The sequence below is a fragment of the Mustela nigripes genome, chromosome 4 (assembly GCF_022355385.1).
Source record: "Mustela nigripes isolate SB6536 chromosome 4, MUSNIG.SB6536, whole genome shotgun sequence".
Classification (NCBI taxonomy): domain Eukaryota; kingdom Metazoa; phylum Chordata; class Mammalia; order Carnivora; family Mustelidae; genus Mustela; species Mustela nigripes.
Genome location: NC_081560.1, coordinates 51,743,992 through 51,811,419, shown reverse-complemented (window position 1 = coordinate 51,811,419; position 67,428 = coordinate 51,743,992). Strand labels below are relative to the sequence as shown.

Here is a 67,428-nt window from a genome sequence, read left to right as displayed (position 1 = left end):
GAAGCAGCAGAAGGAGAAGCAGCAGAGGAAGCAGCAGGAGAAGAAGCAGAAGCAGCAGCAGAAGAAGCAGCAGAAGGAGAAGAAGCAGAAGCAGCAGCAGCAGAAGAAGCAAAAGGAGAAGCAGCAGAAGCAGCAGCAGCAGAAGCAGCAGCAAAAGAAGAAGCAGAAGAAGCATCAGAAGAAGAAGAAGCAGAAGGAGAAGCAGCAGAGGAGGCAGCAGGAGAAGAAGCAGAAGCAGCAGCAGAAGAAGCAGCAGAAGGAGCAGAAGCAGCAGCAGCAGAAGAAGCAGAAGCAGAAGAAGCAAAAGGAGAAGCAGCAGAAGCAGCAGCAAAAGAAGAAGCAGAAGGAGAAGAAGCAGAAGAAGCAGCAGCAGGAGAAGAAGCAGAAGCAGCAGCAGAAGGAGAAGCAGCAGCAGGAGAAGGGAAGCAGCAGAAGGAGAAGCAGCAGAGGAAGCAGCAGGAGAAGAAGCAGAAGCAGCAGCAGAAGAAGCAGCAGAAGGAGAAGAAGCAGAAGCAGCAGCAGCAGAAGAAGCAAAAGGAGAAGCAGCAGAAGCAGCAGCAGCAGAAGCAGCAGCAAAAGAAGAAGCAGAAGAAGCATCAGAAGAAGAAGAAGCAGAAGGAGAAGCAGCAGAGGAGGCAGCAGGAGAAGAAGCAGAAGCAGCAGCAGAAGAAGCAGCAGAAGGAGCAGAAGCAGCAGCAGCAGAAGAAGCAGAAGCAGAAGAAGCAAAAGGAGAAGCAGCAGAAGCAGCAGCAAAAGAAGAAGCAGAAGGAGAAGAAGCAGAAGAAGCAGCAGCAGGAGAAGAAGCAGAAGCAGCAGCAGAAGGAGAAGCAGCAGCAGGAGAAGGAGAAGCAGCAGAAGCAGCAGCAGAAGAAAGAGCAGAAGGAGAAGCAGCAGAAGAAGCAGCAGGAGAAGCAGCAAAAGCAGGAAGCAGCAGCAGCATAGGAAGAAGAAGAGGAAGAAGAGGAGGAAGAAGAAGAAGAAGGAGAAGGAGGGGAAGGGGAAGAGGAAGAAGAGGGAAAAGGAGAAGAATAAGAATAAGAATCAGGGGCGCCTGGGTGGCTCAGTCACCTTTGGCTCAGGTCATGATCCTGGGGTCTTGGGATCGAGTCCCACATTGGGCTTCCCATTTGATGGGGAGCCTGCTTCTCCCTCTCCCACTCCCCCTGCTTGTGTTCCTTCTCTCATTGTGTCTCTGTGTGTCAAATAAATAAAATATTTAAAAAACAAAAAGAATAAAAATCAGGAGGAGGAGGAGAAGAAAAAAAAAATAATGGGCATAAAAGATTGACCAAGCATGTATGTACACATATCCAAGTAATCCATTTTAAAAGGGCTAGATGAATTCAAGAATGGTAACTAGGAGGTTCTTCCAGGTAAGAGTTTCTCGTTGTTATTGCTTTTAAGATTTTATGTATTTGGGGACACCTGGGTGGCTTAGTTGGTTAGGTTGCTGCCTTTGGCTCAAGTCATGATTCCCAGGGTCTTGGGATCAAGTCCCCCCATTGGGCTCCTTGCTTAGTGGGGAGCCTGCTTCTCTCTCTGCCTCTGCCTGCCACTCTGCCTGCTTGTGCCCCTCCCAACAAATAAGTAAATAAATAAAATCATAAAAAAAAAAAAAAGATTTGAGACACCTGGGTGGCTCAGTGGGTTAAGCCTCTGCTTTCGACTCAGGTCAGGATCTCAGAGTCCGAGGATCCAGCCCCGCATCGCATCAGGCTCTCTGCTCTGCAGGGAGCCTGCTTCCCCCTCTCTGTCAGCCTCTCTGCCTACTTGTGATCTCTCTCTCTGTCAAATAAATAAATAAAATCTTCAGAAAAAAAAAAAAGATTTTATTTATTCATTCAACAGAGGGAGAGCACAAGCTGGGGGAGTGGCACAGAGAGGGAGAAGCAGGTTCCCTGCTGAGCAGGAAGCCTGATGTGGGGCTCTCTTCCCAGGTCCTGGGACTGAGCTGAAGGCAGACACTTAATTATTTTGTTAAAATAATTATTTCTAGGGGCGCCTGGGTGGCTCAGTGGGTTAAAGCCTCTGCCTTCAGCTCCGGTCATGATCCCAGGGTCCTGGGATTGAGCCCCGCATCAGGCTCTGCTCAGCAGGGAGCCTGCTTCCTCCTCTCTCTCTCTGCCTGCCTCTCTGCCTACTTGTGATCTCTGGCTGCCAAAAAAATAAATACTTTTAAAAATTATTATTTCTAAGAATTACAGGTTTTTTTTAAAGATTTTATTTATTTATTTGACAGAGAGAGATCTCAAGTAGGCAGAGGCAGACAGAGAGAGAGATGAGGAAGCAGGCTCCCTGCTGAGCAGAGGGCCCGATTCGGGACTCGATCCTTGGACCCTGAGATCACGACCCGAGCCGAAGGCAGCGGCTTAACCCACTGAGCCACCCAGGCACCCCAGTGGTTTTTCATACACTGAGAATAATTTTTCATACACTGAGAATAATTTTCCAGTAAACTAGGTGACAAATATCACTCCATGTTTTAAAATTATACATTTTATCTTTGGAAATTAAAAAGAAAATCACAATTTGACTATTTTATTTTATTAAATCTCTTCTTAAGGATTTATTTATTTGAGGAGGGTGGGGGGCCACCCAGAGTCTCACCCAGACTCTGTACATAGCAAAGAGCCGGATGTGGGGCTCTTTCCTAGAACCCCAAGATCATGACCTGAACTGAAACCAAGAGTTGAATGCTCATTCAACTGTGCCACCCAGGTGCTCCTAAATTATTTTATTTAATTAATTAATTAATTATTTTTTTGGACAGAGATCACAAGTAGGCAGAGAGGCAGGCAGAGAGAGAGAGAGAAGCAGGCTCCCCGCCGAGCAGAGAGCCCGATGTGGGGTTCGATCCCAGAACTCTGGGATCACGACCTGAGCTGAAGACAGAGACTTTAATCCACTGAGCCACCCAGGTGCCCCTAAATTATTATTTTTTAAAAAATATTTTTATTTATTTATTTGACAGATCACAAGTAGGCCGAGAGACAGGCAGAGAGAGAGAGAGGAGGAAGCGGGCTCCCTGCTGAGCAGAGAGCCCGATGCGGGGCTCAATCCCAGCACCCTGGGATCATGATCTGAGCCAAAGGCAGAGATTTTAACCCACTGAGCCACTTAGGTGCCCCGCCCCTAAATTATTTTAAATAGACAATAAACACATATGATTTTTTTTTTTTTTTTAATTTTTTTTTTTTTTTAGATTTATTTATTTATTTATTTGACAGAGAGAGGCAGAGAGGCAGGCAGAGAGAGAGAGAGGAGGAAGCAGGCTCCCTGCTGAGCAGAGAGCCCGATGCGGGACTCGATCCCAGGACCCTGAGATCATGACCTGAGCCGAAGGCAGCGGCTTAACCCACTGAGCCACCCAGGTGCCCATAAACACATATGATTTTTAAAAAATTTGAACAGTGCTAAAGAATGGACTGTAAAATCTTGCCATTTGCAACAAAGTGGATGGAACTAGAGGGTATTATGCTAAGTGAAATTAGTCTATCAGATAAAGACAATTATATGATCTCTTTGATATGAGGAATTTGAGAGGCAGGGAGGGGAATCACGGGGGGAGGTAGGGAAAATATTGAAACAAGATGGGAGAAAGACAAACCATAAGAGACTCTTTTTTTTTTTTTTAAAGATTTTATTTATTTGACAGAAATCACAAGTAGAGAGAGAGAGAAAGGAGGAGAGAGAGAGAGGAGGAAGCAGGCTCCCTGTTGAGCAGAGAGCCCGATGCGGGGCTCCGTCCCAGGACCCTGGGATCATGACCCGACCCGAAGGCAGAGGCTTTAACCCACTGAGCCACCCAGGTGCCCCAAACCATAAGAGACTCTTAATCTCAGGAAACAAACTGAAGGTTGTTGGGAGGTGGTGGGGGAGGGATAGGGTGGCTGGGTTATGGACATTGGGGAGGGTATGTGCTATAGTGAGTGCTGTGAAAGGTGTAAGCCTGATGATTCACAGACCTGTACCCCTGAAACAAATAATACTACATTATGTTAAAAAAATAATAATACATTATATGTTTAAAAAAATGGACTGTGAAGGGGCTCAGTGGGTTAAACCTCTGACTTCGGCTCAGATCATGATCTCAGGGTCCTGGGATGGAGCCCTTCATCAGGCTTTCTGCTCAGCAGGTAGACTGCTCCCCCCCCCCCCCCCCCCCCCCCTCTGTCTGCTGTCTGCCTGCTTGTGATCTCTGTCAAATAAATAAAATCTTTAAAAAAAAATGGACTGTGAAAATTAAGTCTCCCTTCAATATACAACCTCCAGTAAACTAATTTCCCTCCCCAGAGGAAACTATCATATCCACTTCACATGTATTTTATTTATTTATTTAAGACCTTTATTTATTTGACAGACAGAGAACACAAGTTGGCAGAGAGGCAGGCAGAGAGAGAGGGGGAAGCAGGCTCCCTGCTGAGTAGAGAGCGTGATGAGGGGCTTGATCCCAGGACCCTGGGACCATGACCTGAGCTGAAGGCAGAGGATTTAACCCACTGAGCAACCCAGTTGCCCGTATTTTATTTTTTTTTAAAGATTTACTTATTTTGAGGGGGAGAGAGAGCATGAGTTGGTGGAGGGGCAGAGAGAAAGGGAAAAAATCCATCAGAGTATGGGAGAGGCTCCCACAGAGAATGGAGCCCTATATGGGGCTCAATCCCACAACCCTAAGATCATGACCTGAGCCAAAACCAAGAGTGGGTTACTTAACCGACTGAGCCACCCAGGCGCCCCTCACATGTATTTCTGAAGTATTTACAGAAGTATAAACATATCTTCATTTTATGCAAGTACACGTACACACCACACATAAATATTTGAATGGCAGCATAGAACACATACTACTATACACCTTGATGTTTTTTCACTTTACCAGTATATCTTGGGGGAGATTTTTTAAAGATTTAATTCATTTGTTGGGGAGAGAGACAGTGAGAGAGTGAGCTATTGGGCTCCCTGCTCAGCAGGGAGTCTACTTCTCGTTCTGACCCTCTCTCCTCTCGTGCTCTCTCTGAAATAAATTTTTTTAAAGATTTTATTTATTTGACAGAGAGAGACCCAGCGAGAGAAGGAACACAAGCAGGGGGAGTGGGAGAGGGAGAAGCAAGCTTCCTGCCGAGCAGGGAGCCCCATACTGGGCCTGACCCTGGTATCCAGGGATTGTGCCCCAAGCCGATGCTTATCCACTGAGCCACCCAGGTGCTCCATTCTGGACTCTATTCCTTTAACAAAACCCTGCCCCTTTCTGCATGAGAATTTGACCTTTTATTACACTGGTTTCTCTGGCACCCTGATAACTATGGTGTCATCTCTGTTACATTTGCATATGGTAAAAGTGACCTGATTTGTAAAATGCATCTGAACCAGAAGAAACTGTATCTGGTGGGGACACTATACTTGGAAGCTTTCAAATGCAGTAACATAACTGGGTAGCTCTTCCAGGAACTTTGGAAGCTATACTACAGAGTTGTTACAAGAGATACTGGGTGCTGAAACATAAAACTTCCAGGAGAGTCCTGCACTTGCACACTGCAGATTTCATCATTTTTGTACATGTTGTACTGCGGTGAGGACTACTACACAAACTTGTGGAATGCCTGAACTTGCCCTACTGCATGTTGCTTCCCACCCTATATTTTCCTAAGTGAATATGCTAGATGTGAACTATTTTTTAAGATTTTATTTCAGAGGGACGCCTGGGTGGTTCAGTGGGTTAAAGCCTCTGCCTTCGGCTCAGGTCATGATCCCAGAGTCCTGGGATCGAGCCCCACATCGGGCTCTCTGCTTCACGGGGAGCCTGCTTCCTCTTCTCTCTGCCTACTTGTGATTTCTGTCAAATAAATACAAATCTTAAAAAAAAAAAAAGATTTTATTTCAGAGATGGGGCAACTGGGTGGCTCAGTGGGTTAAAGCCTCTGCCTTCGGCTCAGGTCATGATCTCAGGGTACTGGGATAGAGCCCCCACTTCGGGCTCTCTGCTCAGCAGGGAGCCTGCTTCCTCCTCTCTCTCTGCCTGCCTCTCTACTTGTAATCTCTATCAAATAAATAAATAAAATCTTTAAAAAAATTTTATTTCGGAGAGAGAGCACAAGCCAGGGCAAGAGCAGAGGGAGAGGGAGGGAGTATCTCTAAACTCCCTGCTGAGCACAGAGCCCCACACGGCGCTCGATCCCATGACTCGGAGATCACGACCTGAGCTAAAGTCAGACGCCTAACTGACTGAGCCACCCAGGCACCCCCTAATATAATTTTCTATGTCTGAATGTTTGCTAGAATTAAAAAAAAAAAAAGAAAAGAAAAAGAGTTGAGAGAGAGAGCACACGGGAGGGCCTGAGGGAGAGGAGAATCTCAAGCCGACTTCTGGCAGCCTGATGCGGGGCTTGATCCTACCACCCAAAAGATCATGAGCTGAGCTTAACTGAATGCACCACCTAGGCATCCCTGAATGTTGTTGGAATTTTTAAAAAAGATTTGAGAGAGAGGATGAGTGGGGATAGGTGGAACAGAGAGAATAGCAGACTTTCCACTGGGCACAGAACCCAATGTGGGGCTCAATCCCAGGACCCTGAGATCATAACCTGAGACAAAATTGAGTCTAACGCTTAACTAACTGAGCCACCCAGGTGCTCCTGTTTGCTGGAACTTAAGAAGACACCTTAATCGTTGTAGTAGAGCATTCCCAAACTCCACTGAGTTTCAAAGTTAGGGTATGGATTGGAATATTTATATTAGGCTTCCCATTCAGAGGTGTACAAATGGATTCAGGATCCATGTATACAAGATAAGTATTTATTTTCTTCGAGTCTTGTACTTAATTATTGATGCCTGGCTGGCTCATTCTGAATTCAACTCTTGATTTCATGGTCCTGAGTTTGAGCCCCACATTGGGCACGGAGATTACTTAAAAACAAACAACATGGGGCGCCTGGGTGAGCCAAAGCCTTTGCCTCAGGTCATGATCCCAGGGTCCTGAGGTTGAACCCCACATTGGGCTCTCTCCTCAGTGGGAAGCCTGCTTCCTCTTTGCCTGCCTCTTGGCTTACGTGTAATCTGTCAAATAAAATCTTTAAAAAAAAATAAAAAAATAAGTGTAAACAGCCATAATCTTGAGGAATCAGAACATAGAAACAATAATTTAAAATTTAAAAATTATATTAAAAGTTTAATTACATTTGTACGGGTGCCTCCGTCATTAGGCATCTGCCTTTGGCTCAGGTCATGATCTCAGGTCCTAGATTGAGTCCCACATTGGGCTCCCTGCTCAGCAGGAAGCCTGCTTCTCCCTCCCATTACCCCTGCATGTATTCTCTGTCAAATAAGTAGTCTTAAAAAAAAAAAAAAAGTTTAATTACACTTGAACCTTTACAAAGAGATTAGTGAAAATATTTTTTTTTTAGGTGTATAATCTATTTTATTAACAGACAAGGTTTACAGATTTATTTCTTCTTGGACACACCCACAGTGTGGCCCCAGAACCCTATGGTGTGCTGGCCTCATACAAGAAGTCCCCCAAAGTGGTGCAGCCCTCTCTGGGCCCTGATCTTCAGTCTCTCCAGGTCTTCACGAAGTTTGCTGTCCAGGCCATTGGCCAGGACCTGGCTGTACTTTCCATCCTTCACATCCTTCTGTTCAAAAACCAGTCTGGGATCTTATACTGGCGAGGATTCTGCATAATGGTGATCACACGTTCCACCTCATCCTCAGTGAGCTCGCCGGCCCTCTTAGTGAGATTGAGGTCTGCTTTCCTTAACACTACATGAGCTTATCTTTGCCCCACACCCTTTTTTTTTTTTTTTTTTTTTTTTTTAAGATTTTATTTATTTATTCGACAGAGAGAGATCACAAGTAGGCAGAGAGGAAGGCAGAGAGAGAGGAGGAAGCAGGCTCCCTGCTGAGCAGAGAGCCCGATGCGGGACTCGATCCCAGGACCCTGAGATCATGACCTGAGCCGAAGGCAGCGGCTTAACCCACTGAGCCACCCAGGCGCCCGCCCCACACCCTTAATTGCAGTGATGGCAGAGGCTATTTCCCACCACCCATCGATACTAGTGTTGAGTACTCGCAAAATGTGCTGAACTTCTCAGGGATCACTAGAGACATGGCAGCGGCCCCAGTGGCAGCGTGTACGCCTCCTGTGGAAGAGCTGAAAATAACTTTTAAAAGATATATTTATTTTTTAAATGTTTTAACCATTCTTTTTTTTTTTTTTTAAGATTTGACAGAGACACACACAAAAGAGGGAATGCAAGCAGGGGGAGTGGGAGAGGGAGAAGCAGGACTCCTGCCAAGCAGAGAGCCCGATGATGGGCTTGAACCCAGGACCCTGGGACCACGACCCGAGCTGAAGGTAGACGCTCAGCACTGAGCCATGCAGGCACCCCCAGAAGATTCCCCCCCTCCCTACCCCCAAAAGATTTTTATGTAAGTAATCTCTATACCCAATGTGGGATTAAAACTAACAACCCCACAATCAAGAATCCCATGCTCTACTGGGGCAGCTGGGTGGCTTATTTGTCTGCTTTCAGCTTGGTCATGATCTCAGGATCCTGGAACAGTGCTTCATCAGGCCCTGCTCAGCAGGAAGTCTGCATGTCCCACTCCCTCTGTCAGTCCTGCCCCCTCGGCCCCATGCTCATGCTCTCCCTCAAATAAAATCTTAAATTTTTTTTTTTTTTTTTTTTTTTTTTAATTTGAGAGATGAGAGATTGAGCAGAAGAATGAGGGGAGAGGTCAGAGGGAGCAGCAGACTCCCTACTGGGCAGGGAGCCTGATGTGGGACTTGATCCCGGGACTCCAGAATCATGACCTGAGCAGAATGCAGTTGCTTAGCCAAATGAGCCACCCCGGCGCCCCTGTAAATAAAATTAAAAACAAAAAAAGAGAATCCTATGGTCTATCGACCGGGCCAGCCAGGGGACCCTGAAAATAATTTTTTCTTTTTTTTTTTTTTTTTAAAGATTTTATTTATTTATTTGACAGAGAGAGATCACAAGTAGATGGAGAGGCAGGTAGAGAGAGAGAGAGGGAAGCAAGCTCCCTGCTGAGCAGAGAGCCCGATGCGGGACTCGATCCCAGGACCCTGAGATCATGACCTGAGCTGAAGGCAGCGGCTTAACCCACTGAGCCACCCAGGCGCCCCCTGAAAATAATTTTTTCAAAGACACATTTCTACACACAACCTGGGTTTCAAACTCACAGAGATCAAGAATTGCATGTTCTATCAACTGAGCCAGCCATGTGCCCCCTCAAAAAGAATTTTAAAATTTTTGTTTTTTTTATAAGATTTTATTTCTTTATTTGACAGAGAGAGATCACAAGTAGACAGAGAGGCAGGCAGGCAGAGAGAGAGGGAAGCAGGCTCCCTGCTGAGCAGAGAGCTCAATGTGGGCCTCGATCGCAGGACCCTGAGATCATGACCTGAGCCGAAGGCAGCGGCTTACCGAGCCACCCAGGCACCCTCAAAAATAATTTTTAATGTACAGTACTCAGAAAACAAAATTCATGTCTTTCAAAAAAAGAACATTTTCCACTGTGACTTCTCTGCACTTGATTTTGTAAATATCAGAATGCTTCACTTATCTGACATCAGGGATCTCAGTGTTCCATATAAATGAACTTTCAAGGTGAGTTAAGACCCAATCCTTTCATAATTGTTATAGTCACTTCTCTTCCTTTATTAGAGGGTTTTGTAACAAAAGTGATGCTTAATTCTTTTATAGGATCATCATGATTGAACATACTTCAGCTTATACCTTACCTTTTGTATACTTTAATACTTTAGCTCTTTGGTTTAACTTGATGTAACTTTCTGATTGGGAATTTAGTTATGGACCCTACCAATCTTTTTCCTTTTACTATCCCCATTCATTCATTTGTACAAACATGTATTGGGCCATTTACTCCATGTCAGGCACTGTTCTAGGCACCAACGGTACAGCAAGTCATGAAGCAAGTTACCTCACTGGTTACCTAATCATTTGGCAACCATCAAATGACAGGATACACTAGAGAGAAATAATACCAAATTAGATGTGTGGATCTATATTATTTTAGGGAGTTTTTTATTATGTCTTTGTGTGTGGTGAATTACACATATTTACCATTTTAACTGTGCACGGATCTGTGGCATTAAGTATTCACACTGTGCAAACTTCACTACCATCCATCTCCCAACAAACACCCCATTCTCTCCTCTATACATACTTTGAATTTTCTCAAATTGAGTGGTCAGAGGGGCGTGTGGATGTCTCCATTAGTTAAACATCTGCCTTTGGCTAGTCACCATCTCTGGGGTTCTGGGATGGAGCTGTGTGGGGAGTTCCTGGCTCAAGAGTCTTTCTCTGCCCCCGCTCCTGCCACCTGCCTGCACCCTCTCAAATAAAATCTAAAAAGTAGGCTCCATGCCAAACATGAGGCTTGAACTCACAATCCTGCCAATCAAGAGTCAACAGGCGCCACCAACTGAGCAATCAGGTGCCCCTAGATCCTCTTTTGGATAGTCTCATTTTCCCCAAATCTGTCAATTTTATTCCCAACTCATTAAAATGCCAGTTACACTTCCTGCATCAAGGGAGTATCCTCTCAAATTTACAAAGAAACAGTATTTGTAGGCATCTGAAAATTATGCCATGAAAAATTATCCCTGAATTAAGTTGGATTCCACAGCACAGTATACGATGGGGACTCATGACTGTTGAGCAACAGCTTTTTATGACCATGTGTGGATTTCTTAAGTGGACAAGTTTTTAGGGATCAATTACAAGTATACACAAGAATTAGGGCATCATCTCAAGTATACAGGATTCCACAGTATCTATCTTTGTACTAACATCTTATAGTCTTACTTTACCCCTTAGTTCCATTAGCTTTTTTATTATTATTATTATTATTATTTTTTTATTTATCAGAGAGAGAGAGGGGGAGAGAGCAAGCACAGGCAGACAGAATGGCAGGCAGAGGCAGAGGGAGAAGCAGGCTCCCTGCTGAGCAAGGAGCCCGATGTGGGACTCGATCCCAGGACGCTGGGATCATGACCTGAGCCGAAGGCAGCTGCTTAACCAACCGAGCCACCCAGGCGTCCCAGTTCCATTAGCTTTTTAAAAGTAAACTCTACACCCAATGCAGGGGTCGAACTCACAGCCCTGAGATCTAGAATCACATATTCTGGGCGCCTGGGTGGCTCAGTGGGTTAAGCCGCTGCCTTCGGCTCAGGTCATGATCTCAGAGTTCTGGGATCGAGTCCCACATCGGGCTCTCTGCTCAGCAGAGAGCCTGCTTCCCTCTCTCTCTCTCTGGCTGCCTCTCCATCTACTTGTGATTTCTGTCAAATTAATAAATAAAATCTTAAAAAAAAAAAAAAAAAGAATCACATATTCTGAGTCAGCCAGAAGTTCTTCCATTAGTTCTTTTTATCTTGTCATACAGTTTTTGTGTTACCTTAATTTCATCTTGAAACAATTTTGTGCTGTAGCTAATGAAGAGTATATCTTATTTTCCTTTACTAAGATCGCAACACTTTTTGTTTCAGGAAAAGACCTCCCTCTCCTATACTGTTGGTGGGAGGTTAAATTGGCAAAACTTGTTATTCCACTTGCCCATGTTTGCTTTCTTGGAAGTTAGTTTCCTTGTTTTCTGTATTCATGACTCCCATCTATGGTATATTTCTTTCAATGTGTATTTCATAATACAAAAATGCACTGTTTTTGACTATTTAATCCAATTAATTTTGAATTACTTCTGTGGGAAATAGAAAATTCATACGCCGAAAGACAACTTTTTTTTAAAATAGGCTCACCTAGTGTGGACATTCACACAATTTAACACATCTAGTCTTTAAAGTTCTTAAGCCTAATATCTATCCTAGTATCTAATACATAACATTACAAATATACGACTTCTGATAGCAGCTCCCCTTTCTATAAAGGCATTTACCTCTTGACTGCTGAAGCCACACTTCCCAACCTCTTCCTCTTTCCCCAGCAAAATCCAGCCCTTGGTTATTAGCTTTGTCTTCTCAGGCCTCCCTTCTCTCCAACATTTCAGGTATTCTAGTGCTGTAAGGCCATTATATTTGCTGTTCCCTATATTTAACATGTTCCTCCAGATATCGGTAAGGCTCCCCCCTCCTTTGCTAAAATTAGGATTCAGATGATCTTAATTTGTTCCCTATTTTTCTACTTGTATCATTAAGGTTTTTATTTTTATTTTTTTAAAGATTTATTTGACAGAGTGAGTGAGTGCACAAGCAGGGAGTGACAGGCAGAGGGAGAAGGGGTTCCACTGAACAAGGAACCCAAGCCCTGACCCTAACCCTGGGGATCAGGACCTGAGTCAAAGGCAGACACTTGGGCGCCTGGGTGGCTCAGTGGTTAAGCTGCTGCTTTCGGCTCAGGTCATGATCTCAGAGTCCTGGGATCGAGTCCCGGCATCGGGCTCTCTGCTCAGCAGGGAGCCTGCTTCCTCTTCTCTCTCTCTGCCTGCCTCTCTGCCTACTTGTGATTTCTCTCTGTCAAATAAATAAATAAATATCTTTAAAAAAAAAAAAAAAAGGCAGACACTTAACTGGCTGAGTCACCCAAGTGCCCTAAAAAGAGAATCTTAAAAAGAAGTGTGTGGGGGGGCACATGTGCGCCTGGATAGCTGTGTTGGTTAAGCATCTGACTCTTGATTTTGGCTCAAGTCATGATCTTTGGGTCATGAAATTGAGCCAAGTGCCAGGCTCTGAGCTCAGTGAGGAGTCTGTTTGATATTCTCCCTCCCTCAACCTTTGCCCCTCACCCTGCTCTCTAAATAAAAATAAGTAAATAAATAAAAAGACACCTGAGGCACTTTAATTTCACAATAATAATAATAATATAATAATCCCATCAGTCTATTACATAGATAATAATTTAATTCTTTCCCCATTGCTTTGAGGGAGAAAACAAAGGAGCTCCTACACTCTTTTATAAAAGTCACCTGAAACAACCCACCTCTTTACTAAAACACCCTCACTTTACATTACATTAGAGTTGTCACAGTATGTTTTCTATTACACTGTGGGCTTTTTTAAAGGATTTATTCATTTGACAGAGAGAGAGCACTCATGCGCACGGGGGAGTAAGGGAGGGAGAAGCAGGCTCCCCACTAAGCAGGGAGCCCAACATGGTCCCCGATCCTAGGACCCTGGGATCATGACCGGAGCCAAAGGCAGACGCTCAACCAACTGAGCCACCCAGTCACCCAGAGTGGGGGCTTCTTAAAGACATAAACTGTATTTATCTTTAGTTCACCATGATGCCTGGTACTGCACATTCTCAGTATCGACAACAAGGCTGACAGAAGAAGGGAGGGGTAGGGGTGCCTCGGAGCTTAGTCAACTGAGCGTCTGTCTTTAACCCGGGTCATGATTCCAGGACCCTGGGTTCAAGCCCTATGACAGGCTCTCTGCTCCATGGGGAGCCTGCTTCTTCCTCTCCCTGCCTGTGCTCTCTCTCTCAAATAAATAAAATCTTTTTTTTTTTTAAAGATTTTATTTATTTATTTAACAGAGATCACAGAGAGGCAGGCAGAGAGCGAAGAAGGGAAGCAGGCTCCCTGCTGAGCAGAGCCTGATGTGGGGCTCGATCCCAGGACCCTGGGATCATGAACTGTGCTGAAGGCAGAGGCTTTAACCCACTGAGCCACCCAGGCGCCCCAAATAAATAAAATCTTAAAAAAAAGGTGGGGGGGAGGAAAGAAAAACAAGGATTTTTAATATTTTTCCAAAGATTTTAGTTGAGAGTGCGCATGCACACCTGAGCAGGGAGAAGGGCAGAGGGAGAGGCAGAAGACGACTCCCTGATGAGCAGAGAACCCCACGCGGGTGGGGCTCAATCCAGGCAGGCACCCTGGGATAAGGACCTGAGCCAAATGTGGATTCTTAACCAAATGAACCACCCTGGTGCCCCAAAACAAGGATTTTTTTTTTAAGATTTTATTTGACAGAGAGAGAGGCAGAGAGGAAGTGAAGCAGGCCCCCTGCTGAGCAGACAGCCTGATGCGGGACTCGATCCCAGGACCCTGAGATCATGACCCGAGCCAAAGGCAGTGGCTTAACCCACTGAGCCACCCAGGTGCCCCCAAAACAAGGATTTTTAAAGACTAAGAGAAAGAATTACATTGGGTATAAGCAAAAATATCAGGAAAAGGACTGGTTCTCAAATCAATCCAGTTATATAAGTTATATATATATTTTTCTCATTCTACCACGATAAAGAAACAGTCCCATTTTCAAAGAAATTAACCTTTATTTGAAAGGAGACTACTTTTCCTCACACGTATCCTCTAAAGAACTCTATACTATACAATAATAGCCTGCTTAACCATTGTCCCCATACAAAAATTTCTAACAGCAAAGTATACAATTGCTCTAAGTAATAAATAATAGTTGTCCTTCACTGATTAAGGGAATACTTAAATTTCAATAAATTCAACACAAACATCACACTTTAAGTCTTAACAGATGTATTTTAAATACAACATGTTTTGTAGGAGTCCACAAGCTTTCATCTCTTAAAAAAATGACATAATTTTTAGGGTTCAAAAATTTTGTTCTTCCAAAGAAATGAACAAGTGTTTTCTTATATAGCTTCAAACTTTCTACACTCAACTATTTGACTGCTCCATGCCACCCCAGACAAACTTGACATGACTGAACTACTTTATGTGTTACTACCTTCCCCAAAAGAAAGTTAAAAAAGGAGTTCGTCGTAAATGGAGGTCTCTAGTATAATGTCTAATACAATACCTAACACAAAAGAAGCTTTAAAAAGATCATTTCTTTCCTCATTTGATTAGCCAGGAGTTAATTTTCTGTAAAAGCAAAGGAAAGCAAAAAAAAAGAAGAAAAGGAAAAAAAGAAAGAAAAAGAAAAAAAGGAAAAAAATCGTTTACAAAGTGTAACACTGGGGGTTCCTTTTTTTTACTTAAGATGTGTAACTACTCAAAATGACAACAATTACATCTTTAAGGGGTGGAAACAGCAATACAACTGACAAAGTGTAGATGGTGAATAAACCGAAGATTTTTTTTTAAGGGTTCTTTTTAAGAAGTAAAAAGGATTAGAAGCTTGGGGAAATCCAGAATTCAACAAAAAACAAACTCAAGACCCAAAACCAAACCAAAACAAACCAAAAGCCCAAAAGCAAACCAAACCAACACACACACACACACACACACACACACACACACAGAGAAAGAAAAAGATGTCCTCATCTGCAACCATTCTGTGTATCAATAGCGTCCTGAAAGAGAGCAAAAAACAAAAGTCAAAATGACAATTACAGTTTCACTTGTCTATTTTTTGTCCAACTATCAATAATCTCCATTTACCCTAATTTTCTAAAATAAACCATTAATTACAAATGCCTCTTAATGCTACAAAATAAAAGTATACGTACTTGGGCTGTAGGAACGAGATCTTGATCGTGATCTGTACCGACTATAGTAAGGAGAAGGTGATCTTCTTCTGCAGGAAATAAAAGATTATTTAGCATACCACAAAATCACTCCATTGAGGCAGGTGGAAATAAAGATTCCCCATCATTCAAATACTATTACATTCTCTTTGTGCCAGTTAATACTATAACAGCAAGCATATCGTACAGCAAAATACTGGGCAAATACAGACAATTAACCTTCCTCAATCTTGAGAAAATCATCTTCCTCTACTTTCTCAAGAAAGCATAATCTATTTTTAAATATTTTTATTAATATGTATGAAACACAAAAGTGCCAAATAATACAACTACTATCTAATTTAGAACAGAAACTACAAATTAAAACATTACCTGTACCGGTAATCGTAGTCTTCATATCTGTCATATCCACGATCATATCCTCTATCATAGTAAGAATCTCGACGCCTGCCACCTCCTCCACCTCCACCACCACCTCCACCACCGCCACCGCCACTACTACAGAAAAATGTAAAAAATTTTTACATCAATGTGATTATTTTCCAGTTTCATTTAATAACAATTGGTACTTAACCAAAATTGAGGAGGCAGGAAGATAAGGGAGAAAGAACCACTCTTTTCAAGTCAGTGACCCCCATGTCTCGCTTTGCTGACTCCAGGGTATTACTCTGCTTTGGTTTCCTATTCATTACATAAAAAACCAGGAATGATTTCAGAAAACTCTCAAACTATAAACTATTCTTTTATTAATGCACTACCCAAATCAGGAGGACCTTTTCTTTTCAAGAAGCAGAAATGAAATATGGTGCTGGGAAATAGTACCAAAATGCTAAGATGTGAGTGATGACTAATTCAAAAACAATAAACATCAAGCACTTAAAAAGGTTAACGACCCTGAACAGCAGAATTAACTACCTTACACTGAGGCCCAGCCCTAAAACAATTTCAAGCTCTGGTTTTAAATCTTCCGCAGCAAATTTAAACCCTTAAGCACTTTATTCTGTAATTTTTCCCAACTCCTAATCACAGGGACAGTATTTTCACTTTAGTTTTTGTAGGCTCTTCTGACCACATCTTACATTTTCCCCAAGAAGGTTTCAAAGTAACTGAACGCCTATACTCCTTCTTTCTTTCTTTCAAAGATTTTATTTATTTGACAGAAAGATAGAGAGAGAGGGAACACAAGCAGGGAGTGGGAGAGGGAGAAGCAGGCTTCTCGCTGAGCAAGGAGCCGGATGTGGGCCTCCATCCCAGGACCCTGGGATCATGACCCGAGCTGAAGGCACACGCTTAACGACTAAGCCACCAGGCGCCCCCCCCCCTTTTTATAAAAGATTTCATTCATCCATTGGACAGACAGTAGTAGTAGACACAAATAGGCAGAGAGGCAGGCAGAGAGAGAGGAAGGGAAGCAGGCTCCCTGCTGAGCAGAGAGGCCGATGCGGGGCTTGATCCCAGGACCCTGGGATCATGACCTGAGCTGAAGGCAGAGGCTTTAACCCACTGAGCCACCCAAGCGCCCTTTTTAAAAAAATTTTCTTTCTTTATTTGATAGAGAGAGATCACAAGTAGGCAGAGAGGCAGGCAGAGAAATAGGGGGATGCAGGCTCCGGCTGAGCAGAGAGCCTGAAACGGGGCTCAATCCTGGGTTTCTGAGATCATGACCTGAGCTGAAAGGCAGAGGCTTAACCAACTGAGCCACCCAGGTTCCCCTCTCCCTCTTTCACTTTTTTTTTTTTTTTTTTTAAAGATTTTATTTATTTATTTGACAGAGAGAAATCACAAGTAGATGGAGAGGCAGGCAGAGAGAGAGAGAGGGAAGCAGGCTCCCTGCTGAGCAGAGAGCCCGATTCGGGGCTCGATCCCAGGACACTGAAATCATGACCCGAGCCGAAGGCAGCGGCTTAACCCACTGAGCCACCCAGGCGCCCACCCTCTTTCACTTTTAAGAAATACTTTCTTTAGGGGCGCCTGGGTGGTTCAGTAGGTTGAGCCTCTGCCTTCAGCTCAGGTCATGATCTCAGGATCCCGGGATCGAGCCACGCATCAGGCTCTCTGCTCACTGGGGAGCCTGCGTCCCCCTCTCTCTGCCTTTCTGCCTACTTGTGATCTCTGTTAAATAAATTAAAAACAAAACAAAACAACTTTCTTCAGTTATTTTATATATGAAAAAAATTTATAAAAGCCTCTATTTTCTGCATGATGTGAAAACTGGCTTAAAAAAAAAAAAAAAAAAAAAAATAAAAAAAAAAAAAAAGACACGACGCCTGGGTGGCTCAGTGGGTTAAAGCCTCTGCCTTCTGCTCAGGTCATGATCCCAGGGTCCTGGGATCAAGCCCCAGGTCGGGCTCTCTGCTCAGCGGGGAGCCTGCTTCCTCCTCTCTCTGACTGCCTCTCTGCCTACTTGTGATCTCTGTCTGTCAAATAAATAAATAAAATCTTAAAAAAAAAAAAAAAAGATCACAGGGTTCTGGGATTGAGGCCCACATTGGGCTCTCTGCTCTGCAGGGAGCCTGCTCCGCCCCGCCTTGCCCCTCTGCCTACTTGTGATCTGTCAAAAAATACATACATACATACATACATACATACATACACACACACACACACACACCCTGAAGAGTAAAACTCTTCCCTATCCACAAGGCTTCCAAAGTCACATTAAGAACAGAAAGAGAATACTTAAAAGCATACACCATTTTCCTAGTATTTAATAATTTTTCTATTTGTATAGCACCAAGGAAAAAGCCAGGAATGACTTTAACTTTTGATTCTTATTATAGGAAAAAAATAATTTTATCTTTTGATTAATCAAAAGTTTGCATACATTTCTGGTGAATTTCTGGCTTTTAGTTTAGCTTAAAAAATCTGAAATCTTACTGAGTTGGTCTGCCCATGTAGATGCCAGGTGTAGGTGTGTGCGCTCTCTTGGTAATAGAATAATCCACTCGAATTCTTCTACCGTCCAACTCCATTCCATTTGCCCTTTCCATAGCCTTTAAAGGAGAATAGGCACAGAAAGTCATGCATAATTCACTAATGGGAAACTACAAAAACTGCAACAAATTTAACACATTTTCCACCTGAAATTTTAAAAATTAAAATTCTCTAAACTTCTTTCCCAAACAAGGAGGGCCAGGATTTTACATGGAAATCCTTGCTTACGCATGTCAACAGCGTTGAATTTTCTTATGTGCACACACACACACTTATTTAAACATGCCTCTGCTGAAAGACTGGGGGCAGCTACTGAGAAACATACAAGTTGGGCAACTCAAGTCTAGGCAACTCCAAGCAGAAACTGCAATTCAGGGGACCAAGTCTAGGTTAGCAAAAAACCATTTCTTAGGTAACACACTGCCATCTAGTGAACTCCAAATATAAAAGAACTTCTAAACCTACCAGTAAGTGCTCCTGTCTTTAAATCTGCACTCACATCCCCTATCACTCTGTCCTTCAGCACGAATACCAATAAATGGGATAGTAACTCCAACTGCTCTACCACATTTGCAAGTTCCTTGGAATTAAGGTAAAATTGCCATTTTCATTTTATTTTATAAAGAAACAAATCTGACAGGGTGGTTACGGGAGGACTCAAGAGCTAGGACAAATTTCTTAACAAATTTTGTATTAAAAAAAATCTTGGGGTGCCTGGGTGGCTCAGTCATTAGGCATCTACCTTTGGTTTGGGTCATAATCCCAGGGTCCTGTGATCAAGCCCTGCATTGGGCTCCATTGCTTGGCAGGAAGCCTGCTTCTCCCTCTCCCACCCCCTCTGCTTGTGTTCTCTCTCTTGCTGTGTCTGTCAAATAAATAAATAAAAGCTTAAAAAAAAAACAAAAAAAAACTCTTGGGGTGCCTAAGTGGTTCAGTTGGTTAGGCATCTGCCTTTGGTTCAGGTCACAATCCCAGGGTCCTGGGATCAAGAGCAGGGAGGCTGCTCCCCTCCCTGCCAACCCCTCCCCCCTGCTTGTGGTGTCTCTCTTTCTCAAATAAGTAAATAAAATCTTTAAAAAAAAAATCTAATTGTGATATTGTTTTATACTTCACATCAGATATCTTACTATTTTAAAAATTGAAACCTGTATCTCTTAATTGAGAAGAGAAATAAATGACAAATATGTAACCAAAGTAAGTCATAATGTTTGATGGGGGAAGTGGATAGCTTAGTGGGCTGATGTGTCCCAGCTCTTGATTTTGGCTCAAGTTATGATCCCAGGGTTGTGAGATCAAGCCCCACACTGGGCTCTGCACTGGGCAAGGAGCCTGCTTAGGATTTTCTCCCAGCTCCCAGCTCATGCATATACATGGTCTCTCTCAAATAAATAAGTAAAATTAGAGAATGCTAATTAGAATGTCTATTACATAAATGACTTACAACCTGGAGTGTTATTTTGTCACAATTATCTGGGGTTTTTCAACCTCCAACATTATTGATATTTTTGGACTGCTAATTCTTTATTCTGGGTGGCTATCCTGTACATTTTGATTTTTGGCATCATTCCTGGCCTCCATCCATTAGCATCTACTATTTTTGAAAGATATGATAACTTTCACTATCTATTCATTTTTTTTTTTTTTTTAAGATTTTATTTGAGAGAGAAAGCAAACAAAAGAGAGAGAGAGAGCAGGGCGCCTGGGTGGCTCAGTGGGTTATGCCTCTGCCTTCGGCTCAGGTCATGGTTTCAGGGTCCTGGGATCGAGGCCCGTATTGGGCTCCCTGCTCAGCAGGGAGCTTGCTTCCTCCTCTCTCTCTGCCTGCTTCTCTGCCTACTTGTGATCTCTCTCTCTGTCAAATAAATAAATAAAATCTTTAAAATAAAAAAAAAAGAGAGAGAGCATACGAGGCGCAGAGGGAGCAGCAGACTCCCTGCTGAGCAGGGAGCCTGACTTGGGGCTCAATCTCAGGACCCTGGGATAATGACCTGAGCCAAAAGCAGAAGCTTTACACTGAACCACCCAGGCAACCCAGATATGCTTTTATAATGACTGATTGTGTTGCAATCAAATGCTCTTGATGCACAGATCAATTACCAACTACTATCACATGTAAAATAGTACATTTGCCATTTACTAGGCTTTTTGTCTGTTTGTTTTTTTAAAAGTAAGTTCTATGCCCAATGTGGGGCTCAAATTCACTACCCTGAAATCAAAAGTTGCATGCTCTATCAACTGGGCCAGCCAGGTGCCCTGCCATTTATTAAAATTTGATTGAAACAACAACAAAAACATCACTTACTTTTTTAAAGTAATGGAGCCCAATATGGGGCCTGAATTCATGACCCTGAGATCAACACATGAGCTGAGATCAAAGACTGGGATATTTAATCAACTGAGCCACCCAGGTGCCCCAAAAAGGGTTTGATAAAACTTTAATAACGAGCTTCAAATTCCTTAAAATGGAATTTTCTAACCCAATCACTATGAACTTTAGTATAGCGAAAGCAAGCCTTACTGCTCTCTTTATCCAGTATCTATACATTAAAGCAGCACAGCTTCAGGGGCAATTGGGTGACTCGGCTGGTTAAGTGTCTGACTGTTGATTTTGGCTCAGGTCATGATCTCAGTGTTGTGATAAGGAACCCCGCTTGGGGCTCAGCACAGAGTCTTCTCGAGATTCTCTCCTTCTCCCTTTATCACCCACTATGCTCTCTCTCAAATCAAATCTTAAAACAACCCGAAACAATTCTATGTGTATTTTAAAGAACAAAATGACAGATGAATATGAAAACAGAAAAACAAAGCTCTTTGTCTATACATGGGGAGCTAATTCTATACAAAATTAAACAGATCAAACAAATAATTTTTTTTTTAATTTAAAAAATATTTTAAGTAATTTCTACACCCAGCATAGGGGTTGAACTAACAATCCTGGGATTAAGTCACACACTCCGCCGAGCCAGTTAGGCACTCCAAAATCTCATATAATTTCTAAAAAGTTAGCTTAATCATCTGCTTGGAATAGGAGAAATGTTTAGTCAAAAGAGGACCTTTTTTTTTTTTTTTTTTTAAGATTTTACTTATTTGAGAGAGAGAGAGATCACAAGTAGGCAGAGAGGGACGGGCAAGCAGGCTCCCCACTGAGCAGAGAGCCTGATGCGGGGCTCGATTCCAGGATCCTGAGATCATGACGAGCTGAAGGCAGAGGCCCAAACCACTGAGCCACCCAGGTGTCCCAAAAGAGGACATTTATATACTTTACTTTTTCCATTAACTCAAACACATATACACTTCTGTTTACAAAGCCAGATTTCAATCAGGATATGCCTATACCAGAAAATATTAGTTGGAAAGTGAAACTGGCAATTTCCAATTTAACAATGAAAGGAAATTTTTTCTGTTTTTGTTTTTTAAGATTGATCGACTGATTTGGCAGTGAGATCAAAAGTAGGCCCTCAGGCAGGCAGAGAGGTGGAAGCAGGCTTCCCGCTGAGCAGGGACCCTGACTCTGGGCTCAATCCCAGGACCCTGAGAGACCAGGACCTGAGCCGAATGCAGAGGCTCAACCCACTAAGCCACCCAGGGACCCATTTTTTTTTTTTAAGATTTTATTTAGGGATGCTTGGGGGCTCAGTTGGTTAAGTGTCTCCCTTCAGCTCAGCTCAGGTCGTGATCTCAGCGTCTTGGGATTGCGCCCTCTCCTCCCTGCTTCTGCTTTCTCTATTTCTTTCACATAAATAAAATCTTTAAAAAAAAAATTAAAGATTTTATTTATTTGATAGAGTGTGTGCGCACGTGCATAAGCAGGGGGAGTGACAGGGAGAGAGAGAGAAGCAGGCTCCCCACTGAGCAAGGAGCCTGAGGAGGGGCTCGATCCCACCTGGGATAATGATCTGAACTGAAGGCAGATGCTTAACCTACACTAAGCCACCCAGATGGTGCTAAAAGGAAGAGTTTGAACCAAACTCAGGTTAGGGAATGAAAGAGAACAGGTTATAAAACGGGGAGACTATTAGTCAACTTTTAACAATATAATCATGCACATCAGAAAAATTTCAAATTGAAAAATTATAAAATTATAAAATTATAAAAACAAAATTACCTCCTTTGAGTCATCTATTCTTTCAAAATAAACAAAAGCAAATCCTCGTGACCGACCAGTTCGCTGATCATAAACCACATTGACACCACTCAATGGTCCATATCGAGAAAATACTTCACGAAGATCTCTCTCTGTTGTGTATAAACTGAGGCCAAACACTCCAAGACAAGTGTTGGGATCTGGATTTGCCTGGTGAAAAAGATGTGATTTAATTTCAAGCTCCAAATTGAAATAGAAATTAATTAACATGAAATACTTTGCTTAGAACACCCCTCTAATACACAAAGACTATACTATTTCAAGTCCCTTGGGAAAGAAAAATTTAAGAGGAAAAAAACCAGACGAGCTATATTTTTACAGTTCACAGTACACTCAGGCCCTCTTTGGAGTATACTGCCATTGGAGCCTGAATAAAAACATCCCCACCTTTCTAGCCCAGCAATTTTCAGAATGTATCCTAAAAATCTACCGTAGTTTAAAGCCACATTTATGGTTTATTCAAATGTTTTCTAGCTTACAGATTTGTACTTAATAGGACTTTATAATTGCTGATTAAGACTTTCCTCCATTTTCATTCTTACCAAGGGTATTCCTTCAAACTTCCCACTAAACAGATTTGAAAAATCTATGTACATATTTCAAAACATCATGAAATAGCAGACTCCATCAGAGTTAAGTAATTCAGCATCATATGGTGGAAAAGCACACTACAGCAGTTAAGCACAGGAACTTTAAGAGCCAAGCAGGCTGGCTGAAACCTGGGCTCTGCCAGTTGGCCAAAAACCAAACCTCAGTGTCACATCTCCTAAACTCTTATCCATTAAATGTACTGAACAACTGCATAGTGCTCAGTATGTGTTAGCTGTTATTACTACATCTATTTCTTGTCAGCTTCCCTTAATCCCCACCAAAACTTTTTCATCTCAATATTCTCAACTCAGTTTATGCTTTTGATCTTAATTCTCAGAACATGTATTCCCCCCAAATTTCTTTTAACTACTCAAAAGTTAAGATAATATATTTAAATGTATACAAACAATATTCATACAATTAATGATGTTTCTGGAGTACCACTTTATTTATTTTTTATTTCCCAAGTAATCTCTATACCCAGTGAGGGTCTCAGACACATAACCTTGAGATCAAGAGCCACATGCTCCACTGACTGAGCCAGCCAGGTACCCTTGGAGTAGCACTTTAAAATAATGGTCTAATCTCATGAAAGTAAGATATTATGCTATGACTAAACACACAAAGTTTTCAGTAATTTTCATAAACCACAAACCCTGCTGCCTGTATGTCTTCTCCGGTTAGACATTGGAGAATGACTTCGGCTTCTTCGACGCCGGTATTCTGGTGTGTATGACCTACTTCGAGATCGTCTCCTATGAGAGTGAGAATGGGATCTGGATCGAGTGTAACGTCTATGAGAATGCCTCCTTGACCTCGACCTTTGAGAGAAATACATTTAGGTAAAAATACTGAAACAAGATGGCTAATGACAAGGATCTACACATGTAACCCAGTTCCCTTCAGAGGAAAGAATATTCTTCCTTTTGTTATCTTAATCACTACAATCATCATGTTGTTAGTCTATTCTTTCTACACTTTCTTCACTTTACATTACAAGCATGTTGTAACTCTACCTTCTTTAAAAAGTAAAATATAAACTAGCCCTAAGGAAATCCTGCAGTATTCTGTGACATGGATGAAACCAGAGGACATTATGTTAAGTGAGACAAGTAAGTCACCAAAAGACAAATACTGTGATTACACTATATACATAAAGTTCTTAGGGTAGGCAAAATCGTACAGACAGAGTAAAATGGTGGTTGCCAGGGGCTGGGAGGAGGGAAAACAAGGAGCCACTGTTTAGTGGGTATAGAATTTCAGTTTTACAAGCTGAAAACAGCTCTGGGGACAGATGGTGGTGATGCCTGCACAATGTGAATGTATTTACTATCACTGAACTGTACACTTAAAAATGACTGAGATTGTAAATTTTATGTGTATCTTACCACAACAAAGACAACACAAACCACCAACTACTGTTACTAACACAGTAAAATCCTTTGATTCTTACCATCATATCTTCTCAATATAGTTCTATATTCCCTTCACTGTTTCTTCCCTTCACTATTCATTTCACTGGAAATGAATACCATTTCCTTTCTAATCTTTCTTTAGCCCACTGCAATCTAGCTTCTGCTAAGTTAATTCAACAACCTAAATGCCCATGTAATAGTTTTCATTTCTTCTAGCTTTCCAGAGGACCTCACCCACCCTCCACTGCTGCTTCCCTAGTTCATCTCCTATCTCTACTTTAGTCACTAATTTTCTTTGCCTCTTAATGCAACAATTTCTTTCCTTTTTTGTTTTTAAAGATTTGAGAGGGACAGAGAGCACAAGGAGAGTGGAAAGGCAGAGGGAGAAGTGGGCTCTCTGAGCGAGGAACCCAATGCTGAGCTCAATTCCAGTAGTCTGAGATCATGACCTGAGCTGAAGGCAGATGCCTAACCAACTGAGCCACCTATGCACCCCTTACTGCAACAATTTATTTACTGTTCATGTAAGCCATCCTTAATAAACATCTTGACCAGAAGCGATCAGTTTTTTGTTTTGTTTTGTTTTTAATGTGGGGCTTGAACTCACAACCCTGAGATTAAGACCTGAGCTGAGATCAAGAGTTGGATGCTTAACCAAACTGAGCCATCTAGGAGCCCTACTGGTATTCACAGTCTTACAAAATAACTTGTTTAAGATGTTCAATAAATGTTATACATGCTAAGGGCCAGAAAGTTAAAAAAGACAGCACACAGGTGAAGGGAATAAAAGTAGTAAGGGAAGATTATTCAAAACAAAGAAGGCTAATAATAATGCTGGGAGACAAATTTTACTAGATAGATAAGGGCAAAGTGTTTTAGGAATGGCAAGAGCAAAGGTCCCTTGGCAAGACATGGAGATCTGGTTCCTAGCAGATTTAGTATACTTTTAGATACTTTCCATTTTCCTTAGCACTAATTTATAGCCTCAATGTAAAAGATAAACATTAATAAGAAAACCTCTCATTTAACATATCAATTGTTATTTTAATTTTTTTACAAGATTTATTTATTTGAGAGAGAGAGATAGCACACAAGCAAGGAGAGGGGCAGAGGCAGATGGAGAAGCAGGCTTCCCTGATAAAGGGCTTGATCCCAGGACCCTGAGATTATAACCTGAGCCAAAGGTAGATGCTTAACTGAGCCACCAAGTGCCCCATCAATTATTATAATTTAGTAATGAAAAATGAGACATTAAATACCATTTAAGAGTAGCTAACTTTCCTCTAAATCAGATAGTGGTAAGCATTATGAAAAAAAGACTTAAAAGAGCATGCATGCTCTTTAATGTTCTCAGGTGACGCTTCGGCAGAGAATAAATCAAGTTACTGAATATATGAGGGAAGAAAATTCTATCTAGGCTGGGAGCAGCAATGCAAAGGTACTCAAATGAAAATATGCTAATTTCTGTATGCATACCCAAATACAACACAGCATTACTCTACACATGTAGATTTAATTAGAGTGGTTAGTAAATCAAGTTGGATCCTGGATATGATAAAGACAGCTGTGGACTCAAGTACAGTCCTTCAATCCTTTGGTCTCATGCTCCATTGGCAAGCAAACTCCATACAAAGACAAATTATGTCCCTAATCACGAAATTATGATTTACTGAATAACTGTCCAGGTTGTTTTTAAAACTGTCTTTCACCCACCCCTGTATACCTGGAACATCTGATACAGTGAACTCTGCAGTGGTTCACTGGAGTTTTATTGTCAGTGGAAATGATAGTGGAGGGGCTCCTGAATCACCCAGAGATTGGGGCTCCAGATACACCCAGCTGTATCTGGCCAGCTCCACCCTGAACACACTTAGTCACAATCTTCAGGTAAAGGATATAGCTAGAATATGAATCTTGAGAAATCTTTTCAAATCATTTCGATAATTAATACAACATAGATACATCAATGCTCTCTGTACTGAATTACATGCTAAGTCTCTGATGGAGAAAATTACATTTTCGTTGCACAAATATTGTTGAAATAAAATCAAACTCCAATCCTCAGTGCCAATACATTTAAATCAATCAAAACATTTAATTTATGTTAATAGCTAGTAACTGATAGGTTAACCAGGCTAAAAGATGACCGGACTCTGCCTTATCTAAATCTTTATCTGGGGGCGCCTGGATGGCTCACTGGGTTAAGCCACTTCCTTCACCTCAGGTCATGGTCTCGAGGTCCTGGGATCAAGCCCTGCATCAGGCTTTCTGCTCAGCGGGTAGCCTGCTTCCCCCTCTCTCTCTGCCTGCCTCTCTGTCTACTTGTGATCTCCATCAAATAAATAAATAAAATCTTTAAAAAATAAAAAAAATCTTTATCAGGAATGTTCACCTTTTTAAAAAATGTATTTATTCATTTGGGGGTGGAAGGGAGAGAGAAAGTGTATGAGTGGGAGAGGGAGAGAGTAGCAGACTCCCTGCTGAGGTGGAGTCTGATCCAGGGCCCAATCTCAAGACTCTGAGATCATAATCCCATGTTGAAACCAAGAGTTGGTGCTAAACTGACAGTCGCCCAGGTGCCCCCAGGACATTCATTTCTAAACTCTAGGGTTTAAGAAAAATTACTTCATGATTTTGTGAAATATCTATGTAAAACACAGCAAAAATAAGGAACTTGGTAAAAACTACATGGCCCTGAAAAATCCAAGGAAAGCATCTTAAGTATTATTTTAAGGACACTTACCTGGATTTTGATCTTGATCGAGAATGGGATTCTGATTGTTTGGAAACCCTTGATGGACTACGAGATCCTGACCTGCTCTCCGATTTTACACGAGCAGGCGTTCCCGTTGGAGATTTTGACTGAGAGCGAGACTCCTAACAAAGAAGACAGTATTACAAATGGCACTGGTCACGTAGATGCCTAACACCTAACATTTTAAGTACCGTAATTATTATATTGATTGCTCCTGAAAAACAAATGGTTAGGCAACACCCTCCAGAAAAAATTTCAGCTCATTAATAACCCATTGTTAATACTGCTAACTGTCCTCAGTAATTCCCTACTTGAACCAGATCACCAATTCTCTATTAACTAAGAAATCATGCAAATTCATCTACAACTTGATCATACAGACACTGGAACATAAACCATACATTTACTTAACCTAGGACCCATTCATTCTTCCAGATTCTTTTAATTCTACTTCACTCTTGCTTTCTACTTCTCTTCATTCTTCATTGAGTTTTTCATTTTTCATACTTCGTGTATTCTTCCCCAATTCAAACAATTCAAAATAGCCTTAAAAAAAATATTCAAGTGCTTCTATCTGACCAATCTTCTGTTCAATTTTTTCCCCCATTCAATTTTAATTTTCTGATCTTTAATACTTTTCATTAGCCTTCTTTTATCTTGATTTATCTTCCACATTCTTGGAAAAAACTCTTCAATTTCTTCACGAACATTAACCTTAATGGAAAAAGAACATTTAGTATATTTAAGCACGTGGGGATTATAAAACTCTGCTGGAGTTCAGAATGTTATCTATCAAATGGAAAAGCCAGCAGGTAAAGTGCAAATAACTAGCTTATTAAAAAACAATTTTATAATCTTTAAAATTGTCCAAAGTCTAGTTTCTAACAATTAAAGAGAATTTACTGAATTTCTCTAAATGTTTTTACCATATTCTTCACCCTCCTCCTCCCCTTTCATGTTTCATCCTAGTTCCTAAAATGTGAACATTTTTAATATAAATACTTAACTCAAGCATAAATCTAACATTAACTGTAATCACCCACCACCTATGTCTTAAGGTTTTAGCTTATAACTTGAAGAGTCTTAGTCATCTTAAAATAAGCTTTCACTAAGCCATGCTAAGATACCAAGGTACAGTTAAAGCGAAGCATTCTAGGCTGAAATTTGAACACACCTACCTAAACTCATACATTACAGGACACATGCTGAGGTTCAAAGAAGTAAAAAAATTAAATTAGTGAAATTACTAACATCTTTTTCCAAGTATGTTTGACCACTATCTTTGCATACTCCACCCTAATCAGAAACCTATGTTCTGATGTAAAAGAAGCATAAAGAAAAAACTAAGGGGAAAAGAGGGCATGAAATTCTTAAAATTTCCCCTTTGGTTTGTAAGTTACTAATACATGTAATTTTGCAACTGTGCCATTTTAATATTCTGTATTATTCATGAAGTATCATAACATACAAAAATACAAAATTAGTTATCATGGTCTTTACTTCTTGATCCCACCAATTCCATTCATAGTTTTGTGTATTTTATGCAGTTATGCATATATACATACTCCCTTCAATGACTGTATCCTATATCAGAAAATTGACTGGCTTCTGAAAAAGTTGGATATAAATGAAAACTCTCCAAAATCAAAGGACTTAAAACTGATTAAGAGACTTTATAAATTTGATAGGTATATGAGGCATTTATAACCAAAGTAGGACAGTCCATTTGAGCCTTGATTATTAGTGTAAACAATCACCCCAACTTCACACCATTTTTCATTTATGCCACAAGACTACCTATCACACAGCTTTCTTAAGACTTTCCTGCTACTTTGAGTTTAATGTCGAAAGACTTATTTACCAAGAACTGTACTAACGCTGTTAGGCCTACTTATTTTTCAGATGCAGACAAAACTGAAATATATAGCTACCTTTCTGTTTAATATCAACCTTTCCCATTTAGCTACCTACAATAAGTCTTTCACCACATCTCTGATATTCTCCTAAATTTCTCGACAAATGCCTGGAGCAGGCACAGCAATTCAGGCTTCTTCATTCAGTGAAACTGTAAAACTGGAAACTGTAAAAGCAGCATATTCAGTACTTAAAAAATAAAGTAATGGCTAATTTGCTTGTAACTGAAGAATCACACAGGATAGTTCATTAAGCTGAGAAGAGTATCTTCCCCTCTCTCAGCTTTCCCTTCTATAAAGTTGATCCTGTGGTATAACATTTATGATACTGTTGAACAGCAGTTGATAGAACAGTATCTATGAACATCACCACAGCTCATGTTATACATATATTTCAGAATGCTTTGCATTCTATGACACTGTAACACCTTGAATTTTACAAATATATAAATCAAAGTCTTATATTAAAACTCAAGATTTATTCTTAAATGCTTTCACGAGGCTTTCTAGTATATGATAAAAATGTTATGGTCCAAATGTGTGTACATTCAATGTCCCAGTCTTCCCTCAAATTTAACAGTTGAAAATTGCCATTTCTTAGGAATTAATGTAAACAAGGCTACTTAATAACATCTTAAATTATAAAGTTTAATTTTCAATTCTGGCATAGGAACTCATTGGAAAAAATGAAAATTTCCTTTTGGTTAATAAAACATTAAGAGTATCTTTTCAAAGAGTATCTTTTCAAGATTATCTTTTCAAAAAAAAAAAAAAAACAGAGTATCTTTTCAAAAGACATTAGGATACTTTAAAAAAAAAAGTCTTGCTTTTTATAATTAAGATGTCACAAATACCTAATACCTTCTTTTGTGGTCATCCTTCAGTTTTTATACCAGGGAAACCTGAATCTGCATAAATTTCTTCATGAAATCATTCAAGGTTAAGAAACAGTCTTAACTCCCTTGTAACCCCTAATTTGTCACTATCATTCTAACTTCCAAAAACAACTTAGAAACTTATCTAAAAAGATAAATCAATACCTGTCAGTAAGTTTAACTCAAAGAATAAACTACAAAGCATAAAATAAACTTCTAATTCTTCAGAATTATTTTTACTGCAATACAAAAAACAAAACAAACAACCCCCCCCCCCCCATCATTCTAAGAACTGGTAGTTAAGTCTTCATGCACACAAAAATGGTCACACGAATATTTGCCATTTTTAAGTAACTTTGTTTTTTAAAACCTAGTACCAAGGGAGTACCATTTTCACCAAACTGTGCTGTGCATTAGAAACCAAGGTACAACAAGTCCTTTATGGACAAATGCTAGATTATTCTTTTCTACCTTTGCCTCGTCTTCATTATGAAATGATAACTTCAACTTTTTCCAAAGAAATGCATTAAACTATTCAGAATTTGGAAACTGAATTGAAATTCCAAACAGAAAAATAAAATACTAAGAAGGGATGTTACCTGTTTCAATACCCTCTACTTAACCTACTCTTAAAGCTGTCCCATCAAGAAATTCTGCAAATTCTTAAGTGGATCCAGCACCCATTTAAAAATATGCTGTCTAGTTGAAATGGGCAGACTAACTCAATCAAATCATATCCACATTTTTAACAACAAACAGGCTTCCAGTCTACCTTACCTATTATAAACCAGAAGCCAGGCAGAAAGTTCCCACAGTACAACCTGCTTAAACGGTGTTATGTTTGTTCTCTTAACTATTCTTTATTATCAAGGTACCTCATGTGGTAGCTGAAGGACACAGCCAAACCCCCCCCAAAACAATAAACAAAACAAAACCAAAACGCTAACCATGAATACTAAGTACCACAGCGTATCCAATTCAAGCAATCTGTGTTAAAATACAGCTGCATTTTACACACTGTAAATAACCACAACCGTGCACTATTCCTTCAATCAAGGCAAAGGTTATTAAATATATGCACACATTGTTGCAGAACATGAACAATTCCTACAGTAAACAATTGAAGACTTATCTTTTAATACAGCTAATATCATATAATAGGTGGAAGAAAAAAATTCCAACAATATATATGCTTAGTACTTAAACCCCATTAAAATAAACACATAACACATAAATGTTAAATTGTAACCCACTCTATTATTATGGCAACGTGAATTCTATGCCAAGTCACAGTGCCATGTTTATACAAATTCACGTCTGTAATAGCATAAACTTATAAAACAAACTTTCTCAAAATGTATTTTTTTCCCACTATTTTATGAAATTGGAGATCTATTTCCATAGAAATACATTAGTGCATTTGGGTAAATTTTATGTCCCAATGGGGGAGAGGTACTTAAATTACTCCAATAGCTTGTAATATTTACTGTACTAAGAACTTCATTTTGGGGGGTTTAGGGGAAACTTCTGCTTATCCAATTCTTTAATTTCAGTCTGCATAAATAGCAGTTCTTGAGTATGACGGACTCTTAAGCTTATAAAAGAAATACTTCCACTCTCTTCTTAACCCATTACTGCTATTAAAGCAATTCCTTAAAAAGAAAATATCTATATGCTGCATTCTAAGTGAGATTAAAGCAGTCTTTTCTTCTGCAAAGACTCACAGATATTCTAACAGTCTTTACATTCTCTAAAGTTTAAAATAATTTTGGAAATGCTTAAAGAAATTACGTAGGAATCGGCACTGATGCATACATTACCAAATTCAAATTATTCTCAACTGTGAAATTACCTGTAAAATTTATATCATCTTTCATACAAATTTTAAATGATTTATAAACCAGCTATCTTATACATCATGATCAACTGTAAAGTCCAAAAAGTTTAGTTATATTAAAAGCCAAAGAGTAACAACTAAAAGCAAACTTTACTAAGAACCAATTACAGAACTTTCTACTTGGGTTCTCATCTTCTAATATCATGGGAATATTTATGAATCTTGAGTAAGAAAGACTACAGGGCCTTAATTTAAAGAAAGTTAACTTCTTCTACCTCAGATTGGTCAGGCAGCTGTAGTCACTTATACTTTTGGTGAAAAATGATTAGACAACAAGGATTATACACAACTACATAATGACATTAACCTAAAGGTGAGAGGGGGAAAAACCACATTTCCTTTCATTATTCCCCTCTCAATTTTTTTTTTTTTAAACAATGTTTACTGATTCGTTTCCCCATCTGATCATTGCCATTTTCTCACCAGCACTTCTGTCCTGCTATATTTATTACAAAGGTCAACAAATAACAATCGATATTAACTCATTTAGCATGCAAATGTATACCTTTTACAAAGGTCCCAGGGTTAGTAATTTGACGCCTGAGCACCCACTGACAGTATCAAAGAAAAGGTTTGATACATTTCACTGTTAGGAAGATTCTAGGAAGTTATTATGTTGATTATTGATGGCCATTTCACACTTGTTATACTACATATGCCATGGTTAATAATTTCAGTTCACTTACAAAAATAAATCCATAAACAAAGACCATCTGTATTTTTTTACAACTCTCATTCCTAAATATTTAAATCCCTTCAAATTCCTTCAGCTATCAGGACTTTTTATTTTCATTTTATGAATGGCACAAACCATTAAGCATCCATGACAAATCTGTGCACTGCAGGCACATTTAGTTAACACAACTTCTTTTAAAAATCCCTTCTACTTAAATTAAGCAAATTAGCACCCTTCCGTGAAAGAGTCTCAAATATTAAAGTCTGAGCATTAAAATGTTTAAGTTTACAAATTCTTTGCTTTAAAAAATGACAATAAAAAAGCATTAAAATTGCATAAATGATAGGACTTAACTTTAATAAATTAAATCCAAGACCGTGTTGTCTTGGGTTTAATACTGTCAGTCTCATGAGAAAGGAAGTCTTACCCTTTTGTAATAGGTTGATGAGATAGATGAAATTAAACTGAAAAAACTAAGTATTTTTAAAAGCTAAACTGCTGACCTGACATTCTTATCTGTAAAACAGAGATTCTATTTGTATTTCTTTTTAAAGGAAGGGAGAAGGTAAACCTCATTTGTGCCCTCACATTTATTAACATTTCATCAACAGAAAAATTAAAAGCCTAGTTTAAGGTTTTTTTTGTTTGTCAGTAACCAAGATGGGTTTTGAATGGCACAGTCATCACACCCATTATTACAAATCAGATTTCAGAAAGAAAAAAAGCTTCCCATATTTCTGCTATTCTTTAACAAAATATCTTTACATACATTTTAATTCCCAATGGGTACAGAGGAATCTGTATTTCGCTTTACACTTCTGTCATCCAGTCAAACCATCTAATGTATTACGAAGGGGGAACACTAGGGGTTGCTTAAAAATATTCTAGCTACAGGATGCCAGAACTCTGAATAGGAGGCAAGTATTATTTTTCCTCTTCAATAACAATTATGGAGTTGTAAGATGGATCCCTACATGAGAATCATAAACCTCTATTAAAAACAGTGGGCCACGGGGCGCCTGGGTGGTTCAGTGGGTTGGGCCTCTGCCTTCGTGTCCTGGGTCCTGGGCTTACAGTCCTGGGAGGCTCTCTGCTCAGCGGGGAGCCTGCTTCCCTCTCTGTCTCTGCCTGCTTGTGGTATCTCTCTCTGTCAAATAAATAAATAAAATCTTAAAAACAATGGGTCACTGTATGAGAAAAAAATTGGGCTTAACATTTTTCTAAAATTGGTTAGAAAAACAAATTAGGGATAGAGGGTAAATAAAATGGCAAGGAAAGCTTAACACCATTTCCCTTAATTTCTATGAAGGAGACTACAATTTTTTTTGAGACCTAAATCCTATTTTAGTTGAAGTTGTGTGAAGCAAACAACTCTTTTTAATGATGACGACAAGCAAATTTATAGCTCAAGTGCCAGCCACACTTTCAGCTCCAAAAGACATTTCCACTTAAAATATTTCTGTTAAGTTGATACACATGTCCCCAATAAATTGCTTTAATGAACCTATTTATTTTAAAGGCACCCCTCTTCTTCTGGATCCCTTGAAAATGTCTCATTCATTCTTCATATCCCACTGCTGTCCTGTTTAGAGTTTTCATAATTTCTTTCCTTAAATAGTTCAAGTATGCTTTGCTGCTCCTCTAGTACCAGTTCTTCTGTTCTTTACTAAAGTCCTTTCATTATGCCACTCCCAGAATTAAGAATCCATATATGCCTTTTTACAGCATATCGGATTAAGTCCAAATCCCTGTATCTAGAAATAAAGACCCTCCATTATCTGACTGCCTATCTAGCAAATCTATCCTCTCACTACCCCGACAAATTCTTCACTGTCCTATCCATCCAATCAATCTGTTCCCTAACCATAAAATCCAACGGGAGTTTTACATATTAAGTAAAGCATTCCTTTTTCCTAGCTCACAAAACTACTCAACTCCATTTCCTAAATTCCCTATTAATTCTATCACAGGACACTTGATTATATACTTACTTTTACCCAGATATGAGCTGTCAGCCATTTCAAATTGGAAGTTTTTTCCCTCAAGAACACCTGACTTTTACTAAAAAGGCAGATGCTCAAACAGTTTTACTTCAGGCAGAAGGGAATTTTGATTGGTTAGCTATTGGGATTACTTATCACAAAATTCAACCAATTATAATTCAACCAATCCTAAAGTTCTTTTACTCCAGTCCTCTACAATGGAAGAGATAATCTATAGTTTTTAACAAACACTCTTAATGTGTCTGAGATGCTGAAGTACAGTGTGCTGCTTTTTAAAAAGGAAATCAAAACATATACAGCAAAGTGTATATATGCAGTGAGCAATGGACTCTGACCTGTAAACCTGACTCCTGGCTACATGTTCTTATAGGCCTCAGTTTTTAATTTCTAAAAAGGTATGAGTACTCCAACCCTTGTAAAATGATTCTAAGTAGTACACTGGAAAATATGTCAATGAACTGATGGTGGGGTAGTAAGATTAAAAATTGCTATAAAAGGGCGCCTGGGTGGCTCAGTGGGTTGGGCCGCTGCCTTCGGCTTGGGTCATGATCTCAGGGTCCTGGGATGGAGTCCCGCATCGGGCTCTCTGCTCAGCAGGGAGCCTGCTTCCTCCTCCTCCTCTCTCTCTCTCTGCCTGCCTCTCTGCCTACTTGTGATCTCTCTCTCTGTCAAATGGATAAATAAATAATCTTTAAAAAAAAAATTGCTATAAAAATAAGAACTATTAGTATTAGTCCTGTTTCTTCAATGTGTTCTGCAGTCTCTAGAAAATTACCCTCTAATTCTAGGTATCTTTTCAGTAAGATGGGGTTAATATGTACTATTTATTCCATAAATAAAGCAAATGAAATCTGACCTGTCAATGTTTCCTCTACTTTTAGTTTAAAAAATTTGAAGTGTAACTACTTAAAAAAACAAAACTTCCAGAACATCATTGGAAGAATCCTGTTTTGAGCCTCTCTAAATGGTCATTACACTTAGATATAAAGATAACACAACGTATTCTATAAAACTTTTTTTTAAAAAACTGGTTTGTGGTTAGCAGATAAGAAATCACAGTAGTTTAAAAACCAAAAGCACTAAAAATAAACAAAACAACAACAAAAAAACCCCAAAGCACTAGTGAGTATTAAATTAAGAAACAATTTAAAAAAAAAAGAAAAAGTACACTTCAAAAAGCTTCTGGCATTCTTCTAATTCTTTAACCAATTACAAATAAAGACAATTACCCCAACCTACAAAAGAAAAAAAAAGTGACAGGTAAGGACAGGCCTATTCAATCTGCTGAGTTCATTTACATTAAAATACACTTAGGTATCACCTGTCAAAAAATATTGTCATGACCATAAACACTGCAAGAGGGGGGATTGAGAACTCCTTTTTAAACTAACAGAATATTAATGCCTACATGCATTTTAGCATAAACTGGGTAGGAATCTTACATATATTGCTTTCTCAAGTGGTTAATGTGACAGTTATCTAGAACTTGTTCCATTCCTTGACAACTAATTAAGACGTAAAAACTTAAAAGGAAAACAACGTCCCAAATAGCAGTACTCTTCACTTTCCCACAAACGAAATAAAAACAAACATTACAAAAAAAATAAATTTCTGTATTAAAGTCAATGGAAGGAAATATTAATGGATAGAAAAATTTCTTTCCGTAACTTCCTCACATGATCAAGAACAAGCAGCTTGCAATCACCAAATACTTTTATTACAAGATTTTTAAAAAGTTTTGCTCAATCAACACCTCATTCTAAGAAAAAAGCAGGTTCAACTACTCACTTGTATCTGTGATTTAGATTTTATTTTAAAAATCCAATCTTAAAGGCATCAAAAAGTTTTGTTTCTAACCCATTTAAACCTTTTTTCTCAAAAAGAACAAAAGCCTAAATCCACCTTCTGATTTAACTGTCTGGTTCCAAGTATTTATATTATGAGCTTCTAAAAAAGACAAAATTCATTCCATCCGAGCACACACCTTAAGTGTTTTTATGCGTTTCCCCTAGTGACTAGAATACCAACACAACAGCAAGAACATGCTGCCTGGGGATTTTCTTTCCAGGATTTCATACTAACCCACTTCCACCAATTACCACTACAGGAGGGTAACTTCAGAAGTAGAACTCCAACTATCAATGTTCTACTACATCTAGGCTGAGGAGAACATATCTTTGTGATCCTTGTATTTACTGACCCCGAATAATGGAAATCCTTGAGCTCCCTTTGTAGGTGGATGGGGTGTGAAGAAAAATGGAAGGAGGTCTGTAATTTTCAATTACAGAACAGTGTAAAACTGACTAGCTATTTTTAAAATACTGGGCCACAAAATTTGTTCAGTTATGTAAGATTAAGAGTTGTTTACCGTAAAAACCTGTAAAGAAGTGGTTTTTAGATGAAAGATCATAGGAAGAAAAGCATTCGAAGTTGAGATATAAAGGAGAGAGAAAAAAACCCAACATCATGGAATTAGAAAAAAATCAGGCGTTATAGCATTTCCACATTCATTTTGAAGTGAAAAGAAAGCAGAAGGGACATTAAGGGAAAAGGGCTCCTTGCGTAGTTTTCCCCTCACAGCTCTCGTCTTAAGAACGCTTAAGGGTCGGTGCGGTCGTTGACTAACCACTTCATTAGGCTCGTCCCACCTTCAACCTCAAGGCTTTCGCCTTTATAGACGCAACGCCGCCGGTTCCAACAGAGACGCGGCCGCTCACTGCAATAGAGAGCCAAGGAGACACAGGCCCCAGCTAGTCCCACGCCAGCTTCTCCCCGCCCGGACAACAGCCCGCCGCAGTTTCGACCCCGAGACCCTCTACGATGCTCGGGGTCGCCAGAACACCTCAGGAAGCACCTACCACTATCCGGCCGGAGGGGAACTCCCTGCCGTCTCCTCCCGCCCCACCGCGACTGGGACCCACTCCTCGGAACAGAGATAAGGAAGCCTCAGGGGTGGGGAGAAGGGAGGGCGCACTGCGGGGTGGGGGGTGGGGGCTCGGACCCAGGAGTCCAGGTATCAGTCAGTCTCCAAAAAAGGGGGAGAGGGGTTATCCGCGGTGTTTGGGGAAAGAGTGGAACCCAGAAGCCATCTTGGTATGTAAGGAAACAACCGCGATGGCTCCAGAGGCTGCTCCCCGCGGGCCCCCGCAGGACTCCCCGCAACCCCGCCCGACCGCGCTCGTCCCCGTGAAACCCCGAGCATCGGGCCGCCGCCGAAGACGGCTCCCGCGGCTTTGTACTCACTCTGCCCTCGAAGTTGTTCTCCTCTACATCACTCATGTCGGCCAGGTGCTCCCCAGAACTAAATAAGAGACAAGTCTCGGCTTGAGGGCCGATGGCCTAATCAACCGCTGACTGGACCGTGGGGAGGAGGAAAGAGTCGGCAACAACGGCCGCTCCACTCCACTCCCACTCGGTCGCAGGCTCCGGCAAGATGGCGCCGGCCCCGCCAGAAACCTTCTGGCCTCCCAGTGCGCGACGTAAGGGGGCGGGACGTCTCTGTGGCGTCACTAGCCCCGCCTCCCGCGAGGATTTGTGGCGGTCCCGGCCTAGCAAGGGGAGGGTAACCTGTGTTGGGAGTCTTGTTGGGTTGGAACAGACTTCCCAGCAGAGTGATCTCCCAACTTAGGACCCCTTTCTAACACGTCAGTTCTTTTTCATTAGCCAGATGAGCTTTTATTGACGTTGGCCCCTTTAAATATTTTCCGAATGGATTCTGATGGAACAGAACTGGAGGCATATACAGTATAAAATGTTCCTATTTGGGCGTATTTTCAGCACTCTATTACTTTTCTTCAACCTTTGCCCTTTGTAACGCTATCAACATAATACACGCACAGTTTGGCTTGTAATAAGTCAGAGTTCACTTAGCTCCCTAATACTCTTTGAGACATTTCCTTACAGCGTTGTAGCCAAGACTTCTCAAATCTACCCATTTGGTTCTCAGTCGTAGTAATAATGTGTGAGGTGATTTTGAACTTTTAAAATTCCACAATTTTAAAAATTAGTTTCCTCATAAAAAATTTTCCCTCGTAATATTTTGTGATAAAAGAATTGACATGGACCTTCAACCACAGTTCTGTTAGGAAAGTTAACTGAACGTATGGAGGGAGATTGCTATTCCTGAGCAAGGTTTCAGGATAATTCTATTATTGATAAAACTAAACATATATAAAACCTGCCTTTAAAAGAGGTGTTGATGGGAGGCCGGGGTGGCTCAGCCCGTTAAGTGGCTGCCTTTGGCTCAGGTCATGGTCTGGGGGTCCTAGGATGGAGCCCCACATCCGGCTCCCTGCTCAGTGGGAAGCCTGCTTCTCCCTTTCCCTCTGCTGCTCCCCCTGCTTGTGCACTCTCTCTGACAGACAAATAAAAATCTTAAAAAAAAAATTTTTTTAAGGTGTTGAACTTTGTAATGAGGGAATCAGTCTGATAACAAATTGAATTTCCCAATCCATCTTAGCATCATTAAAAGAAAGAACCAGACTTTCATGTACCTCTTGATGTGATGCAATAGTGAGTACACAGAGCCTTCCATAAAGTATCTGTGATTCCTTCAAATTGAACTCAAATCTAATTAAGCCTTAGTTCTGACCAATAATTTACAGGAAATACAAGGAATAGAAAAATAAGTTTAAAAAATCAGTAGGAAGGAAGTAGTCTGATTCCACAGAGCAAATAACTTAATTTCCCCAGCAGAGTAAATAAATTGAAAAACATGGGTATGAGGAGAGGTGGACTATTAAAGACTTTTAAAAGAGTTTTAAGAGACATAAATAAGTACCTCATGATTTTGGTTAAAAAAAAAAAAAGACTTTTGAGACAGCAAGATTTGAATAAGGACTAGAAATTTGATGATATTGAGGAATTAATTTTATCAGATGTGATAATGGTATGGTGAATATATTTTTTAAAAAGATTTTATTTATTTATTTGACAGACAGAGATCACAAGTAGGCAGAGAGGCAGGCAGAGAGAGAGGAGGAAACAGGTTCCCTGCTGAGGAGAAAGCCCGAGGTGGGGCTCAATCCCAGCACCCTGGGATCATGACCTGAGCTGAAGGCAGAGACTTTAACACACTGAGCCACCCAGGCCTGGGTATGGTAGATATATTTAAAGAAAAAAGTTTTTACCGTGAAATGACATATCTGGGATTTGCTTTAATTTTTATTATTTTTATTTTTTTGAGATTTATTTGAGAGAGAGAAAGTGCCTGTGTGCACCTGTGCATGTGCCCTTGAAGAGGGAGTTGGGGTGGGCAGAGGGAGAGGGAGAAAGAGAAACCCAAGCAGACTCCATGCTGTGCCTGGAGCCAACACGGGGCTGGATCCCATGACCCCAAGATCAACACCTGAGCCAAAACCAAGTCTGTTGCCCAACAGACTTAGCCACCCAGGTGCCCCTATTTTTAGGTTTAAAAGACTTTATTTTTAGTAATCTCTACACCCAATGTGGGGCTCAAATTTACAACTCTGTGATCAAGAATCACATACCCTACTGACTAAAACACCCAAGCACCTCCATCTGGGGATTTGCTGTTTTGTTGTTGTTTTTAGAAAGGGAGGTAGGAAAGGGCAGAGGGAGAGGAAGAGAGAGAGAACCTAAGCAGGCTCCATACACAATGCAGAACCTGACTCAGGGCTTATCTCAGGACCCTGAGATTATGATCCAAACTGAAATCAAGAGTCAGATACTTAACCAGCTGAGGCACCCAGGTGCCCCTGGGATTTGCTTTAGATTATTCCAGAAAAAAACCTCCAAATTAATAAATACTGTACCTATGGGGAAGAAATTATTTGTTAAAATTAGGTAATGGGGGGGCATGCCTGGCAGGACCCTGGGATCATGACCTGTGCGGAAGGCAGACACTTAAGCAACTGAGCCATCCAGGCATCTCCCAGAAGTTTTTTTTTTTTTTTTTTTTTTTTTTAAATATATTGCAAGAGGGGCTCCTGGGTGGCTCGGTGGGTTAAAGCCTCTGCCTTTGGCTCAGGTCGTGATTCTAGGGTCCTGGAATAGAGCCCCGAGTCAGGCTCTCTGCTCAGCAGGGAGCCCCCTTCCCCCTCTCTCTGCCTGCCTCTCTGCCTACTTGTGATCTATCTCTCTCCCTCTGTCAAATAAATAAATAAATAAATAAAATCTTTAAAATATATATATTGCAAGAAACTACTTTTCTTGTGTTGTATTAAATGGCTAATGAGAACACTTTTAAAAGGTCAAAAACTTTATCACAACTTTCAATAAATAACATCTCAGAGACAGTATTTTGAAGGACAATAATTATTTGAATGTACAGGTTCTATTTTTTTTTCTCATTTTGAAATAATTTTGAGCTCATTTAAAAAAATTATAAAAGTAGTTCAAAGAATTCTCTTCATTCAGCTTCCTCAAGTGTTAATATCTTACAAAACCTCAGTACAATTGTCAAAACCAGGAAATTGACATAGTATTGACTAATCTGTGGACTTTATTCAGTTTCATCAATTGTTCCACTAATATCCCCTTTCTGGGCTAGGATATAATCCAGGATTACACACTGCATTTAATTGTCCTCTCCCTTTCATCTGAAGAGTTGCTTAGTCTTTGTCTTTCATCTTCAGTCTTTGTCTTTTATGACCTTGAAACTTTTGAAGAGTACTGGCCAGCTTTTTGTAGACCTACTTCAATTTGGGTTTGTCTGATGTTTCTCCTGATTAAATTCAGGTTGTGTGTTTTGACAAGAGTATCACAGAAGTGATGTTGTAGTCTTCTCGAAGCATGATATCTGAAAGTGCATGATCTCCATGTTTTATTATGGGTGACATTAACCTCAATCGTTATTTATCAAGTGGTATTTTGTGGGGTCACACCCCCAAGATGGCGCCGGTCGCGCCCCTAAGATGGCGCTGGAGCAGTACAGACAGCCTAAAAAATATCCGCCCTGGCCACACGTGGCTTCGTGCTCGTCACATGAGCACCATATGCCACCACTGCCTACGAGCCCTAGATACCTCCTGTTCACGTGAACACCACTGTGATTGGCTGTATACTCCCTGTTCACGTGAACACCCCTGTGATTGGCTGTTATGCCCTATATAAGGCAAGGGAACTTCCCCGCAAGGGGAGGAGAAAGATCGACCAGTGAATAAAGAAGAGCTTGTGCATCGACCTGTGTGTGTGTTGCATCATCTCTGCAGGCAGGGAGAGCGCGACAGTATTTCTCCAGTGTAAAATTACTTTTTTTGCCTTTGCAGTGAACGAGTATTTTGTGGGGTGATTCTTTGAGACTATGTAAAAATCCTGCTTCTCATAATGCTTTCTTGCTTGCAACAATTATTACCACAGTATTTGTCAAGTAGTGGTTTTCTATTTCCATCATTCCTTTGGCATTTATTAATTGGTATTCTACTCTAAGGAAAAGCTCTCTCTTCTCCCATTCTTTCATTCATTCCATTTATTTTTTCAGTTATTTATTTCTATTAGTGTGGGTTCATGGATATTTGTTTTATTTTATTGGTTAGAATCTATTGCTATTATTATTTTGTTGCTCAGATTGTCTCAGATTTGGCTGTGAAGAGCCTCTTAGTGATCTCTTCATGAGTCAGTTTGAATCTGTTTTTTTTTTTAATATTGTATTTTTTTAAAGATTTTATTTATTTATTTGACAGATATCACAAGTAGGCAGAGAGGCAAGCAGAGGGAGGGGGAAGCAGGCTCCCCACTGAGCAGAGAGCCGGATGTGGGGCTCAATCCCAGGACCCCGAGATCATGACCTGAGCCGAAGGCAGAGGCTTTAACCCACTGAGCCACCCAAGTGCCCCTTTAATATTGTATTTTTAAGTAATCTCTGCACCCAATGTGAGGCTTGAACTTACAACCCTGAGATCAAGAGTCACATGATCTACTACTGAGCCACCCAGGCATCCCGGAATATTAGAGTTTTATTTCTGCTGTATGTTGCAGATATTTTCTCCTGATCTGTCAGTTGTCTTTTTTATTTCATTTCTGTTATTTTTGCATATTTATAAAAATGTAGTCAAATTTATTATTTTATTGCCTTTGGATTTTGAGTCATAGTTAGATAACCTTTCTCTATAGTGCAGTTACAAGGCATTCATTCATGTTTTCTTCCAGTCATTGTATAGCTTTGTATTTTCCATTTAGATTCTTTTTTTTTTTTTAAAGATTTTATTTATTTATTTGACAGAGAGAGACCACAAGTAGGCAGAGAGGCAGGCAGAGAGAGAGAGAGAGGAGGAAGCAGGCTCCCTGCTGAGCAGAGAGCCCGATGCGGGACTCGATCCCAGGACCCTGAGATCATGACCTGAGCCGAAGGCAGCGGCACAACCCACTGAGCCACCCAGGCGCCCTCCATTTAGATTCTTAATCCATTTGGAGTTTATTTTTATGCATGTTGTGGACTATGGACCTATTTTTATCTTTTACTAAGTGGCTACCCATTTGTCACAGTACCATTTATTTAAAAGATCCATCTTTGTCCCAGTAAGGCAAGATGCCACCTTTATCATATTCCAAATTTCCTTATCCACTTGAATCTGTTTCTGGTTTTTTTTTTCTTTTAATTGTATTCTCCTAGTCTGTTTGTTCATGTGCCGGTACTGTACTGTTTTTGTTTTGTTTTGTTTTAAGGTTTATTTACTTATTTTAGAGAGAGAGAGACAGAGAGGCAGAGAGAGAGGGGGAAAGAGATCACGAATGGGAGGGGCAGAAGGAGAGGGAGAGAGAGAATCTGGGTGAGGCGCTCCAGGCTCCAGTGATCTTAAGTGGTGATTTTGAGATCACCACCTGAGCCTAAATCAAGTTAGACACGTAACAAACTGTGCCACCCAGGTACCTCTGTCTTGTCTTAATTATAAAGGCTTTTCCGTTTTAAGGTCTGATAGGACAAATCCCCCTTCTGTATATTGTGTGTGTGTGTATTTTTAAAGATTTGTTTATTGGGGAGCCTGGGTGGTTCAGTCATTTGGGTATTTGACTCTTGATTTCTACTCCAGTCATGATCTCAGGGTCCTGGGATCCAACTCTGCACTGGGCTCCCTGCTCAGCGGAGAGCCTGCTGCTCCCTCTCCTTCTCTCTGCTGCTCTGCCCACTTGTGCTCTCTCTGTCAAATAAATAAATAAGATCTTTAAAAAAATAGTGCTTTTCCCCTTAGCTACATTGTATCACGTAGAGCACCCATAGCAGGTCACTGTCAAATTCACTTGTAACCTGTAACTTCCAACACTGACAATTAAAAGAGGGATGGATATCAATCAAAGAAAAAAATAGATAAATTAGACTTCATCAAAATTTAAAACTTTTGTGCATCAAAGGACACTACCAACAGTGAAAAAACACATAATAGAAGAAAATATACGCAGATTACATATTTGATAAGAGTCTGATGTCTATAATATATAAATAACTCTTATATTTTAACAGAAAAACCCAAACAACTAACTCTATTTGAAAATGGGCAAAGGACTTGAATAGATATTTCTCCAGAGAAAATATACAAATGACCGATATGCGCGTGAAGAGATGTCCAACATCATGAGTCACAAGGGAAATGCAAATCAAAACCACAGTGAGATACCACTGCACACCTATTGGGATGGTGATAATAATAATTTTTTGAAACTAGACAATATTAGGGGATACTGGGGGACTCAGTTGGTTAAACATCTGCCTTTTGCTCAGGTCCTGGGATTAAGCCCCAGGATGGGCTCCCTGTTCAGCAGGGAGTCTGCTTCTCCTTCTCCCTCTGCCTGTTGTGCCCCCTGCTTGTGCTCTCTCTCTTGCTATGTCTCTCCTCTCTGAAAATAAATAAATAAAATCTTAAAAAAAGAACCCAGAGAATAATAATTGTTGACAAGAGTGTAGAAAATAGGATATTGAAACTCTCATACATTGCCAATGGGAATGTAAAATAATGCAGCTAACGTGGAAAACAGTTTGGCAGTTCAAAAAGTTAAAGTTTCTATATGACTCAGCAATTACACTTCTAGGTGTATACACAAGACAACTGAAAGCATGTTTGCATAAAAACTTGTACACGTACATTTATAGCAGCACTGTTCCTAATATTTAACAACCCAAATAGCTAATAAGTAGATAAAATGTGGTATATACCTCCAATAGAATATTACTTATCCACATACACGCACAAAAGAAGTACTGGGTGCCTCAGTTGGTTAAGGATCCAACTCTTTCTTTCTTTTTTTTAAAAGATTTTACTTATTTATTTGATAGAGATCACAAGTAGGCAGAGAGGTAGGTGGGGGGGGGAGGGAAGCAGGCTCCCTACTGAGTAGAGCCTGATGCAGAGCTTGGTCCCAGGACCTTGGGATCATGACCTGAGCTGAAGGCAGAGGCTTAACCCACTGAGCCACCCAGGTGCCCCAGGGGTCCAACGCTTATACTCAGCTCAGGTCTTGATCTCAGGATTACAAGCTCAAGCCCGGTGTTGCGCTCCACACTGGGTGTGGAGCCTACTTATAAAAAGAAAAGAAAAGAAAAGAAATACCAGTAAATGCGACAATGTGGACTAAACTTGAAAACGTGGTGAGTGAAAGAACCCAGACACAAAAGGCCACATATTGTATGATTTTATTCATGTAAAATGTGACATTTAGGCAAATCAATGGAGACAGAAAGGAGGTTATTGATTATCCAGGAGGGGAGGAGGGGAGGGATAGGGACTAACTGCTAATAGGTGCAGGATTTCTTTTGAGGGGTGAAGGGAATGGTCTGAAATCAGATAGCAGTCATGGTTGTTGCATAACACAATGAATATTCCCAAACCCACTGAAATGTACACCTTAAAATCGTGAATTTTATGTTCTATAAAGTGTATCTCAAATTTTAGAATGCTATAAGTAAAAAGGGAAAAATCAGCAAAGAGGAAAAAAGCATCTAAATAATCTACCTGGAATATAAAACCTTTATGTTGTCTCTTAATTGCTTTAAATGATTCCAAAAGATTCCAGACAAAATTGCCCCAATGAAGCAACAGTAAATCCGTGGTGATGATGATGTTTTTTCCTTTCTAATTTATTGTGGCAGTAAAAAAGAGTCAGATGTTATGATCAAGAAATAGAAGGACCCTATAGAAAAGTTATGATGCTGTATGATGCATTAAATTATATTTAATTGATTATACAAACTGATAATGCAGTTATATAAAATGTAAGGTTGTAATTTTGATTTTTAATTTATATTGTTTAAGTATAAGTGATATGTGATGTTAGTTTCGGGTAAAGTATAAGAAGTTTCACGTATGCAATAGGTAAGAGTATCACTTACAATTGAATATAATAGTGTGGTCTTGTCTAAGAATATAACACACTAGGGTGCCTGGTTGGCTCAGTGGGTTAAGCCTCTGCCTTCAGCTCAGGTCATGATCCCAGGGTCCTGGGATCGAGCCCTGCATCGTGCTCTCTGCTCAGTGGGGAGCCTGCTTCTTTCTCTCTCTCTCTGCCTGCCTCTCTGCCTGCTTGTGATCTCTCTCTGTCAAATAAATAAATAAAATCTTTAAAAAAAAAAAGAAGTCCAATTTAAGAAGTCTGATTGATTGATTGATTTTTGGTGAGAGCACTGAAGTTCTCTCAGCAAATTTCAATTATACTATACAGTGTTATCAATGATAGTTATCATGTTGTATATTAGATCCTCAGATCTTACTCATAACTGGAAATTTGTAACTTTTACTAGCCTCTCCCTATTTTCCCCACCCCTCAGCCCTACCAACCATCATTCTACCCTGTTTCCTCAGAGTTCGACTTTTTTTTTTTTTAAGTTTCCTAAAATGTGATACTGTGTAGTATATGTCTTTCTTTGCCTGGCTTATTTCATTTAGCATGATACTCTCGAATTTCATCCATGCTGTCACAAATGGCAAGATTTCCATTTTTTGGAAGGCCAAATAATATTCTATTATGTAAATATGTCACATTTTCTTTATCTGTTCATCTGTCAATGGAGACTTAGGTTGTTTCCCTACCTGAACTCCTGTGAATGGTTCTACAATGAACATGGAATATATTCCTGAAAGTGTAGTTGCTAGATCATATAGTAGTTCTAATTTTAACTTTTTGAGAAACCACCCTACTGTTTTCTATAGTGGCTCCACCAGTTTATATTCCCACCAACAGTGTACAACAAGGGTTTCTTTCTTTTTTTTTTTAAAGATTTTATTTATTCATTTGACAGAGAGAGATCACAAGTAGGCAGAGAGGCAGGCAGAGAGAGAGAGGAGGAAGCAGGCTCCCCGCTGAGCAGAGAGCCCGATGCGGGACTCGAACCCAGGACCCTGAGATCATGACCTGAGCCGAAGGCAGCGGCTTAACCCACTGAGCCACCCAGGCGCCCACAACAAGGGTTTCTATTTTTCCACATCCTTGCCAACATTTGTTATCTCTTATCTTTTCAATAATAGACATCCTAACATATATGAGGTAACATCTCATTGTGGTTTTGATTTGCATAAATTATGCATCCTTGATGATTAGTAATGTTGAGCATCTTTTCATTACCTGTTGGCCATTCGTATTTCTTCTTTGCAAAGATGTCTTTTCAGGTTCTTTGCCCATTTTTATTTATTATTTTAATTAATTAATTAATTGATTAATCTCATTCCTGCTGGGCTTTATATTAATATATAGTATATTATTTGTTTCAGGGGTACAGTTCTGTGATTCATCAGTCTTACACAATTCACAACACTCACCATAGCACATACCCTTCCCAATGTCCATCAGCCACCTACCTCTCCCTCCCTCCCCCCTCCCCTCCAGCAGCCCTCAGTTTGTTTCCCAAGATTAAGAGTCTCTTAATGTTTGTCTCCCTCCCTGGTCCCATTTTGTTTCATTTTTCCCCTCCCTTCCCCCATAACTTCCCACCCTGCCTCTCAAACTCCTCATATCAGTGAAATCATACAATAATTGTCTTTCTCTGACTGACTTATCTTGCTTAGCATAATTCCCTCTAGTTCTATCCACGTCATTGCAAATGGCAAGATTTTTTTTTTTAATTTATTTATTCACAAGTAGGCAGAGAGGCAGACAGAGAGAGAGGAGGAAGCAGGTTCCCTGCTGAGCAGGGAGCCCGATGAGGGGCTCGATCCCAGGACTCTGGGATCATGACCTGAGCCGAAGGCAGAGGCTTTAACCCACTGAGCCACCCAGGCGCCCCGGCAAGATTTTTTTTTGATGGCTGTATAGTATTCTATTACACACACACACACACACACACACACACACACACACACACACTACTTCTTTATCCATTCATCTGTTGATGGACATCTAAGCTCTTTCCATAGTTTGGCTGTTGTGAATATTGCTGCTATAAACATTTGGGTGCACATGCCCCTTTGGATCATTGTTCATTTTTAATTTGGTAAATTTGGTTTTTTTTTTTTGCATGAAATCCTATATGTATATAGGAGATATTAACCTCTTACTAGATACAACATGGTTTGCAATTTTCCTCCAATTCCATAGGGTGCCTTTTCATTTTGCTGATGGTTTTCTTTGCTCTGAAGAACTTTGCTATGCTTTTGTTAAATCAACATTTGTTAAGGAGAGCCCTGGGGTGCCAATGGTTCAATAAAAGACCACAGGAGAAATTGAGATACAGAAGCTTATTACTCACAATCCTGGAGAGAATACATTGAATGATGCCTCACAGGGCCACATGGGGAGGACAAGGCAGGGTACAGGCAGAGTGACAGGACCTGGGGCTCATGCCCTTATTATAGTCTGAGGGTGGAGTGCTTCCTGGGCTGAGGCTGGATGGTCAATTCAAACAAAAAAGACTGTAGTTTTTGTAAACTGTGGGGGAGGGAGGTCTTCTCTAAGGTGTGTACAAGGAGAAGGCTCTGGGAGGTTGGGGGAACTGTTTATTCCAAAGACTACTGGAAGAGTGACATCAGGAATTGACATTTGCTTGTGTTCTTCAGGGTTGTTTGTTATCCAGGAGACCCACCTGCACAATGGGTAGCATCAATTTAAAGTTCCCAGAGGGCAGTTGGCCAAACAGAATGGGTGCCAAGACAGAAATGCCGTGGAGTAGCTTAGCTGAAATCTCAGTAATCCATCCTGTGATGCCTTAACATCAGGAATAACAATCATGTGTGTGGCAGATACATTCAAAGAATAGATATTGTTTTCTGAAGCCATCATAAAGCACATTTAACAAAGGTAAGGATGATGAAACCTATGATTAATACATTTGTTACTGTTTGAAATCCTGTTCTTAGTTATTCTCCCAGGTGGATGGTGAAAGCCATGAGAACAAACCAGGGAACTTAAGGAGTGTGGGAATTTGTTGAAATATTATGGATACATGACAAGTGATATTAAATCTTGACACATCTTCTGGAGGTTGGCCTGTACCGGTCCTGACTTGTTAAAGTTCATGCAGCAAGAAGTTCCCTGTAAAGAACAGATTCCACACCATTCAGCCCATAGGAAATCTAATGACAGTTGATCATCCATTACTTTGTACTAGTGAGCGTTACTGATGCATCAGACTCAGACTATGAGGTAGTGTCTGTGTGCAGTTGTTTGGGTAGCTGACAATTACCGAGTGATTTTTATTACTTGATCTTGTTTGGCCAAGCTGTTCCTATGTCTGTCATCTAGTCCCAACAGGATAGGGATAAGAATGGATTTTTTTTCTTTTTAAAGATTTTATTTGTTTGACAGAGAGAGGCATAGTGAGAGAGGGAACATAAGCAGGGGGAATGGGAGAGGAAGAAGCAGGCTTCCCACCGAGCAGGGAGCCTGATGTGGGGCTTGATCCCAGGACCCAGAGATCATGACCTGAGCAGAAGGCAGACGCTTAATGACTGAGCCACCCAGATGCCCCAAGAATGGTTTTCTTGGTACAACCAGCAGGGCATCTATAATGGAGAGGTGCCAGAAAAATAAAGGGTAGCTGGACTATTGGAGGTAATAATGTTGCAGTAATAAAGGTCATCTCTGTGGACTGCTTGTGGCCTGGGAAGGGCCAAGTGGACTTGCTCCTGATCCCTTGAAGTAGATACACAGTAGAATTTGAATTTGAATGGGATATTATTTATTATTAAGTGGCTCTGAGGATACAGGGTGAGATCTACCCTTTTGTGTTTCAGTATAGTTGGGAACCTTTAGAAAGTACCACTGTGGGGAGTTATTTAGATACTTACCCACAGGGTGCCCTGTTTGGAGTCCAGATTAGGGGTTTGGTTTAGCCAAAATGAGGTTCGTGGTGTTTGGGAGGGTGGGGTTTAGGATAAGGAAGTGATCACTAGGAAGAATTGCGGGATAGCTAGTGAAATAGGATTGTAGGTCTGACCCTGAACGGTAACAGATTCAATATCATTTTTTTAAAAAGATTTTATTTATTTATTTTACAGAGAGAGATCACAAGTAAACAGAGAGGCAGGCAGAGAGAGAGAGGGAAGCAGGCTCCCTGCTGAGCAGAGAGCCCGATGCGGGACTCGATCCCAGGACCTAGAGATCATGACCTGAGCCGAAGGCAGCGGCTTAACCCACTGAGCCACCCAGGCACCCTCAATATCATTTTTAAAAAAGATTTTATATACTTATTTTGTTTTAAAGGGAGAGTGTGTGCACATGTGTGCACATGAGTGGGGGTGGGGGAGTAGGCCAAGGGGAAGGAAGAGGGAAAGAATCCCCAGCAAACTCTGTGCTGAGCTTGGAGCCCAGTGCAGGGCTTGATCTCATAACCCTGAGATGATGATCTGAACGGAAACCAGGAGTCAGATACTCAAGCAACTAAGCCCCCCAGGCACCCCCAGAACCAATATCATTTTACTTGCAAGGCCTGGGTTGTTATGTTGGAACTTAGTATACAATCATGTCAGATCTGGCTCACTGGGTTGTGGTCTGGGGCAGGGCTGTGGCATACATTGGGGAAGGGCTTATGGAGAAGATGTGCAGAGGAGTGTAGGTAGCAATTTCAGGCATTGAGAAGGTGCTGGTGGTTGTGGCGGAAATAATGTAATCTAGTACACTGAGCAGTGAACACAGCAGCAGGAGGTCCCAAACCATAGGATCTAAGCAAATCAAGTTAAAGATGTTGCAACCAAGTGCCTTATTTTGGCTAGTGCTGTTTAGACAGTCTGGCCTGCCATAAGGATGAAGCGATGGCTGGTGCAGCCAGGGACACTTACTGTTTTGCAAGCATTTTGATAGATCCAAAATTCAAGAGATAAGTATTTAGCTATTCTTGAAAAAATAGAACTCTGTGGGATTCTCAGGGTTGATTAGCCAAGGTATTTTTGCAACTTGGTCTTGAAGCTAATAGTCATCACAGTCACTTCTCTCCTGGTATGGAGGCAATCTGGGATGGGAAAGTCCCCATGTCCAGCAAGGCTGGAACGCTTTATCTTCCTCATCTGTCTCTTGGTTTGTGGCATTGCCATCTGAGCTACAGTTGTCTCCAAGAGTGAGCTCTCACTTGGTCCTGGGCCATATTGTCTGAGGTGTTGTTGTGCTTGGGGGTGGCGGAGGCCAACCCTGGGGAAGGATGGCCTTCCCAGGTGGAAGTCCATGAATGATGGGAATGGCTGGCTGGTATTAAATCCCAAGGGTATATATATTTTTATTATTTATTTATTTATTTATTTATTTCTATTTATTTATTTATTTATTTTTAAATTAAGGATTTTATTTATTTACTTGAGAGAGAGACAGTGAGAGAGAGCATGAGCGAGGAGAAGGTCAGAGAGCGAAGCAGACTCCCCATGAGCTGGGAGCCCGATGTGGGACTCGATCCCGGGACTCCGGGATCATGACCTGAGCCGAAGGCAGTCGTCCAACCAACTGAGCCACCCAGGCGTCCCAAGCGTATATATATTTATAAAAAGGACTTTTATTTTGGGGCGCCTGGCTGGCTCAGTCAGAAGAGCATGTGACTCTTGATCTTGGGGCTATAAGTTCAAACCTAAGTTGGGTGTAGAGATTAGTTAGAAATAAAAATTTTAGGGATACCTAAAATTCACTCAGTAGAACATGCAGCCCTTGATCTCTGGATCCTGAATTCAAGTCCCATGTTGGGTATAGAAATCGTTTAAATAAATAAGCTTAAAAATGTTTTTAAAAAGTTCTGAGTGTATATACTGGAGGCCTGACTCAGGACAGAACTACAAGTACTGGTTCTTCTGTTCAGTGAGTGGATCTCAGTGAACTCCATTAGATCATTAAGGGGGCACCTTGCAAGGAGCATGCAATGTCCATGACCCAGATTTTTGGAGAATCCATCCACAATTTAGATATATTGGGTATATTGATACATTAATTGTAGGGACATTTTGTGGATAGCAGCTTTATAATCTAGAGATTAGCCCATTACAATTATAAGAAATTCATCAGGGCACAAACCTGTGATTTGTGATGAGTCTGATTTGGCTACATTGGGAAGGCCGTTCTGTCTGGGAGATAATTTGAGACATAGTGTAAGGAAAGAGTAACTCATTTAAGTATCATTTTCACTGGCACCATTTAATGTGGATGGAGGTGAGCTTTGGATCAGGGTCCATATTCCATGACATGCTGAGTAAAGCCGTTCTAACAGGATCCACCAGCATCTGGCATGCAACTGTACACTTGACTGATTTTGTTCCAGCACGTCTGAAACAAGATTAGGGCGCAGGGGTCTACTAGTAACACTATTATCTAGGCTGTGCACAAGAACAGTCATAGCCACGACAAAGAATACTGCCTTTGACTAGTGTGGGGTTTCCTTCTGTTGAGCAATCTGGATACTGACCAAAGGATGAGTGTACTTGCTCTGGAACAAGAGGTCATTTACGTCTTCCTCTAAGGTAGGGTAGGGGCCTTGTCTCAGTTTACTGAGAGCAGCTATAGATCCCAGGATTTCTGTTTGGCATTTCTTTCCAACATGATGGGCATCCACTAGGCAGGCCTCTTCTCCTTTCTTTGAGATCTACACAGATCTGCTAGTGGGTTCTGGAGCTGTAATTTCAATCTTCTGCAAATTTTTTTTTTTTAAGATTTTATTTATTTATTTGGCAGAGAAAGATCACAAGTAGGCAGAGGGGCAGGCAGAGAGAGAGAGAGTGAGGGAAAGAGAGAGGGAAGCAGGCTCCCCGCTGAGCAGAGAGCCCGATGCGGGACTTGATCCCAGGACCCTGAGATCATGACCTGAGCCGAAGGCAGCGGCTTAACCCACTGAGCCACCCAGGTGCCCCTTCTGCAAAATTTTTGATATATTTACTTTAGTTAGGCAACCTTTATAACCCAAATAGTAAGGCAAAGCTGGTGGCCTTAATTACACTGGCGGGACTGGGCCATTGTCTGGGCCAATGACATTTGTTTGCTTATTTGCCTGTTTGTTTGTTTATAGAGTAGGCTCTATGCCAAACATGGGGCTTGAACTCATGATCTTGGGATTGAGAGTTGCACACTCTACTGATTGAGCCAACCAGATTGGGCCAATAATATTTATATAATTGTGATTGCTAAGCAATTTGGTAGAGGTTTGTCTCCTCAGGCTCTATATTATAAGAGGGTCATATTGCACAATCTGCCCTTGATCAGGTTGCCAGCATGTGCAAGATGGTGAGATGGTGGAAAAGTCAACATGGTAAAGAGAGCATTGTTCTGGTGAGCAGATGAGTGGTGTCCTCTCTGATATGGAGGTTGCCTGGAAATGCTATCTGGGGAGTTCTTGGAGGAGACTGATAGTTGATATGGGAAATTTGGAGATACAAGATCTGGGAATTAAGCAGTATTATAGCCTGGGATAAAATTTCTCTCCATTTGGGGACCACTTATTGTTTAAAAGCTTAAGAAACAAGTAGGTCACTATGCCTGTCTTTTGTAAGTCTAGCCTCTTGGGGCTGGTAAGCTAGGTTGAAATTCCATATGATTTCATGTCCTAAAGCCTGTGACAAAACAACTTGGGAGAAAAAAATGGGCTCCTTGATCTAAATCTATGATATCTGGTGAACCAAAGGAGATGATCATATACCTGGTTAAGAAGGAGATTACATGCTGGGAAGTAGTCAGTGGAGTCTAGTAAAGTTATCAGTAATGGTGGTTATGTACTTACCAGCTTTAGCAGAGGGTGACAGTGGCCAGAAAAAAAATCAATTTGCCGTTGTGAATAGGGTCTGTTACCCCAGGAGATACATGTCTTCCAGAAACTTCCAGAATTTTCTTTGGGAGCAGAGAGGGACACTCACTGATTGGGTCTATTGTCATTGTGAGGGGGATGATATGACAATAGGCCCAGTCAGTGAGTAGTATAACTCCCCTATGGTTTGTTGGAACATGGGCCCACTCTGCTAGTGGGTATGGCATCTCTGGAGGAATAGTTGTGTCCAGAACTGATAATTTGGGAGGTGGCTCATGCAGGGCCTTGGAACATGTGTAATTTGGGTAAGAAGTCTACAGTGTTATTATAATGTGTTCCTGGTGTTTGTTGGCATGTGTGCAGAGACCATCACTGGCATATGAGAGTTGGCTCTGTATTTCCAAGTAGAGATAATCCAGATAGGCTTTCCCTGAATCATGAAATTATCCCTTTTGTTATTGTCCAGACCAGCCTGTGGGCCTATTGGCTACCATCCAGGGGTCAGTAAAAATGTGTGCTCCTGACAGTCTCATTTTAATGGCCTGTTTTAGAGTTAGGCATGCTGTCACCAGTCTTCCGGTTGGGCTGAACTAGGAGAGCTCCCCTGCACTAGGGATATGCAGCTAGCAAGATGATATGCATCAGTCTCTCAGCAGGTGGCATTGTGGACAATGGTGTTGCTGCCCATCCCCTTTCCATGTTAGGCAGTTGCTCCCAAAGTGCTCCCCAAACTATTCGAGGGGTCGGCAGTAAAGGTGCCTCTAGCAGCACCTCGATGTCAGTGGACAAAGGGCTAAGCATGGGAGGAGCCACATCGTCCTGTAATTTGGAAAAACCCTTGATAGCAGGTTTAGCACTTTCCTAAAGTTACGAATTCCCATTTAACAGCGAGGCGTCGGTGGTCAGGCTAAGTCTCTTGCGCTGAAACCCTAAACCAAGGCAAGATGGGAACTTGGTGTGTGAATCTGGGAGCCTGTTAATATCTTTTTCTCTAAAAGGATCCAGTAGGTTACCAAAACTTGGTGCTTAAGTGCCATGTACCTGACTGCTATTTGGGACAGAACCCCATGGGCAGCCAGGTAGAGCCACACTTAGTCCAGAGACCCTGTGAGGTGTAATGAAGCATCACCAGTGATTCAGTTCAGAAGTGTGAGCCTCCAGGGACTAAGGCAGAGCCTGCCGTATGTCTTGTTGGCCCAGCCATGATGCAGTTTGTTGAGATACTCCCCAGTAGAGAACGCTGATTTAGGGGCAGCTGGGTGGCTCAGTTGGTTAAGTGTCTGCCTTCGCCTCAGATCGAGATCTTGGAGTCCTGGGATTGAGCCCTGTGTTGTGTTCTGTGCTCAGCGGAGAGTCTGCTGGTCCCTCTCTCTTCCCCCTGCTCCTCGCTCTTGTTCTCTCCCATCCCTCACCCTACCCCTGCATGTGCTTGTGTGTGTGGGCTCTCTCTCTCAAATACATAAAATCTTTAACCAAAAAAAAGAAAGAGAAAGAAAAAAAAGAAAGAAGCTGATTGGCACGTAATGGTGTTAGAGGCCTGTGTAATATGGATGAGTGTAGAACATGTTGTCCAAAGGTGAAAAGACCTCCTATGTGCTGTGCCTGCCATAGTGTCATGGGAGGCTTCGTTGTGAGAATTTGATTTTTTTTTTAAGACTTATTAATTTATTTGACAGAGAGTGAGTGAGCACAAATGGGGGAGCAGCAGAGGGAAAGGGAGAAGAGGGTCCTCAGGGAGCCTGATGCGATACAGGACTCCATCCTAGGACCCAGGGATCATGACCTGAGCCAAAGGCAGACGCTTAACCAACTAAGCCACCCGCGTGCCCCAAGGAGTTGATGTTTTATAGCAAGAGGAATTTTGCAGTCTCAGCTGAGCACCATGTCAAGAAACTTAATAGAAGTGGCCAGTCCTTGGGTCTTATGTGGGGCAATCCTCTCTGTCCATCCTCTCTGCTGTTAAGTGTTGTGGTACGAGGTGTAAGTCTTCCTGGATGATGTCCTCAGAGGACCTCCACAATAGAATGTCATCTATATGATGTTAAAGGCAGCAGCGTGTTAGTTTGAGTGAAATTCGAAATTGTCTGCTTAGGGTGTATGTGATGGAGAGGCTGTTTAGATAATCCCTAGGGAGCTCATTAAAATTATACTGGGTGCCCTCAAAACTGAAAGCAAATCTAGGTGTGGGTCTTCAGTTATTGAGATCAGGTAAAACATGTTGGCTAAATCTTGGACAGCAAAGTAGGGGCTCTGAGTCCTTTGGATGTCATCTGTCATGTTTAAAATATTGGGAATGAGAGCTACAGTGGCTAGAACCTGTGCTTTTAATACTAAATTGTTAATAGTAAAATTTTTTTAAGGAGATAGAAGCTTACTGAATATGCTGCAAGGGAGTAGTGTGCAGAACAGCAAAAGAGAGGCTGTCTGGCACGAGTCAATTTTTTTTTTTTAAGATTTTATTTATTTATTTGACAGACACAAGTAGGCAGAGAGGCAGGCAGAGAGGAGGAAGCAGGCTCTCCGCCCAGCAGAGAGCCCGATGCGGGGCTCGATCCCAGGACTCTGGAATCATGACCTGAGCCGAAGGCAGGGGCTTTAGCCCACTGAGCCACCCAGGCGCCCCTGGCACAAATCAATTTATAATAGTTGGTTGTTAATCTTCATTCATTGATGGCCGGATTTAAAACTGGCCAGATCGAGTTATTAAAGGGGGGAGATGGTGAGCCTAATGACCCTGGTGTAAGCATAACTTTAATGTTGAGCCAAAAGCCCTCTGTATCTTGCTTCAGCCAGTATTGTGGTGTATTTACTATTTTCACTGGAAGAAGCATTTAAATAGGTTCCCATCTGGCAGCTCCCATAAGAAAGCCCAGAAATTTAGGTTTACCCCACCAGATTTGTAGATGAGTGGGGAAATCCATATCTACATTAGGAGAAGAGAGCTAGGGAGCCATCATCATTGGTAATTGTCTTAGAAATATGGTGCTAACAGACACATGTAGCTTAGTTTGTACTCTTTACAGTTTTACCTGCTATGCCTTATAGGCTGTATGAGTTTCCCTTGGGGAATTTAGAAGGGTTACCTGGAATTACTGTAACTTGGACTCCTGTGTCTAATAGAGCCAAGAGTATTTATGTCAGACCATTAGAACTTGTGCCATGAGACTTGTGATATCCCATAAGGTCAGGGAATGCAGTGTGACAGCAGCAAGGTATACAGTGACAGAAGGACATGGTCCCAGTCATACTTGCCTTTGCAGGAAGCCATGACTTCCTGAGTAAAGGTGCCCCTACCATCCTGATTAGGACTCTGAGTTCTGGTGCCCATCCACAAATACAGGGGTCAGAGAAACAGAGGCTCCTTCTTCTAAAGGCAGTGCCTGGTACCTTGGGAGCCCACACTAGGTGAGAGTTACCAATAATGAATGGACTTATGAAAATCTCAGCCAATTGTCCTAATAGTCAGTAACTGGGCCTGTGCTTAGGATCAGGAAACACCTTGTCTAATACCCACTGGGGGAATTTATCCTCTGTGGGGCAATTAATAGCCACAAACAACATCGGAGGCACCTCAAACTACCTTTAATGAGCAATGCTCTGAGGTTCTGGTTGTTTCTTTTGGAGTTTGCACTTTGGGATGGGAAGCCTCAGTAGCATTCTGAATAGGCAATATGCTGCAGTGAAGTGGAGAGTGGCAGAAAATGTGTGGTCCAAGATGATCTTGTACATTCTCTAGGACCTGTGAGTAATCAACTTCTGTATCTCAATTTTCTTATGATCTTTTGTTGAACTGTGGCTCACCAGAGATTTTCTTAGCAAATATTGATTTAACAAAGTCATAACAATTGGTATCACAAACAGGATGGTAGAGCTATGCTTGCAATTGATCACAGGTGATGTATTTTAGCTGCAGTGGTTGACTGATTGGCTCTCTCAGGTGAGCAGTTCTATCTGGGAAGTGTTAATTCTTTGCTGATGTTCCTTTCCACGACCAATGTACATTGTTGCCTTATTGTTTTTTGTGTTTGAATGATCTATCCTTTGTTGAAAGTGCAGTATTGAAAGTCCCTGCTATTATTGTGTTGATGTCTATTTCTCTCTTCAGGTCTGTTGATGTTTGCTTTATTTATATGTTCTGATGTTGGGTACATAAACATTTTTAAAAAAAGATTTTATTTATTTGAGAGACAGAAATCACAAGTAGGCAGAGAAGGAGGCAGAGGTGGTGGGGGGAGAAACAGGCTCCCTGCTGAGCAGAGAGCCCAATTCGAGACTCGATCCCAGGACCCTGGAATCATGACCTGAGCTGAAGGCAGAGGCTTTAACCCACTGAGCCACCCAGGCACCCCATAAACATTTTTTAAAAAAAGATTTTATTTATTCATTTGAGAGAGTGACAGAGAGAGCACAAGCAGGGGGAGAGGCAGAGGGAGAGGCAGACTCCCTGCTGAGTTGGAAGTCAAATCTGGGGCTTGATCCCAGGTCCTGGAGATCATGACTCCAGCTGAAGGCAGATGCTCAACCATCTGAGCCACCCAGGTGCCCCAAACATTTTAACATTCCAACATATCCTTTTGAAGGATTCACCCCTATGTTATACAATGATCTTTGGTTCTTGTTGCAGATTTTGGCTTACAGTCCATTTTGTCTAATGTCGCTGTAACTACTGCTGCTTTCTTTTACTTTCCATTTGCATGGAATATTTTTCCATTGCTTTTCTTTCAGTCTATGTGTGTCCTTTAAGCTGAAGTGAGTATCTTGTAGGTAGCATATAGCTGAATTTTATTTTTTTGTCCATTCAGCCACTCCATGTCTTTTGATTGAAGAATTTATTCCATTTACATTTAAAGTAATTACTGGTAGTATGCACTTACAAACTGAACTACTGCCATTTTGTTAATTATTTTCCAGCTGTTTTATAGTTACTTTGTTCCTTTCTTCCTCTGTGATTGGTGATTTTTCCATTACATTTTTCAGTGCAGTTATTATATTATTCAGCTCTGTGATTTCCATTTGACACTTTTCTTTAAAAAAAAAGCTTTTAAAATTTTATTCATTTGAGAGAGAGAACACGAGGAAGGGAGCAGAGGGGGATGGAGAGGGACAAGAGACTCCACTGTGAGTGTGGAGTCCAACACAGGGTTGAGCTCATAACACTGAGACCATAACCCTAGCCAAAACCAGGAGTTGTACACTTAATAGACTGAGCCACTCAGGCACCCCTGTTTGGTACTTTTTTATATGTTCTACCTCTTTGTTGAAATTCTCAGTTTGTTTATGCATTGTTCTGACCTATGACTTATTTTTTTTAAAAGATTTACTTATTTATTTTAGAGAGAGAGAGTGTGAGGGTGGGGCAGAGGGAGAGAGAGAGAATCTCAAGTTGAGTCCACACTCAGTGCAGAGCCCAACATGGGGCTTGAGATCATGACCTGAGCTGAAATCAAGAGTTGGACGCTTAATTGACTGATCCACCCAGGCACCCCACTACGACTGTTATTTTGAACTCTTTATTGGGTAGATCACTTATCTCCATTTCAGTTCAATTTATATCCAGGATTTTTTTTTTTCCTTTGGAATATATTTCACTCTTTCTTCATTTTCCTTGACTCTCTGTGTTTTTTTTTTTTTTTTAAGATTTTTATTTATTTATTTGACAGACAGAGATCACAAGTAGGCAGAGAGGCAGGCAGAGAGAGAGAGAGAGAGAGAGGGAAGCAGGCTTCCTGCGGAGCAGGGAGCCCGATGCGGAGCTCGATCCCAGGACCCTGAGATCATGACCCGAGCCGAAGGCAGCAGCCCAAACCACTGAGCCACCCAGGCGCCCCTCTGTGTTGGTTTTTATGCATTGCATAAGACAGACACATCTCCCACCAGAGAGACTGGTCTTGTGCAAGAGATAAACCTTGCCAGTCAGCCTGGCCTGAGCTCCTCGTTGCCTCTCAAAATTTTGTGGTTGCCCAAACTACCATTTTTGTTCTTAGTGGCTCCTAGTAACTGAAGGTGTGCCAAGACCTGATAGTATCCCAAAGGGAAGGATGACAGTTAGCAACTAGATGCAGGCTTATTAGAAGCTTTAATCTCAGGTGGTAGTATGAAAGTTTGGAATTAAAACCCTTTTGGAGAGAAACTGGGAGATGAGCATTTTTATCTGTTCCCTCTGTACTGAGCCCAGATGTAGGGCTCAAGGGGTGGGGGCAGGTGGACTTCTTCAGAGCCTATTTTAAAAACTACTTCTTTGCTGTAAATGCAAACCCCATTGACTATCAGATGTGTGATCCAAATCCTCTAATCTTCAGAGAGAAGCTGGCTCTCCTCAATGAGGACCGATCTTGATGAAATGGAGTTGGGGATTCCCTCCTGATTGCATGACACCATGCCTGGGAGGAAGTTTATGGTGAGAGTGTATCTAAGTCTTTCCTACTCATTTTTAAAAAAAGATTGTCTTTATTTGACAGAGAGATCACAAGTAGGCAGAACAGCAGGCAGAGAGAGAGGGGGGAAGCAGACTCCCCCAGAGCCTGATGTGGGGCTCAATCCCAGGACCCGGAGATCATGACCCAAGCCGAAGGCAGAGGCTTAACCCACTGAGCCACCCAGATGCCCCATTTCCTACTCATGCTATATATGGACTGGGCCAGTCAGGTGTCCTGGAGTTCAGTAGATCTTAATATGCTGACCTCCTTGGGTTTTCAAACCTCATCAAGGAATTCATGTTGCATGTCCTTTACAACCAGAGGAGGACGAGCTTGAGGGGAAGAATAGATAAAGATGGCCAGTCCTAACTGTGGGGGACCCTGCCTGGTTTGGGGATTCAGATGAGATCCAGCAGCATTCGGGGTGGTAGGACAGTAGACTGTTTTGGCGAGTCAATGCCACCAGGTGGCAGTATGAGCATGCTGGAAAGCCAAGGTCAGGGCTTCGGGCTACATGGGTACCTGAATGCAGGTAGGTGACTCAAAGGTATACACTTCCATCGTTTTTTTTTTTTTTTTTTCCCTCCCTTGGCCAACTCATCTTATATTAACGTTAATCTTTTGCAGCTTTATATAAGTTCTTGCTTTATATGGCCCCTTACATTCGACAACCCTAAATATAAAATATTGGAGCAGAAGAAACCAGATTCAAAAAAATATTTTTAAGTTTTAATTAATTTATTCTTTTTTTTTTTTTTTAGATTTTATTTATTTATTTGACAGAGAGAAATCACAAGTAGATGGAGAGGCAGGCAGAGAGAGAGAGAGGGAAGCAGGCTCTCCGCTGAGCAGAGAGCCCGATGCGGGACTCGATCCCAGGACTCTGAGATCATGACCTGAGCCGAAGGCAGTGGCTTAACCCACTGAGCCACCCAGGTGCCCCAATTTATTCATTTTTTTAAGTAATCTCTGAACCCAACATGGAGCTTGAACTCATGACCCCAAGATCAAGAGTTCAGCTTGTCTGACTGAACCAGCCAGGTGCCCCCTCTAAAATTTTTTTTATTGAGATAAAATTCACATACCCTAAAAATTAAAATTAAATTAAAATTAAAAATAAAAAAATTTAAACTATTTAAAACTGCATGGTTGAGTAAGTTTTAGTGTATTTACAATGTTCTACAATCATTATTATTGTTATTTCCAGGATATTTGTATTACTCCAAAAGGAAACCCTGTACCAGTTATGTAGTCACTCCCTATACTCCCTTCCCTCCATCCTCTAACAACCATTAATCTACTTTTTGTCTCTCTGCACTTGCCTATGCCGTGCACTTCATATAAATGGAATTATACAATATGCAACATTTTTTTTTTAATTAAGTGGGCTCCATGGTCAACATGGGGCTTGAGCTCACAACCTGAGTTCAAGGGTTGCATGCTCTGCTGACTGATCCTGAACCCCAGGATCATGACCTGAGCTAAAGGCAGACACCTAACAACTGAGCCACCCAGGTGCCCCTGCAGCACATTTTTTTTTTTTTTAAGATTTTTATTTATTTATTTGACAGACAGAGATCACAAGTAGGCAGAGAGGCAGGCAGAGAGAGAGAGGAGGAAGCAGGCTCCCTGCTGAGCAGAGAGCCGGAATGAGGGGCTCCATCTCAGGACTCTGGGATCATGACCTGAGCCGAAGGCAGAGGCTTTAACCCACTGAGCCACCCAGGCACTCCAGCACATGTTTTTAATGGCAAGATTTTTCTATGGTGCCGAAATAAAGCCATGTTCCATCTAAAATATCTGAGTTTATACAGGATGGGAAAAACGTACAGTTTTGAAATAATTAGTAACTCTAACTTGCCTTAATATTTTATAACAGAGTTTTAGGGACTACCCAAATGGGGTTTCCCTGACTTCTCGGACAGGAACACACCTTAATTCTTTTCATTGCAATGAGATAGAGACTAAAGGATAGAAGCAACAAAGACTGACGAATGTGGTTCATGTCCCCTTAATTCCTTAGCAAATAAAAAGCAAAGTAGGGGCCCCTGGATGGCTCAGTTGATTAAGCATCTAAGGTCATGATCTCAGGGTCCTGGGATCAAATCCTGTGTTGGGCTCCCTTCTCAGTGGGGAGTCTGCTTCTCTCTCTCCCTCTGCCCCTCTCCTAGCTCATGCTCCCTATCTCTATCTCTGTTTCAAATAAATAAAATAATTTCTTAAAGAAAATGATCTCATTTAAATCATTTGAGAGAGAGAGATGCACATGGGAGAGAGAATGAGCAGAGGGAAAGGCAGAGGGAAAGGAGGCTCCCCACCGAGCCAGGAGCCCGACATGGGGCTCGATTCCAGGACCCCGTGATCATGACCTGAGCTGAAGGCAGATGTTTAACCATCTGAGCCACCGAGGCACCCCTCAGATAAATAAAATCTTTAAAAAAAGAAAAAAGAAAAGCAGTATCCAGACATGACCCATCATGTATTCAAGCTCCTGTTAAAGGCAGGATTCTTTCTGTAGTCTTCACAGTGTTGAGCCCAGACTGTTGACAACTGGTCCCTGATAGGTTTTGTCCATGGCTCACAGCACTGACACTTATGGGGAGAGCTGAGCGTTTATCAGCAACAGTTGAGGGAAGCAGGGAGAGGGGTTTGGCCTCCTTTCATAATCTTCCCAATGGTAGAAATTGTGAGTTAACAGCAATGCTTAATCCCATCTTTTTTCATCTTATTTGGGATACATAGAAAATAGATTCTCTTCAAGTGGTTTTAAAAGATTTTATTTATTTATTTATTTGTCAGAAAGCACACAAGCAGACAGAGAGGCAGGCAGAGGCAGAGAGAGAGGCAGACTCCCTGCTGAGCAAGGAGCCTGATACGGGACTCGATCCCAGGACCCTGGGATCAACTTGAAGTGTTTTTATAGCTAACTATATCAAAAAGAAAAGCAAATTATATTTCTGACCTCAGGGGACATAAGCCCGGTACTTAAAGATGCTTCAAATTCTATCCTAAATGGAATATCACCTTCTCTGTTAGTGAAGGGCACAGATCTTTCTTTAAACTAGCTGTTAGTTCTTCTGTTGACCATGAAAAAGAAAATCATTACTAGTAGGTGGAAGGGGTGTCAGGCCCAAGAAGGTTTTTCTGTGCAGCTTCTGGAGTGTTGAGTTAACATCTTCACTAGTTAAAACACAGAATCTAAGACGTGTGTGCTTTAAAAATTGGAATTAATAGAAGTAAAAATGACTTTAATGTAGGGAGAAAGTGACTCCACCTAAGTCATAAATTGTTATAATAGGGAAATCCAACTGTATCTTGAAAACTACAAAAAAATTCTGATTATATAAAGTGCAAACAAAAGGCAAGCATGGGGGACACCTGGGTGACTCAGTCAGTTAAGCATCTGCCTTTGGCTCAGGTTATGATCCCAGGGTCCTAGGATCAAGTGCTATATTGGGCTCTTTGCTCAATGGGGACCCTGCTTCTCCCTTTGCTCTCTGCTCCCCCTGCTTGTGCTTTCTCTCTCTCTCTCTGGCAAATAAATAAATAAATAAAAATCATTAAAAAAAAACCCAGAACAAAACAAAACGAGACAAGCATAAATCCATGGAAGAGATTTTCATTCATTTAATATCATTTATTACGTATGTATTTTCTGTGTACTGTGATAGATGTATTATGATCAAGAGGATTGGGTTGCCCTTAAATATTCAATTCTGATTACATAATTTTAAATGACCACAATGAAGAAGGAAAGAAGGGGTTGTCTGAAGAAGGCAGTATGCTATTATGAGATATTTTCTGATTAGCTCAGATTCTAATACAAAATTTGTAAATGGTGGAAGTAAGGAAATATAACCAAGTATGAATAGGGAGAATGTCATAAATCTGTAAAAACACTAAGGCCCCAAATGAGTTGAGAATTGCAGATCTGCTGAGGACAAATAAAAAGTTTATAAATCATATTTAGAGCAAAAAGATAACATGAGAATTAGGTCTGATGCTTGAGGCTAGCTCTGTAATGTGAACAAGTAGCAGAGTAAACAGAATTCTTTTGAGTCTCTCTTTTATGTCAAGGAGAATTTTTTTTTTTTTAAAGATTTTATTTATTTATTTGACAGAGAGAAATCACCAGTAGACAGAGAGGCAGGCAGAGAGAGAGAGAGGGAAGCAGGCTCCCTGCCGAGCAGAGAGCTTGATGCGGGACTTGATCCCAGGAACCTGAGATCACGACCTGAGCCGAAGGCAGCGGCTCAACCCACTGAGCCACCCAGGCGCCCCTCCAGGAGAATGTTTTTATACTTAAAAAGGTAAAAAGTGGCCTGGAAGGAACTGGAGCCTAAGATGGTTGAGAAATGAAGTATAGAGGTCCAAATAATTTCAGTCAACTAGACTGCATGACCCGTGTCCTGCAAACTCAGTCCAGAATGAATAGTTGAACATTTGTGATTTTGAAAATCAAGGAGAATGACACCAAGATCAGATATCAGCAAATACAGTGGCAACTTTCTAAAAGAAGAAGATGGATTGCTTTCCTGTCTTGCAAGATGGCAGGCGAAAACGCCGAGAAGCCCGATACTAAGGAGAAGTAACCTGGAGCCAAGAAGGCTGATGCTGGTGGCAAGGTCAAGAAGGTTAACCTTGAGGGACGCCTGGGTGGCTCAGTTGGTTAAGCAGCTGCCTTCGGCTCAGGTCATGATCCCAGCGTCCTGGGATCGAGTCCCACAGCGGGCTCCTTGCTCCACAGGGACCCTGCTTCTCCCTCTGACTCTGCCTGCCACTCTGCCTGTGCTCGCTCTTGCTCTCTCTCTCTCTCTGACAAATAAATAAATAAAATCTTAAAAAAAAAAAAAAAAAGGAAGGGTAACCTCGAGGCTAAAATGCCAAAGCAGGCGAAGCTCCATTGCAGCCGAAACCCTGTCCTTGTCAGAGGAATTGGTGGATGTTCCTGATTGGCTATGTAGTCCAGGAAGGCCATGTACAAGAGGAAGTATTCAGCAGCTAAATCCAGGATTGACAAGAAAAAGAAGGTTCTTGGGGTGCCTGGGTGGCTCAGTGGGTTAAAGCCTCTGCCTTCAGCTCGGGTCATGGTCCCAGAGTCCTGGGATTGAGCCCCGCGTTGGGCTCTCTGCTCAGCGGGGAGCCTGCTTCCTTCTCTCTCTCTGGCTGCCTCTCTGCCTACTTGTGATCTCTATCAAATAAATAAATAAAGAGGTGACTGGGTGGCTCAGTCATTAAGTGTCTGTCTTTGGCTCAGGTCATGATCTCAGATTCCTGGGATCAAGCCCCGCATCGGGCTCCCTGCTCAGTGGGGAGCCTGCTTCTCCCTCTCCCACTGATGCTCTGCCTGCTTGTACTCTCTAGCTTTCTCTGTCAAATAAATAAATAAAATCGTCAAAAAAATTAAATAAATAAATAAATAAAATCTTAAAAAAAAAGAAAAAGAAGGTTCTTGCTACTGTCACAAAACCTATTATTGGTGACAAGAATGGTAGTACCCGAGTGGTTAAACTCTGCAAAGTATCTAAGTATTATCCTACTGAAGTTGTGTCTCAAAAGCTACTGAGCCATGGCAGAAACTTTCCAGTGAGCATTTGAGAAAACTGAACTAGCATCACTCCTAGCACCATTTTGATCATTCTTACTGAGCGCTACAGACGCTACAGCGCTACAGAAGCAACTGAGCACTGTCTTGCTAGCTGTGAAGAGACCTCTGGCCTTCAGTCAGGTTCCTCTGCATAGAACAACAGAAATTTGTCATTGCTACCTCCACCAAAATTGCTATCAGTAGTGTGAAAATCCCCAAACACCTCACTGATGCTTACTCAGGATGAAGAAGCTGTATAACCCTAGACACCAGGAAGGGGAGATCTTCAACATGGAGAAAGAGAAATGTGAGATTACAGGGTAGTGCGAGGTTGATCAGAAAGATATGAACTCACAAATTCTGCCAAAAATCAAAGCTGTTCTCAGCTTCAGGGCTACCTCCTCTCTGTGCTTTTTCCCACAAATGGAGTTTACCCTCATAAACTGATGTTCCAAATTTCTTAGAAAGAGGGGTACCTGGATGGCTCAGTATATTAAGTGTCTGACTTTGGCTCAGGTCATGAGCTTGGGGTCCTGGGACGGAGCTCCCTTTCAGGCTCTGTACACAGGGGGGAGTCTGCTTCTCCCTCTCCCTCTCTCTAAAATAAATAAATAAAATTAAAAATAAATAAATAAAATTAAAAATAAATAAATAAAATATCTTACAAAGAACCTAATTAAATAACTGATCCGGGGCACCTGGGTGGCTCAGTGGGTTAAGCCGCTGTTTTCGGCTCAGGTCATGATCTCAGGGTCCTGGGATCAAGTCCCACATCGGGCTCTCTGCTCAGCAGGGAGCCTGCTTCCTCCTCTCTCTTTCTGCCTACCTCTGCCTACTTGTGATCTCTCTCTGTCAAATAAATAAATTAAAAAAAAATCTTAATAAATAAATAAAATTAAAAAAAATAAATAACTGATCCATTAAAAGAAAAGAAGAAGGGACGCCTGGGTGGCTCAGTTGGTTAAGCGGCTGCCTTCGGCTCAGGTCATAATCCCAGCATCCTGGGATCGAGTCCCACATGGGGCTCCTTGCTTGGCAGGGAGCCTGCTTCTCTCTCTGCCTCTGCCTGCCACTCTGTATGCCTGTGCTTGCTCTTGCTTCTCTCTCTATGACAAATAAATAAATAAAATCTTTAAAAAAAAAATAAAAAATAAAAGAAAAGAAAAAGAAGAAGGTGGAGTGCTCAAACCCAATTTTGCTCCTGAGCAAGATTCAGGAGGGGATTATTTGAAGTATCATTTAGGGCCTTTCACCAAGTATACACATTATTAGAAGTGAGAGTTTGCTAGGGACATATATTTTCAGATTCACCTTTCTTTATTTTGATAGGATTAATGAATTTGTGAAAAAGTGAAAAATGATAGTAAATCCAGGCTTCTACAAGGTTTTAGAATAGTTTTCTTTTCTTTCTTTTTTTTTTAAGGATTTTATTTATTCATCTGACAGAGATCACAAGTAGGTAGAGAGGCAGGCAGAGAGAGAGGGGAAGCAGGCTCCCCACAGAGCAGAGAGCCTGATGCAGAGCTCGATCCCAGAATCCTGGGATCATGACCTGAGCCGAAGGCAGAACCCACTGAGCCACCCAGGTGCCTCTAGAATAGTTTTCTTATTACATCTTTCAGACTCCAAGGTCCTTGAGCACAAGGGATTATGCTCCATTTGTCTTTGGGTCTCCAATGCCTGAAAGAGTTCTTAATA

At 41.2% G+C, this 67,428-nt stretch overlaps 1 protein-coding gene and 2 pseudogenes across 1 annotated transcript; 1 reads left to right on the top strand and 2 right to left on the bottom strand.

The window, feature by feature from the left end:
- Positions 1 to 7,329: 7,329 nt before the first annotated feature.
- On the bottom strand, positions 7,330 to 10,882 carry LOC132015019 (small ribosomal subunit protein uS13-like; annotated as a pseudogene).
- A 3,588-nt stretch (positions 10,883 to 14,470) lies between these two features.
- Positions 14,471 to 38,109, bottom strand: TRA2A (transformer 2 alpha homolog). Its single transcript, XM_059396717.1, has 8 exons — positions 37,887 to 38,109; positions 27,268 to 27,401; positions 23,765 to 23,930; positions 22,480 to 22,668; positions 18,318 to 18,433; positions 15,813 to 15,938; positions 15,423 to 15,490; positions 14,471 to 15,266 (listed from the first exon to the last, which is right to left on the bottom strand). The coding sequence occupies exons 1-8, from the start codon at positions 37,920 to 37,922 to the stop codon at positions 15,256 to 15,258; spliced, it is 846 nt and encodes a 281-aa protein (XP_059252700.1). The 5' UTR covers positions 37,923 to 38,109; the 3' UTR covers positions 14,471 to 15,255.
- Positions 38,110 to 64,414: 26,305 nt separating this feature from the next.
- On the top strand, positions 64,415 to 66,194 carry LOC132016292 (large ribosomal subunit protein eL6-like; annotated as a pseudogene).
- Positions 66,195 to 67,428: the final 1,234 nt, after the last annotated feature.

Coding starts and splice junctions, on each gene's coding strand:
- TRA2A (XM_059396717.1), bottom strand. CDS start 37,922: ATGAGTGATGTAGAGGAGAACAACTTCGAGGGCAGA. Junction 27,402..37,886: donor AGAACAACTTCGAGGGCAGA/GTGAGTACAAAG, acceptor CTTCTTTGTTAG/GAGTCTCGCTCTCAGTCAAA. Junction 15,939..18,317: donor TACATGGGCAGACCAACTCA/GTAAGATTTCAG, acceptor ATTTTTCTGTAG/TAGTGGCGGTGGCGGTGGTG.